Source organism: Sciurus vulgaris (genome assembly GCF_902686455.1).
Source record: "Sciurus vulgaris genome assembly, chromosome: 3".
NCBI lineage: Eukaryota > Metazoa > Chordata > Mammalia > Rodentia > Sciuridae > Sciurus > Sciurus vulgaris.
Window position 1 is genome coordinate 71775819 of NC_136463.1, and position 72089 is coordinate 71847907.

A 72089-nucleotide genomic window follows, 5' to 3' on the forward strand; every position below is an offset into this window, starting at 1 on the left:
AAAATGGATACTCCTGGTAACTCATCAATGGCCAATGTTAGGAGATAAATGTGGCTAGAAGACCAATCTGAAAAAAATGAAGTCCAAGTGTTCATGAATATTGGTATAAGAAGGGAGTAGAGTAAAATAATAATTGTTGAAAGAAAGGGCTAAGGAACTGAGCAGACACTTCACCAAAGAAGATATACAATCGATGAACAAATATATGAAAAAATGTTCAATATCTCTAGTAATTAGAGAAATGCAAATCAAAGCTACCCTAAGATTTCATCTCACTCCAATTAGAATGAATATTATCAAGAATACAGCCAACAACAGGTGTTGGCAAGGATGTGGGAAAAAAAAAAAGGTTCACTCATACATTGCTAGTAGGATGGTAAATTGGTGCAGCCACTCTGGAAAGCAATTTGGAGATTCCTCAGAAAACTTGGAATGGACCCACCATTTGACCCAGCTATCCCACACCTCAGTTTATACCCAAAGGACTTAAAATCAGCATACTACAGTGACACAGCCACATCAAAGTTTACAGCAGCTCAATTCACTATAACTAGATTGGGAACCAACCTAGATGCCCTTGAATAGATGAATGGATAAAGAAATTGTGGTATCTATATACAATGGAATATTACTCAATCATAAAAAAGAATAAAATTATGGCATTTGCAGGTATATGGACAGAGTTGGAGAATATCATATTAAGTGAAATAAGTCAATCCCCAAAAACCAAAGGCCAAATGTTTTCTCTGGTAAGTGGATGCTGATACATAATAGGAGGCAGGGGTAAGGGAAGAATGGAGGAACGTTGGATTGTGTAGAGGGAAATGAGGAGAGGGGAATGAGGGGGTTGAAGGGAAGATGGTGGAATGAGACAAACATTATTACCCTATATAGATGTGTTATTACACAAATGGTGTGACTCTACATTGTGTACAATCATAGAAATGAAAAACTGTCCTCCATTTGTGTTCAATGAATAAAAAACATAATAAAAAACTGAGATAATGTAAATTAAAAACAAAAAGAAAGAAAGTTAAATCATAACATATTTTGGGCTCTATCTCTTCCAGGAGCTAAGTAGATAAGAATTCTTTAGGACATCAGATTTCAAATGATGCACACAGAAAGTTGAACCTACCTCCCTATGATCTATTTCCATGGCCATTTTTACAGTCCATGCTGTTGGAAATCTCATACTCACTGCATTTGTATCCTTCTTCATAAATGGTGGAAAAGTGGCATGCATGAGTATCAGTATAACCTGGGAGGTAAATAAGCAAATGCAGGCAGATCTACCATAAAAAAAAATCCTACATGCACAAAAAAAGGAACTCTGTTTTGAGACATTCTGTTTCTTCCTCTGTTTGCTCTGGCTTGATGACATCAATAGAAGAGCAATGAGATTCTCTTATGTCACCCTCAGACATTGCACTTACGTTAAACTACTCCAGAAGGAACCCAGAGAGGAGTAAGAAAAGACAAAGGATAAAAGAAATATTTAGTGACCTCACCGAAAGTGTGTATTTCAAATGATTGAGAGAAATCTTACGGGAAGACTGATGCTTCCTATATTTTTCATGTTTTTGACTTTTTGCAATCATCTTAAACATGCTTTACAAAGCTTGATGCACCGCAGAGCACAAACACTGCAGAGAAAGAGAAGCTTATATTTGAGACAGGCAAAAGTCAACCCTGTAGAAAATGACGACTCTGCGATGTGGAGAGAGGCATTTTTCTCCTTGCATGTAGTGAAGCTCATGTTCAAGCAAAGAACATGGTCCCATACAATCAAACTCAGGATAGTTGCTACAAACAAATTGGCCCATAAATTAGTTAATAGCTTAGCTTATCACACTGCAAATTTATATATTTTTATCAGCATGGAGTAAGGCATGTTATTGGTACAGGATCTGTACATTATATTAAAGATGATTAATATGCTTCAAAAATACTTTAATTAAAGTACCCTCAGTAACTGGACAATACTCTCAATATTGCCCTACATAGAATGGACGGAAAAGGACAGGTAAAAGTATGTGTTTGGGATCGGGATGGGTGAACACAGGAATAATGTTGACTTTCCATCTGCTGATGAAGTATATGGGTAAGTTTTATTAATCCCCTAGCCGTTTCTTGTTGTTGGTGTGTATGATCACCAGAACCAATAATAAAGATGTCAACTGGTACTTTAAAGGAACGTCATCATCCAAATGCTGATAAACTTTAATTTAGAAGCATGCATGTTGATGTCATAGAATCCTGTCATTTCTACTGAGGAATGTTAGATTTGTAAAATTTAGGTAGATCACCACTCTGACCAAAATTGCAGTGGTTCATCAATAATCTTGTAGCTAGTTTTGGATTTTTGAAACAGCCTGTGAATGAGCATAAGCAGCAACAGGAGCAATCCATACAGTGTGAGGCAGATTATAAGTGGAGGAAAGATCTATTACTAAATCTACCAGTGCCTTAAGATCAGGGTTTGCAGAGCAGAGGAAGTGAAGTCAGGTGTGCGCTAGGATAAATCCCAGGTGGATCAAAGGCTTGCATTTTAATACCTCATAATAATAAATCTAGAAAAAGAAAATAGAGGTAAATATTTCCATAATCCTGAGGGGGACCTCTAAGATAGAAACCACAGGATAGAAAGGGCTGACTTAATTACATAAACATTTTAAACATCCATACATAAAAATGACTATAAACAAAATGGAAAACCAAAGATTAACTCCGGAAAATATTCCTATCAAATGGAAGTGGGTGACTATTCTTCAAATTTAAAGAGCTTTGAATGGTCATTAAGAAGACAAACACCTCAATACAAAAATACGTGTAAAGAATATGCATGGGTAATTCTCCAGAATAAGAAATACAGATAACTAATGAGCACATCAAATGCTTTGTAATAAAAATACAAACATAAATGAGATGCCATTATTTTGCACGTTAAATCGACACCAGTTCCTTAAATAACAAAAAATAAAGCAAAATGTATGTCGATGAACCTGTGAGGAAGTGAACGAGAGTGCAAAATAACAATAAGGATGTAAATCCCCTGGGCTTTGCTGTTGACTTGGCACTTCTTCATCTAGGAATTTATCCCAAGAGAAGTTAGATGCAAACAATAGAACAGATGAAGAGTGGTTTATATATAAACTTAAATTTTTTCTTACCTAGAACTAATCCCAAAGGGAGGCATTTCCACGGCAAATTCCACTGGCACACTGCAGGAGGGCCCCAACGTCAGTCTTTGCTCAGTTCTCTTGACCTTTATCATGATCACACAATGGCCTTCATGTTTTAAAGCATCACTTTTATATACAATCAAAGTCAAAGGTAAGAGGAAAGGGGTGGTTTCTCCTTGTGTATTTAAGCTTCAATTTTTCCACAGGAACAATTTTCTCAGAATGTCTTAGCATACTTGCCTTTTCATCTGATCGTCCAGAATTATGTCACTTGCCCATTCTCTAGCCCCAAGGGAGGCCATCACAGGGAATGCGACCTGTTTAGAGTCTATCATGGGAGGCAGACTGCCTGCAAAGAGGGCAGGCAAGGGGAATGAGTGCTGGGTACATGACCAACGGTATCTCCCACACGAAGTAAAGGTGTGCACCTAGGTTTAGTGTGGTCAGTGCTAGAGTAAGGGGTTGGAAAAAATGTAACCGGTCAATGAATAATAATCATGGTCAGGCAAGATGGTGGATTACTATTGCTATATTTGAAGAATATTGCCAAAGAGCATTGATGTGGAAATGCGTTCGTGACACTAAACAGGTACACAATCTGTGCCCTACTATCCTAACCCATGTGGATGTATATCCACAAATATACTCTGATAAAAGAAAAATTCTGAGTGTCCTTAATTTTGTTACAATGGTCAGAGAATGGAGGAGGGGAAGAGAGAGAAATATAAGTGAAGTAATTAGTTAATAACCATGGGCTAAAAGCAACAAAAGACTTCCTCCTTTTTGAATGTAAGTTGAGACACTGACTTAAGCAGCAGACAGACCACCATTATACCCCTGGCATCCTGTTTATATATGAATTTTCCAGACTGTTGATGCCAATTGATCCAGAAGCAATAAGTACTTTTCCTTAGGGGCTGTCCTCTTATCTCAAAGTTTTACCAGCTTGGTTTAACACTGCCTCTCTTATCTACAGCCAGTGTAGGCACAATGTGAACCACTAATGCTTGCCTATCCCAAATATTCATTATTAGATGCTCTTAATTTTTAGGTGTGGCAGATATAATTTCAACAGCTGCCTAGCCTTTCTGCTGCTGACTATAGAACCTGTCCCTGGCCCTGGTCCTTTTCTGGCTGGTATCTGTACCAGCTCAATACATGCCTTTATTGTAGACATGCCTCAGTCTTAATTTTAGTTGAACACACGCCCATATCCATACATGCACACACCTAACATGGGCCACAGATTATTTGAAACCCCTTTTACTGTGATTTGAAGGTTTATTGCCTCTTCCTTCTATGGCTGAGCTAGACTGAGACTGCTTTAAACAATAAAGAATAGCGGATGTAATGTAATTCCAGTCCCAAGCTTAGCCTTTAGGAGGACTTGGGGCTTCTACCCAAGGTCTTAGAAGCACTGATGTGCTAGAGCCAGCTCATACCAGCACGTAGGAACCAACCAACCCCTAAAATTTCAGGAAGGTGAGGCTATTGACGTCTTGTTGATGGCTTGAACTTGCCAAAATGTATCAGGACACTCCTGTCTGAATCCCTATACCATGAAAAAGTATGACTCAAGTGTTGGAGAGGCCTTGAGTCTACCTGAAAAAGGAGAGAGGCCTAGCTGAGCCCAGCCTCCCAGCCTTCCAGCCATCTGGTCAGTGAGGGTGAAGAAGTCTCAGACACTCTGTGTCAACCCTGCTGCCTCTGAATGCCATCTAAGTCAAGGAGGTGGCTCCACGTGGGATGGGAGAAATTTCCAGAGGAACTATCCAGGTTCCTGATCCACAAAGAGATATAGTAAAACAATATCTGTTTTATCCCTTATATTTTTTGAAATAGAGTTACAATTTTTTTCCTTAAATTTTTTAAATTTCTTCTTTTTAGATATACATGATAGCAGAGCATATTTTGGCATATTATACATACATGGAGTGTAACTTCCCGCTTTTGTGGTTGTACATGATGAGGAGTTACACTGGTCCTGTATTCACATAGCAACATAGGAAAGTTATGTCCCATTCATTCCACTGTCTTTCCCATTCCCATTCCCATTCCCCCTCCCTTCCCTTCATGCCCCTTTGCCTAATCCGGTGAACTTCTATTCTTCATAAATTGAGGTACACCTTTGAAGCCCAAAAGATAACTGGTATACCTGAGAATAGTGACCTTTTCTGAAATACATGGTAAATATTATTTTGCACTATTTGTTTATCTTTATACTTGCATCATTTTATACTACATATATATGCATTATATTATATGTATTACATGCATTATATATTTAGTATAAAATGATTCAAGGATGAAGATATATACAATTAATGTAATAAGTATATATTATGTATGATAAGTAATAAGTAGTTATATATGCAAGCATGAAGATTTTATATATATATATATATAAATAAATATATATAAAATGTAGTAAGTAGAAGGATAATAAGATCACCTCTGGAAAAACAACACATTGCAAAAAGTACACCTTCAGTCCTAAAACATCATCCTCTTCCTGAATTATTGACCCGTTTCCAGTTCTAACTAATGACTCTTTAACTGTGGACCTTCTTTACACTGGGCTTGGTGTTAACCCTTAAGCCCCAAAGCAGGGGAAGCTTTCCATACCTGTGGAAATAGTGTTTGGTCCTAGAACTTGCCAAACCCGGGGCTGACAGCTGTGTGATAAGGAGAAAGTTCCCCAACCTCTTTGGACCACAATTTCCTTATATGTGAAATGGGAAGGAAAAGCAAATGCATTTTTGGCATAAGGATCAAACAGAATAATGTTAACATAATTTGTATTATGTCTGGTGTGCTCCAGGCACAGTGAAGGGCATTTTACACACATTATGCACATTGTATTCAGGAGTGAATTAACCATATCATTGTTTTGATTTTATGGATAAAATACAATAAATGTACTTAAGGAACTACAGAAATTGACAGGAGATCCAGATGACAGCATCCATAATAGGTTGCTAGGTTTAAAGCACATTTAAGATGACAGGAACACACCAAGGAGACAGAATTGAAGAAGCATGCCACTCCTAAACAAAACTCTTAGAGGATTAGAGCAGAGTTTACTTGTGGTCTGTCTTCTAGGGTACCTGTCACAGAGCCTTAACTCCTGGAAGATGCTCAGTAACTTTTTTTTTTTTTTTGTGGTGGTGGGAATTGAGCCCAGTGCCTCACACAAGCAAGGCTGGTGTTTTGCCATGGTGCCCAGCCTAAGGCTCATTAATTTTCTCTAACCTCATTTGACAAGAAAGCTGTGCTCATTTGTCTCCCATTGGCCACTGAGATGTATTCACACAAAGTTGCACGGAATGTGAGGAACAGTTGGAACAGACCTGGGGTAAACACTGAGAACACTGGCTGCTTAGGACTTCACACCTTCCAGTTTTGTTTTTTTTTTTGTCTCTCTGTCACACACATACAACATGCCTTCCCATTGCTGGTGATGCACAGGTTAAAGGTAGCTGTTCTTCTTGACTCAATCTAGCAGTTTACAGTTCCCTGGGCTGATGCTAGTGAGCCCTGAGAGAGGGTTTTTGCTCCCCAAGGTCATGCAGGTGAAGACAGGATGAGAACAGATGTTGACAGAGCTGCTGGAGAAGGAAAGCAGACTTGCCACAGCTGTGGGAGCCATTTAGTCCCAGCCATGGGCGGCACTTGCTAAGCAAGACTGACTTTTAATTAAAATATTCGATTATAATTCTGTAATTGAAGATAGAAAAGAACATCTTGGGATGTCTTTAATTCAAAACAGGGAAAGCCACAGAAATCTTGGCTTTACTCTCATTTTCCTTTGGGAGATCATGCATTGGACTATACCTAGTAGAAAATAGTAAGTATCTTGATACACAAAAGATTTTGGAGTTGGGGTAGAAAGAACAATTGTATACTTGTGCTTTGATTAATTAGAGGAGAAATTCATGTTCATTGTAAAAATGAAACAGAAGCAAAACAAAAACAAAACAATTTCAGCATAAAACTACAAAGGTGCATGAATTTTCCTATTCTTTCCATTAAATACAACAAAAATTCCTTGGCATCATACACAAAACTAGCACGAGGAGACCGAACAGTGGAGAGAAAGTGACAGATTAGCCCTCAGGATCCAAGGAAGGAAGTTTGGTTAGACCCTGAATTTCCTTCATGTTCTGCATATCCCAGACAGGATTGTGGAGAAGCTGACAACTAGAAGTGCCAATAAGCACAAAGTGAAAACACAGCAAGAAAAATCTTTTCCTTCCTTCCTTCCTTCCTTCCTTCCTTCCTTCCTTCCTTCCTTCCTTCCTTCCTTCCTTCCTTCCTTCCTTCCTTCCTTCCTTCCTTCCTTCCTTCTTCTCCCGCCCCACAAAAAAAAAAAAAAAAAAAAAAAAAAGGGACCAGGAAATGTTCAACTTTAGCAAGACACAAAATAACCCCTCGCTACAGACAGACACCACAAGAAAACGTCTGGTCACACCTCACCCCAACTCTGACAAAAGCAAGTGGAGAGCTGGATATTCATCTGTCAATGATGTCATGAGGTACTGTCCTGGGTCTGATGGCAAAGGGAAGGCCAGGTGGGAGGCCATACCCCCCACTAGCAGCAGCGACAAGGTCCACACCTGCAGCATCAGTGGACAGTGAAGATCACACAGAAGCCTGGACTCCCACTCCCACCTGAACAAAAGCCGTGTCCGTGGCTTTATGAGAAAAGGTACCATAGTGAATTTGTCTTCATTTGTCCCTCTTTCCCCTTTGGGTCCTTTTTCCCTTTCATTTCTGGCTCCCTTTCTCCTAACTTCTGGAGAAATCATGTGTTCACTGATACTCCCACCTTGTGCCCCTACTGACCTCCTCATATATCAATGTGTCAGAGTTGCTGAGTGAAATGCCCGCTAAGGAAACATGGAACATGGAGCAATGACTCCTAGAATCTTCTTGGATTCCGTCGAGGGATGACATTTGACAGTGTGAGCACAGTTGGAGCAATCCTAAAACTCTAAAAATAAATGTTACATCACACAAATAAATAATTACTTCAGATGTGAAAGTCAAGGCAGAAGTTAAAAGATTGTTTTTGGAGAGAATAAAAATATGCAACCTCAATGCATGCTGCTTAAAGGAAAACCACTCAAAGTACAAGGGCTCAGATGGGAGAAAAGCAAAGGGATGGGGAAAGGTCCATATATCTACAATAATCAAAATAAAACTGAATTTTCTCTGAGAATCTTGAATGAAGCAGACTTCAGAACAAGGAGGATTATCAGGATGAAAGAGGGGCATCATAGAAGTCTCTAAGAAGCCATAACAATTTTTATGTGTTTGTTTTAGATATTCATGACACTAAGTGAATTTTTGATATCTTACACACACATGGAGCCTGACTTATTCTGATTAGGATCCCGTTCTTGTGGTTGTGCATGATGTGAAGTTACACTGGTTGTGTATTCATAAATGAATGTAGGAAAGTTATGTCTGAAAAGGAAAGTTATTTTCCTGTCTTTTCTATTCTCATCTCCCATCCCTTCCCTTCATTCCCCTTTGTCTAATTCAGTGAATTTCTGTTCTTCCCTCCCCATTGACATAACAGTTCTTAATGACTTGTATCTAACAAAGAGCATCAAAGTGCATGAAGTAAAAACTGATTGAACTGCAAAGAGAAACAGACAAATCCACTATTCCAGTTGGAGATTCCAACACCCTTCTCTTAGTAGTTGATAGAGAAAGCAGGCAGGAAATCAGTAAGGATATAGATGGTCTAGGACACACCATCAATCAACAGGATCTAATTGGCATTTCTGGAATACTTCACCCAACAATAACAGAAGATACATTCTTCTCACGCTCACATTGAACTGAGATAGAACGCATTCTGAACCACAAACACATCTGAACAAATTTAGAAGAACAGAAACCACACAAAGCATGTTCTCAGACAACAATAGAATTAAACTAGCAATAGACAACCGAAAGAGGCTGGAAAATCTACAAATATTTAGAAATAAAATGGGACACTTCTGAACAATTTACTGGCTAAAGACATTTCAAGTCAAATTTAAAAATATTTTGAATTAAGTAAAACTGAAAATATAACATCAAAATATATAGGATATATGTGAATCAATACTTTCTTTGAGGGAAATTTGTAGAACTAAGAATATATTTTAGTAAAGAAAAAAGATATGGACTAAAACATTATGCTTCTCTGAACAACTAGAAAAAAGAAAAGATTCTTTAAACTTAAAGCAAAGATAAAAGAGTAAGACAGTAAACAATGGGAACAGAAATCAAGGACACTGATATTAGGAAAACCAGAGAAAAATAAACAAAAAATAAGTTTTTTTCTTTGGAATGATTAGAAAGTTACAATACTAGTATGAAAGCAGTTCTAAGAAGAAAATTTATTTTTTTGAATACCTACATTAAAAAATAGAGAGATCCTCCCAAAATAAACTTATGCTCTACCTCAAGGCCTTAGGAAAAGAACAAATTAATTTCAAAATTAGTAGAAGACATGACATAATAAAGATCATAATCAAAATCAAAGAATTCATTCTTCAAAGATAATAAGATTGATAAACCCTTAGTCAAACTAATCAAAAGAGAGAGAAGATGCAAATCAACAAAATTAGAGATGATAAATTGGAGACATCACCACAGCCACTTCTGTAATCCAGAGGATCAATAGAAACTATTTTGAAAATTTATACTCCAATAATATGCAAATTCTAGCTAAATATGACCTGCCCAAATTGAACCAGAAAGATATAGAAAACCTAAACAGACCAACACCAAATAATGAAAATGAAACACAAATTTAAAGCCTATAAACAAAGAAAAGCCCAGGACCAGATGGATTCTCAGCTGAGTTCTACCAGACCTTTAAAGAAGAACTAATACCAGTCTTCCTCAAACATTTCCATAAAATTGAAAGGAAGGAAAAACTCCCAAACATATTCTATGAAGCTAGTATAATCCAGATGGCAAAACCACACAAAGACATATTGAGAAAAAAAAATTATAGACAAATATGCCTGATAAATGTAGTTGTAAAAATCCTCAAAAAAATATAAGCAAACTGTATTAAAAAAACATATTAAGAAGATAATACACCACGATCAAGTGGGCTTCATTCCATGGATGCAATATTGGTTCAAGATACTCAAATCAATAAATGTAATTTATCACTTACAGAATTAAGAACAAAAATTGTATTATCATCTCAATAATGCAGAAAAGGTCTTTGATAAATATAGCAACCATTCCTCTTGAAAACACTGATGATACAAAGGATGGAAAGGACTTATCTCAACATAATAAACATTATATTGATGAGACAAATCCAAAGCACACGTCATACTAAATGGGGAAAAAATTAAAAATTTTTTTCCTCTAAAATCAGGGACAGGACAGGATGTCCACTCTCACTTCTGTTCAATACAATTCTTGGAACTCTAATCCAGAGCAATCAGGCAAGTGAAGGAAATTAAAAAATTATAAATTGGAAAAGAAAAAGTCAAACTTACTGTTTGATGATGACATGATTCTTTATCTAGAAGACCCAAAACATTTGCAGAAGACTTCTAGAGCTGACAAATGAATTTAGCAAAGCAGCAGACTATAAGAACCAAAACTCATAAATCACTAACTTTTCTATACTCCAACAGTGATTCAGTTGAGAAAGAAATCAGGAAAACCATTTCCTTTCACAATAACTTCAAGAATAGAAAAAACACCCTGGGGATTAATCTAACCTAGAAAGTAAAAGAACTCAACATTGAAAACTATAGAACGCTGAAGAAATAAATCAAAGAAAATTTGAGAAGAGAGAAAGACACTCCATGTTCTTGGATAGGCAGAATTAATATTATCAAAATGACCATGTTACCAAAAGCAATATACAGATTCAATGCAATCCCTATCAAAATATCAATGACATTCTTCATAACACTCAAAAAATCAGTCCTTAAATTCATTTGTAATAAAAAGAGACCTGGAATAGCCAAAGTAATTCTGACCATAAAAAGCAATGCAGGAGGCATTATAATAACCTGATCAAAACTCAAATCAAAATGGATCAAAGACTTAAAAATTATACCAGAAAACTTGTAATTCCTGGAAGAAAACATAGGTTCAAAACTTTATCATATTGGTACTGGCAAGGACTTCCTTAACAAGACCCATAAGCTCAAAAAATAAAATCAAGAATCAATAAATGGGTTACCTTCAAATTTAAAAATCTTCTGTACTGTAAAGGAATGGTAAAGAAAGTGAAGAGAGAGTCTGTGGAATGAGAAAAATTCTTTTCCAGCTCTTCCTCTAACAGGGGATTAATATCCAGAATATACAAAGAACTAAAAACACTTGATGTAAAATAAACAATAAGTGGGCCAAAGAACTAAATAGAAATTTCTCAAGAGTTAATACAAATGACCAACAAATATATTTAAAGAATGTGCAATATCTCTAGTAACCAAGGAAATGCAAATCAAAACTGCACTAAGATTTCATCTCACTCCAGTCAGAATGATAATTGTCAAGAATACAAAGAATGATAAATGCTGATAAGAATGTGAGGAAAAAGGCAAGCTAATACATTGCTGGTGGGATTGAAAATTAGCACAACCACTCTGGAAAGCATTGTGAAGACTCCTCAGAAAAGTAGGAATGGAAACACTACATGAGCCACCTATCCCATTCCTTAGTATTTATCCAAAAGTACTAAAATCAGCATACTGTAACAATACAGCCACTTCAATGTTTATAGTAGCACAATTAACAATAGCCAAATTATGGAATCATCCTAGATTTTTATCAAAAGATGAATGGATCAAGAAAATGTAATATACATACACAATGGAGTTTTCCTCAGTCATAAATAACAATGAAGGTGTGGCATTTTCTGTAAGTGGATGAAAATAGAGAAATCTATGCTAAGTGAAATAAGCCAGACTTAGAAAATAAGAGCTGAATGTTTTCTGTTACATGTGGATCTAGGACAAAGTAAGGGAAAGAAGGTGGAAGGGCAGGAGACTGAATATCATAAAGTTATAAGGTAGATCAGTAGAGTAGAAGGAGGAGGATGAGAGGGAGGTAGGAAAGAAGGGAAAGGGATAAAAACATTGAAGAAATTTAACAATAGCATGTTATATACATATATAAATGTACCAAAAAGAATTTCACCTGTATGTATATGTAGAAAATACCAATAAAAATAAATAAATTAAGAAGTCAAAGGAAAATTAATAGAGGCAACGGGAGAATAAGGGAAAGTGAGGGGAATGGGGATTGATATTTTCCTTACACGTATTATTTTGTCAGAATGAACCCAAATGCTATGTATAATTTTAACACTCTAATAAAAAATTACAGTTCTCTGCCTGCCTTATGAAGAAAAATGACAGCAGACACAAATTATTAATGTCAAAATGAGAGAGGAGTTTTCACTACTGATCCAACTGACATTACAAAAATAATAAGGGAATAGAATACTATAAACAGGGGTCCCATCAAGATATTTTGTAGATCTCAATAAACAGATTTTAAAATTTATCTCATACATTGCTGGTGGGAATGCAAAATGGTGAAACCATTATGGAAGCGGTATGGAGATTCCTCAGAAAACTTGGAATGGAACCACCATTTGACCTAGTTATCCCACTCCTGGATTTATATCCAAGGGACTTAAGATCAACATACTACAGTGACACAGCCACCTCAATGTTTATAGCAGCTCAATTCACAATAGCTAAACCCTGAAACCAACTTAGATGATCTTCAACAGATGAACGGATAAAGAAAATGTGATATATGATGGAATATTACTCAGCTTTAAAGAAGAATGAAATTCTGGTATTTGCTGATAAATGGATGGAGTTAGAGAATGCTAAGTGAAATAAGCCAAACTCAAAAAAACAGAAGGCCAAAAGTTTTCTCTGATATGTGGATGCTAATTCACAATAAGGTGAGGGATAGGGAAGAATAGAGTTACTTCATATTAGGTAGAGGGGAGTGAAGGGAGGGAAAGAGTATGGGGGTGGGAATGATAGTGAAATAGACATTATTACCTCATGTACATATATGACTGTATGACTGATGTGATCCTATATGTATAATCAGAAAAATGAAAGATTATTTATGTATGATGTATCAAAATGTATAAATGCATTCTACAGTCATGGACAACAAATTAGAACAAATAAAAAATTTTAAAAATTTGTTTGAAAGGCAAAATGTACAGAATACTCAAAATAAAACTAAAAAAGAAGAACAAATTGAAAAATGCAATGTAATTTCAAGATTTACTCTAAAGCTACAGTAATCAAGATGGCATAGTATTAAGAGAGAATAGCCACATGTATCAATTAAATAGAACAGAGAGTCTAGAAACTCTCTATAGTCAACTGAACTTTGACAATCCCACAAAGGCCAGTCCATGGAGAAAAGGCAGAATTTTTACCAAATGGTTCTGGAGTAACTGGTATGCAAAAGAATGAAACTTGACATAGAGCATACGTTTTGTACAAACTAACTCAAAATAGAAAATAAATCTAAATATAAAATATAAAAGCATAAAAATTTTGGCAGAAAACAAGAAAAAAATCTATATGACTTTTTGTGGTGATGAGTTTTTAGATATTACTTCCAAATTATCACTCGTGAAAGAAAAAAATAATTAAGTTGGACTTAAATAAATCTAAAATTTTTGTCTATGAAGAGTGTTATGAAAATAAAAACACAAATCACCAAGTGGAAGAAAATATTTTAAAAAACTTTAATAAAGGACTGTGCCCACAACATAACATGAATTCTTGCATCTCAACAAGATGAAAGTAAAAAACTCAATTTTAAAAATGAATGATATATCTAAATACACACACCATAGATGTATAAAAATGTATTCAGTATCATTTGTGATTTTAGGAAGATACAAATTAAAACAATGAGTAACACTCTATACCTATTAGAAGCACAACTACTCACCTGTTAAAATGGCTAAAATAACTTGCCCATTTTTCTGGTTGTACATGATGTGGAATTACATTGGTTGTGTATGCATATATGCATATAGGAAAGTAAAGTCCAATTTATTCTACTCTCTTTCCACATCTGTATAATATGTGGAAATATCTTCTACTGTCATGTATAACTAATGAGAACAAATAAAAAATAATGAAAATGACTAACATACAAAATCTGACAATATCAATTTCTATTGAGGATACAGAGCAACAGAAGCTGTCATTTGTTGCAGGTTGGAATTCAAAATATTATAGCACCTTGGACCAGATTAGCATTTTCTTGCAGTTAAAAATGTAGTCTTACCAAACTATCCAATAATTGCTCTGTTAGGTAGCTACACAATTGTTACAAGAATGCTGGTCCACATGAACACCTGCATGCCAGTATTCATCACAACTTAATTTATGATTATCAACACTCAAAGCAACAAAAATGTCCTTTAATAGGTGAATGGGCAGACGAACTGATATATACATAGGATGAAAATGATTCAGGAATGAACAATAACACATGCAAAAACATAGATGAAATTTCAACTCATCTCGCTAAGTGAAAGAAGCCAAAATAAGGAATTATGTGATGCTTTAGTATGGCATTCTGGAAAAGGTTGAAAAAAGAATAAACGGACCATAGTCTATTAGGGACTTGGAGGAGAGGTTTACATAAGTGAAATACAAGTGATGTTTAGGGCAATGTACTATCTGCATGATATTGGTATGCTCTATACATAATATTAGACATTTATTAAAACCTATCAAATTTTGCATAAGAGAGAACCTTAATAAATAAAGGTTACAAAAGAGGGTAAACTCAGGATGGAATGCATGTTGTGATAAAATAATTCAACCATCTTACAAATATGTGAAATGACATATTGATTGTGGTTGGGAAAAAGTTACTGACCTAGATAACTTTGAATGAAGACTAAAGTCAAAGGAACTGTCCCTAGGCACTATAGTCTAGTTGGTAAGGGTGTTTCTTTGACTGGGGCACACATGAACAAGTCTAAAAACATTGAACATAAGCATTGGAACCGAACAATTAATTTGAAGGATAGAACGTGGTAGAAAGCATCTTCTCTCTGTTGATGTGAGAAAATACACAAAAGCAAGTGGAAAGGACCAAAGTGATCACATGGTAGTGAATTCCAGTGAGAATGAACTCATAGTTAGCTTAATATAGATTCGCATGGACACACAGAAATATTTATTGATATGTGCATATTTGTGTGTTAATATACACCCATATATTTTCTTTCTATATCAGTTGAGGAGACCTGGAAGTAACAACACTATAGTGTCAGTGAGCACACCCAAGGTCCAGATCTTGGTTTCTGATACCAATCTCCAAGAAAAGGGATTAGAGCTCCTGGAAGAAATGAATGATCATAGTGCCGCTGTGGAGAAAAATATACAATTTGAGACAAGCACATGTTGTAGTGCTAAAAAGGAAGGAAGTGCCTAGAAAAGTCAACAACCCACCATTATGTGAGTATATCAAAGAGACATAGGACCATCTTAAAGCTCTTGCTGTGGACAAAAAAATAGAAAAATAGGAAAATGTCTGCACTGATACAAATAAATGACTGAATAAACAAGTAAGAGTAGTCAAATATCCTATGCAAAAGAACTTTGAAGTAATTCATGTAGATACTCTGTGTTCAAGTGGTTCCCCGTTCCTTAATGGTAGACTGAGCATGCTGACTTTCTTACCCTAAGAAACCCATCCAACATTACCTCAGCTAGGTGATAAAGGTTAACATCTACAGTGATCAGTTGTATTGACAGCATTGCCTTTGATATCATGTGATAATGTCATTTTATGTCTGTGATTTTTTTCCCCCCAAAACCCATAACCCCAGTCTAACCATGAGAAAAACATTGGATGAATCTCATCTCGAAGCCAGCACTTTTTATAATTGTTAAGTCCATTGTAAACGAGGAAGGATTGAGGTACCGTCCCTGCCAAGAGGAACCTAAGGAGACTTGAGATCTAAATAAAATGTGGAATCCTAGATGGGTTTCTGGGATAGACAGCACATTAAGGGAAAACTGAGATCTGAGAAAGTAAGGAAGGCGGCTAACAATAATCTCTCAACATTGGTTCACTAGTTGTGAGAAAGGGGCCATACTAATATAAGGAGTTCACAATAGCAGAACCTGGGTGTGGGTAGATGGGAACTCTATTATCTTTGTAATTTTTGCTTTAAATCTAAAATTATTGTAAATTAAAAATCTGTTGAAATGACATATGCCATGTCTTGACAAGCTAAATATTGGCTAAGAATGTTCAAAAACATTAAGGGGAGGGCCAGAAGGCACCTCAACAAGAAACAAAGGGTTTCAAAAACAAAACAAAGACAGAGTGCCAGCTTCCTAAAGTGACTTGTTTTGGGGAAGAGATAAGATTCATTTGTGTACCTTTCATGAAAAATTCTTTTCGCATTATAGGTACATCTCATAAAAAGCAGCAGAATTGATAATTCAGAGCAGGTGGATTCCAAGTTCAGCCTTGTTCAGTGACAGCTCTGTGAAAAGAAAAAAAATGGTTTGGGGCTGACATCCCCTGCTCACCTGCAGGTGCATAAAGTCTAAATGAAGAAGAACAAACAAGCAGAAGTAAGAAAGCCTGGGAACTAGGAACGCAAACTTGCTGAAGGCACAGAGAGAGTTTAGCAAAAAGAAGCAAAGGTTTATGCCATAGTATGTTCCCTAAAACCAAGCCCCACTCCTTGAAAGTGCACAATGTTAGGCTTTGTAACTAGCTCCTCAGGGCGACACCCTCCTTCCTTGAGGAGGTGACTTCTTGCTTACTCTCCACCAGTGTGGGTGATAGTCTTCCTATCAATATTAGCAACAGCTTAGATATTTCTAGAAACTTCTGGGCCTCTCATTTTTATGGCCTTCCTGCTTCCATGGTCTTGTTGTAGAGAGCAGACTGTGCCCTGCTGTGTTACTCCATGATGTATAAGGAGCACTTTTCAGGTGGTGCCTAAATCTGAGTTATTCTATTTTGTAAAGCAGGGGTTTGCCAAAAGTGACTCCCTTTGGAGTACAAAAGTCAATGAAGAATGATTCTAAGAGTGAACGATGGCCATCTGTCCAGCACAACCATACGGTGCAAATTGATACATAATTCATAGGTATCCAACTAAATTTGGAGTACCTGGACATGTTGCCATCCCAGATCATATCAGGAACCTATATGCAGGAGTTTATAAACCTCACGAGACACAAGCCCCTCACTGAAGACCTGTAGAAGGAGAAGTTTGTGGGACAACATCCTGATCCAGTCACCTGGTCACTTGTTAAGAGCCTTGCCCAGGAAAATTGTTGCAGTGATGAGCCTCCGATTTCCTGTCCCATTGGGCTTCAGCATGGCATGGTTTCTTCTGTCCAAGATGACCGTACATGGTCCACTCTCACCTGACATCTCAAGTTGACACTGAAACTGGAACTGCTGTCCATCCAGACTCTCTAACTTGACAACTCTGCAGAATTTGTATCTTAACCCCCTACAGTGACTCGTTTGACCACATACAGTGACTCTTTGACTCTGAATTCATCTCTCTCACTGTCTGTGCTCTGGACACAGCATTCTGTAACCTGGAGGCCACCTTAACCACTTCTTAGTCTTTCTGTGGTATGTATCTATATATTTCCTCCATGAGGAAGTACTCTGTGTCACTTGAGCATTACAAATATTAAAAATCAAGATTAGAATGGAAGAAAATAAATTGTGAACTTATGACTATCAGGAAACTTATGAATATTTGGAGAGCTGCCACTGATACCACCGTTTACTGGTGACGAGCTCTGCTTCCTCAGATGTTGAAGTATAGCGCCAGAGAAGCACACCAAGGCAAACATATTAAGCAGGTTTTATTTAAAGGTAGTAACATAGACTTCTCCTGGGAGGGAGAAGGGGGTCATGGCTGATGTTCTAGAATCCCAAGAAGTGAGTGTGCCCTGTATCTTTTATAGATTATGGTGTCCTTTGTTCTCCCGTTCTTTAACCCCTTATCTTTTTTCTTCTTGCCTACGTGCTGGTGAGATGGCATTTGGCAGGGGAAGGGCCAAATGGAGTGATTCAGAAAGGTTGGGGCCCAGGGGGCATTAATTAGCATTTCCCTACCTGTAACTTTTTGGGAGGGGTAGTACAGGTAAGTCACCCTGGTGATCAAAAGGGCTCTGGAGACACTGACATTCCAATCTCCCAGGGGTGATCTCCAACTTCCCAGACTCAGAGGGCCTCCATTCCTCAAATTGACCAGATTCCCAATTCTACACTAACTGCCTGTCCACAATTCTGGCACAATTTATGACACTGAAAATGACTTAACTTGTGTATTTATAGTTATTCAATGAATTCTGACATTGTGGAAAGACACAAATGTCTTGTCTGTGTTAATGGCAATAGCTCCATCATGACACTTGTCCTCCATCCTACCTCAGCCACCTGTGCCACGAGCTAGACATTTGACATTTTAATTACAGGTTGAGTATTTCTTATCCAAAATGCTTGGGCCCAGACACTGTTTTGAATTTTTTTCATATTTTGGAACATTTGCATGGTCTTTACAGATTGAGCATTCCTAATCTGAAAATCCTGAGTCTAAAATGTATCATGTCAGTGCTAAAAATATCTTGGAACATTTTTTAATTTTGGATTTTTGTATTAGGATGTTCAACATGTACCAACAACTCTGTGATCCTGATTTTGAACAACCCACTCTGTAGTAGTTTCCAAGCTCACACTCTGGTTCCTTTCCCACAGCCACTCTGCCATCTAGAGAATTAGATTCCAGTGATTTTACCGCCTCTCACTCTCCTGCAGCATCATAGTTCTCACCTTGCCTCTTACTCTGCAGATATTTCATGATTCAACATCATAATTCTCTTGCATTCACCCTTACAGCCCTTGCTGTCCCTTCCTCTATCTTACACACACCTGATGTCTTCTGTTGGGTCCCATGGGAACTGAGTTCGGAGATGGAGGATTGAAGGTAGGACTTACATTGGGAGAAGATCTCCAGAAAATCACAGACTTGTGGTGGTGGCACAAGTGGACACAAACTATCAGAGTTGCATTTGCTCATCACCCATAATAACTGAGAAAAGAGATACCGAAAGATCTCTTATGGTTTAGACATGTAGTATCTACTAAAATCTCATTTGTGAGGAAGTGTAAGAATGTTCAGAGGTGAAATGATTAGATGATGAGAATTGTACCCTAATTAATGGCTTAATCTATGGATATAGATTAACTGGGTGGTAACTGTAGGCGGGTAGAGTGTGGATGGAGGAGGTAGTCACTGGGGATTTGCTTTTGGGGTTTACATTTTGTCCCTGGTGAGGTGAGGAGAGCTCTCTCTATGATTCCTGGTACCATGTCCTGTGCTGCTTTCCTCTGTCTTGCACTGCAACCGTGGTATTTTGCCTCAGGCACAGAGCAATGGAGTTGGCCAACTGTGAACTGAGACCTTTGTAACCATGAACCCCAAATAAACTTTTCTAACTCTACATTGTTCTTGTCAAGTCTTTTGATAATAATGACAGAGAAGCTGACTAAAACAATACCCGAGAAGGTGATTTGGGTTCCAAACATATCATTCCCTTATTATTTTCATCTGATGATCTGAAGAGTTTTGTCCATTTACATTCCTTCCATCTTGAACCTTCCACATGACCAGTCTGAGTAGCATTCAGTTTTCCTTCTCACCTCTCAGTGGTGTTTGGGTAGTTGATCTCTTTCTTCCCCTGAGTGCAATCCTTTCCCTTAGCCTGCTGGACTTCTACTGCATAAGAACACAGTAATGATATTGCTGTGCCCTGTGGTACTTCTATTTCTAATATTTTGAGAAATCTCCATGCTGTTTTCCATAATGGCTATACTGTTTTACATTCTTGACAACGGTATATAAAGGTTCCTTTTCTCTCACATTAATTGCTAACATTGATTATCTTTATTTTTTCACTCATATTCCTATAATGGGAATTTCCCCATCAGATACAAAGTTTGATTAAATAGTTTCCAAGACGTTTCTATACTGGAAACATGGAGATGGATTTAGTACATCTAAATCCAACTTTTATGAGGGTAGATTTGGAGTTAGCCATTTAACCTCTGGGTCTCAAACTTGTTCATCTCATAGCAAGGATCAGAGTAGACATCAGTGTAAATTTCAAATGATGATGTTAATGCTATGGAGAATAATGATTATATGATTCCTCTCTCAAATGCTCCTAACGTGGCCTAAGGTGTTTCAGTAGTGAAGCAAAGACAGAAGCAGAAATTACTTCACCAGTGTCTCTGACTTTAATTCAAACTGTATATCAATCATATACTTTCTCTACATTATCCACTAATTTAGATGCCAAAGTGACCAATGTATTAGCCTTATGATTAAACACGAGATGGACTTTCTAATGAATTTTAAGTTTTTAATTAGTGCATTATAGTTATACATAATATTGAGGTTCCTTTTGACATAATTTTGTAAACATGAAATATAATTTGCTTCATTTCAGTTCCTAGTTCTTTCCAATTTCTTCTCTTTCTTGTTCTCCTTCTCTCTCTCCCTACTTGCTTTTCTCTACTATATTACTCTTTCTTCAACATATTTATGTTTTCTTTAAATCAGTGAATCATGGATATATATATATATATATATATATATATATATATATATACTGTGGATATATATACATAGGAAAGTTTGGTCAGATTCATTCCACCGTTCCTTCCTTTTTCTGTCCCTCCTCCCTCCACCTCAAACCTCTTTCTGTACTCCATTAATCTCTCTTCTATTTTCATGAGATTCCCACATTTTCTTTTCTTTTCTTTTTTTTCTTATTTCGGTATAGCTTCCCAATATGAGAGAAAATATTTGATCCTTGACTTTCTGAGTCTGGCTTATTTCACTTTGTGTGATGGTCTCCAGTGTCATCCATTTACCTGCAAATGCCGTAATTTCATCCTTCTTTATGGCTGAATAAAATTTCATTTGTGTACATACACTACCTTTTCTTTATCCATTTGTCTGTTGATAGACAACTCAGCTGGTTCCATCACTTGGCTCTTACAGTTGTGCTTCTAATGATACAGATATGACAGTATCACTGTAATATGTTGATCTTAGATTTTTTTTTTTTTTGAAATATAACAAAGAGTGGGGGAGTTGAGTCATATGGTGGTTTCATTATTTTAAAAACATTATTTATTTATTTTTAGGACTTTCCATACTGTTTTCCAAAGTGGTGGTACTAATTTGAAGTCCCACCGACAGTGTATGAGTGTACATTTTCCTCCCACAGAGTCACCAACAATGACTATTATTTGTATTCTTGATAATCACCATTCTGACCGGAGTGAAAAAGATCTCAGTGCAGATTTTTTTTTTAAATTTAAGAAATATTGAATAACAATGATTCTAATATCAAGCATTTTCGTGACATGCACCTGCCCCCTTTCCCACCATAGTAGATCTATTGAATGAACCCCACATGCCACCCACCCACTGACAGTACACAGCTCGATGGTCTTTCTGTGTTAGGGTCGTGCAACTGCTGCCACGACTGATTTTAGACTTTTTTGCCATTCCCCAAGGAAACCCGGGGCTTATTAGCAATCACTTCTCATTTCCTCTCAATATCTCCAGCCCTAGGTGAACATCAAGTACTTTCTGTCCCTATGGATTTGTTGGTTATTTTTATTTTTTTATTTTCTTTTATTTTGATTCATGGTGCACAAATGGGGTACAACTTTTGTTTCTCGGGTTGTACACATAGTAGAGTCACACCATTTGCATGATCATACATGTACATAGGGTGATGATATTTGTCTCATTCTATTATTTTTCCTTCTCCCTGCTACCTCCCAACCCCTCAATTTCCTCTATATAATCGATCCTTCCTCCATTCTTGCCTCCATCCCACCACAGATTCTGTATGTATCATCATCCATTTACCAGAGAAATCATTTGACTTTTGGTTTTCTGGGATTGGTTTGTTTCACTTAGTATGATATTTTTCAACTCCATTCATTTACCTGCAAATGCCATAATTTTATTCTCCTTTATGACTGAATAATATTCCATTGTGTATATATTCCACAGTTTCTTTATTCATTCATCTATTGAAGGGCATCTAGTTTGGTTCCACAATCTAGCTATTGTGAATTGAGTGAACATCGATGTGGCTGTGTCATTGTAGTATGCTGACTTTAAGTCCTTTGGGTATAGGCCAAGGAGTGGGATAACTGGGTCAAATAGTGGTTCCATTCCAAGTTTTCTAAGGAATATCCACACTGCTTTCCAGAGTGGCTGCACTAATTTGCAACCCCACCTTTCCCCCCACATTCTTTCCAACAGCTATTGTTGCTTATATTTTTGATAATAGATGTTATAATTGGGGTAAGATGAAATCTTAGGGTAGTTTTGATTTGAATTTCTCTTATTACTAGAGATGTTGAGCATTTTTTCATGTATCTGTTGATTGCTTGTAGATCTTCTTCTGTGAAATATCTGCTCATTTCCTTAGCTCACTTATTCACTGGGTTATTTGTGTTCTTGGTGTAATGATATGTTCTTGTGTTCTTGGTGTGTTCTTTCTTTATAGATTCTGGAGACCTGTGTTTCATCTGAAGTGTGTGTAGCAAAGATTTTCTCTCACTCTGTAGGCTCTCTCTTCACATTGTTGATTGTTTCCTTTGCTGAGAAAAAGCTTTTTAGTTTGAATCTATCCCAATTATTGATTCCTGCTTTTATTTCTTGTGCTTTGGGAGTCATGTTAAGGAAGTCTGATCCTAAGCTGAAATGGTGAAGATTTGGGCCTACTTTTTCTTCTGTTAGGTGCAGGATCTCTGTTCTAGTGTTTAAGTCTTTGATCCACTTTTAGTTGAGTTTTGTGAAGGGTGAGAGATAAGGGTTTAATTTCATTTTGCTGAATACGGATTTCCAGTTTTCCCAGCACCATTTGTTGAAGAAACTATCTTTTCTCCATTGGATGTTTTTGGAACCTTTGTCTAGTATGAGATAACTGTATGTATGTGGGTTTGTCTCTGTGTCCTCTATTCTGTAACTGTCTATTTTGGTGCTAATACCATGCCATTTTTGTTACTATTGCTCTGTAGTATAGTCGAAGTTCTGGTATTGTGATACAACCTGCTTCGCTCTTCCTGCTAAGAATTGCTTTAGTTATTCTGGGTCTCTTATTCTTCCAAATGAATTTGATGATACTTTATTTCTATGAGGTATGTCATTGGGATTTTAATTGAATTTCATTGAATCTGTATAGCACTTTTGATATTATGGCCATTTTGACAATATTAAGAACATGGGAGATCTTTCCATCTTCTAAGGTTTTCTTTAATTTCTTTCTTTAATGTTTTGTAGTTCTCAACGTAGAGGTCTTTCACCTCTTTTGTTAGATTGATTCTCAAGTATTTTATTTTATTTTTTGAGGATATTGTGAATGCAGTAGTTTTCCTAAATTCTCTTTCAAAGGATTCATCACTTATGAATAAAAATGCATTAGATTTATGAGCATTGATTTTATATCCTGCTACTCTACTGAATTCATTTATGAGTTCTAGAAGTTTTCTAGTAGAATTTTTTGGCTCCTTTAAATATAGAATCATGTCATCAGCACATAGGGATAGTTTGAGTTCTTCTTTTCCTATTGGTATCCCTTTAATTTCTTTGGTCTCTCTAATTGCTGTGGCTAAAGTTTCAAGGATAATGTTGAATATAAGTGGTGAAAGAGGGCATCCCTGCCTTGTTGCAATTTTTAGGGGGAATACTTTCAGTTTTTCTCCATTTAGAATGATATTGGCCATAGGCTTAACATAGATAGCCTTTACAATGTTGAGGAATGTTCCTACTATCCCAATTTTTCTCTAGTTTTGAGCATGAAAGGGTGCTGTATTTTATCAAATGCTTTTTCTGCATCTATTGAAATACTCATGTGACTCTTAACTTTAAGTCTGTTGATATGGTGAATTACATTTATTGATTTCTAGATGTTGAACCAACCTTGCATCCCTGGGATAAAGCCCATTTGATCATGGTGCACTATCTGTTTAATATGTTTTTTGTATGTGATTTGCTAAAATTTTGTTAAGAATTTTTGCATCTATGTTCATTAGGGATATTGGTCTGAAATTTTCTTTTTTCCATGTGTCTCTGTCTGGTTTTGGTATCAGGGTGATATTAGCTTCATAGAATGAGTTTGGAAGGGTTCCCTCCTTTTCTATTTCATGGAATTCTTTGAGGAGGATTGGAATGAGTTCTTTGAAGGTCTGGTAGACGTCGGCTGAGAATCCGTCTGATCCCAGACTTTTCTTTGTTGGTAGGCTTTTGATGACTTCTTCTATTTCATTGCTTGAAATTGATCTGTTTAAATTGTGTATGTCCTCCTGATTCAGTATGGGTGGATCATATATCTCTAGAAATCTGTAGATGTCTTCAAGGTTTTCTATTTATTTGGAGTATAGATTTTCAAAATAACTTCTAATTATGTTTTGTATTTCAGTAGTGTCTGTCATGATATTTCCTTTTTCATCCTGAATTTTATTAATTTGAGTTTTCTCTCTCCTCTTCATTAATGTGGCTAAGGGTTTACCAATTTTTCAAAAAATTTTTTCAAAGAACTAACTTTTTGTTTTGTCTATTTTTTGAATTGCTTCTTTTGTTTCAATTTCATTGATTTTAGCTCAGATTTTAATTATTTTCTGTCTTCTACTACTTTTGGTGTTGATCTGTTCTCTTTTTAGGTCATTTATTTGTTGACTTTTTCTTCTTTTATTGAATGTGCTACATGAAATAAAATTTCCTCTTAGTACTGCTTTTATAATGTCCCAGAAATTTTGATATGTTGTATCAGTGTTGTCTTTTACCTCTAAGAATTTTTTTTAATCTCCCCCCAATGTCTTCTGTTATCCACGCATTATTAAATAGTATATTATTTAGTCTCCTGGTTTTGGAGTAGTTTCTAGTTTTTTATTTTATTATTGATTTCTAATTTCATCCCATTATGTTCTGACAGGATACAAGGAATTATCTCTCTTTTTTGTATTTGCTAATATTTGCTTTGTGCCCTAAAATATAATCTATTTTATAGATTCCACATACTGTTGTGAAGAAAGTGAATTCAGTTGTCAATGGATGAAATAATCTATAGAGGTCTGTTAGGTTCATTTGATTAGTAGTATTTTTTATTCCTGAAAATCCTTTATTTAGTTCATGTCTCAGTGACCTATCTGATGGTGAGGGAGGCGTACTGAAATCACCCATGGTTATTTTATTGTGGTCTGTTTGTTTCTTTATATTGAGAAGTGTTTGTAGTGCTTTGTGTATGTAGATGAACCATTGTTTGGTGCTTAAATATTTTTAATCATTTTATCATTTTTTGGATGATTCCCTTATCCAGTATGAAGTGACCTTTGTCTCTTCTGATTAATTTTGGCTTGAAGTTTACTTTGTCTGATATTAGCGTAGTTTGGTTTTGGTTTCTATATGCAATTTTCATCCTTTCAACTTCAATCTGAGGATGTCTTTGCCTATAAGGTGAGTTTCTTACAAACAACATATGTTTGGGTGTTGTTTTCTAGTTCAATCTTCCAATCTAAGTCTTTTGACTGGAGAGCTTAGCCCATTTACACTAAATAATATTTTAAGAAGAAGATTTTTATTTCCTGACATTCTGATTTACTTCTAATGCTTAATTCAGATTTGATTTCCCTTAATTGATTATTTGCCTGGTGCATTTTATCTCCATGTTGCTTTTCACTCTTATTTTTAAAATTTCTTCTGTGTGAAATATTTCATTATGTTTTATAGTGTAGGCTTAGTGGTTATAAATTCTTTTAGTTTCCATTTAGCATGGAAGGTTTCATTTAATCTGTGATCCTAAAGGGTATTTTTGATGGATGTAGTAATCTTGGTTGTCACCCATTTTCTTTCAGGAATTGGTATATATTATTCCAAGCCCTCCTTGCTTTTAGGGTTAGACTTGAGAAATTAGTTGAAACATGAATTGTTTTACCTCTATATGTGGCCTGTGGTTTTTGTCATGTGACCTTTGAAATTCTATCCTTATTCTATATATTAATATGTGGACTGTAGTTTTTGAAATCCTATCCTTATTCTAAATATTAGGTATATTCATTATAATGTGTCTTGGAAAGGTCTTGTCTATGTGGGGTTCTACATACCTATTATTTTTGGATTCCCATCTTGGTCCTAAGATTTGAAAAATTTTCTAATATTATTTCTTTGAAAAGAGTGTGCAGTTCTAAAGTTTACATTTCAGAGTTCCTTTCTATTCCAATTATTCTTAAATTTTGTCCCTTAATGTTATTCTGTATTTCTTGAATATTCTGGTTATGGTCTCTTAACATCTTTTCTTTATTGTTGACTTTATTTTCAAGATTATATACTTTGTCTTCAAGACCTGAAAGTCTGTCTTTGAAGTGTTCAAATCTATTGGTGATGGTTTCCACTGAATTTTTAATTTGACTTATTAGTCTTTCATTTCCAGGATTTCCATTTTGTTCTTTTTCAGATATTTTCAGAATATCTGCCTCTTATCATAGTGATATTTCACTTCCTGTATTTCTCTCTACTTTCATGTTTTACATCTACTTTTAGCTTATTAAACATCTTAACTATGAACTTTCTAAATTCTTTCTCTGACATTTCCTCCACTGTGTTGTCAATGGGATCAGTTGTTGAAGTGTTGTGAACTGTTTGGGATGGTTTATTCACATGCCTATTCATATTGCTTGTATGTCTACCTACTTATTGGGATGATTATCATTTCTTTTATTCAAGAAAATATTTGGTGCACTTCTTCTCCCAATTGTCCTAGGTTGGGTGACTATTCAGGTATTAATACCTTCACTTAATGTGTGTTTTCTCCTGTTTCGAGTATCAGTGCCACTTTGAGAGAACATGAAACCCTATTTACTACAATCACTTCAGAACAAAGCTCTGGCGAAGCTCCTAAGCTCTGGCTTAGGAAAAGCCAAAAACTTTTGAGAGTGTTCTCCACAGTTCTTCTGATCTAGGTATAAATTTGCTGTAATGTTCTGGAATAGGTTAAAAATTACTAAGTATAGTAAAACTGTTATAATATTATAAAGGGCTATAAAAGGAAGAGAGAAAAATTGGGCAAGAGAAAAGTAAAAAAAAAAAAAAAAGAAGATGGAAAACAATAATAGACACCAAGGTAAAAAGAAGAAAAAGATGGGTAAGGTGGGGGAATTGAAGTATTAACAGGTAACGTAAGAGGGATCAGAGGAGCAGATATAAACCTGAGTTAGGAAAATAAGGATAGAGGAAATGATTTCGATTAATGCTGTAAAACATTGGAAGACATACAATCAATGGTTTGGGAGAACATTATCAAATACCAGGGTCACAAATGTCAAATTAAAATGAAGAGCGATTAAAATCAACATTAGAACTATTTCCAGTAAACCATGCCAAGGTGAAGAAAATCCTATCTGAGTTTGGTTTGATTTCATCAGGGTTTGGGCCCTTTAGAAGATGTCTGTCACTCTTCAGCTGTGAATTCCCTCAGAGGCGCAGGGGCACAGTCGTCATTCCCCCAGGTGCCCCCAAACTCCCATGAGCTGTGTTTTTCATTTGTCAGCCTGTGGGCTGACATCTGTCAGGCTGAAAGCTCAGAGGATGCAGTGCTGTGTCTGGTGGCAGTTTCTAGTGTGTGCAGGACGCAGGCTCAAGCCTGTTGCTCCGCCTTCAGTGGATTGCCACGCACCCGCTCCCCTCCACAGTGCTCTCTTCAAAGTGATATGGTCTGGTGGTTGTCTGCAAGGGCAGGACCTGTGGTTGTGGGTTCTCTGTGGGTGGACTCGGGGGCAGAAGAGCATCCCCTGCCCAACACAGGTTGTCCTGGCACTGTCCCTGCTTCTGGGAAAGTGAGTCAGCTGGTTCATGTAGTTCGAGCTCCCACTGCCAAGGTTATGAACTAGAGGGTTGCTCCCCTGCATGATGGGGACAGACAGCCATCTTGCCCATGTCCAGGCTCCTGCCAGCTGAGGCCATGAATTGTGGGTACCAACACTCTCCACTGCTCAGGACAGGGACAGCCATCCTGTCTGCTTCTGAGTTCTCACTTTTCTCCATTGTGAATTCAGCATTGGCTCCATCTCTACCTGAGCTCTTGCAGAGACTGTGAAGAGCACTTAGCTAGGCTAGCCCTTCCTGGCAGTGACCAGCCCTTGGGTCTACTCCATCCTACTCTCCCCTTTTTGTGGTGAATGGGAGGCGGTTTCAGCAACTTTCAGCTAGTGATACCTCTACAAGTTTCTTCTAGATGGATTATGAGACACCCCATTGCAGGGGTATTCCCCTTGGTTTTACTTGTTGCCATCTGAAGGTGGGGAGATGCCATGTTGATTTAATTTCTTCTAGGGCGGCCGGCCAACTGTGTTCTCACAAAATGACTGCCGTGCTTGGACATGGCTTTCTGTCCACAATTTTGGTTATACCACTTGGTTTAAACCACTTCAGTGACCTCACAGCTCTTGTCACCTTTTAATTTGGTCTGCTTTGATTCTCAGCTGATCTTAAGGGAATGAGCTGATGTTCTTTTCTTCTCCCTATTGCTTCTCCCCTGTTGTCCTACCTGAGTCCCAGTTCAGGGGTAAGGAACTCTGTCTTATATTATGCTCTGGAACCCAAACTTCAAGTCTCTCCAGGTCTGAGTGTGTCTTAGAGCATTTATTTTGTTACCCACCTTTTGATTCAGCTGTTCCTCTTACTGCCTCCTTTTTGTGCTGTTTAGGAGTTAAGAATTGCTACCTGGCACTGCTCTGTCATCTACCTAAAAGTCTGAATTTTAGGTTTAATTAAGGAGAGTTCCATTAACTAATATTCACTATGTTTAGTTAGCAAGTAACAACAACATGTGAAAATACAGAGAAAAAATATCAATAGGAACAGTTCTAGCTGGGCTCAGTGGTGCATGCCTGTAATCTCAGCAGCTGAGGAGGCTGAGGTGGGAGGATCATGAGTTCAAAGCCAGCCTCAGCAAGAGCAAGGCACTAAGCGACTCAGTGAGATCCCATCTCTAAATAAAATTCAAAATATGACTGTGGATGTGGCTCAGTGGTGAGTGCCCCTGAGTTAAAATCTCCACTTTCCCCTCCCCCTGCCAAAAAAACAGAGGAACAGTTGTGCCAAAATTGAAACCATATAATCTTTAAGGAACATTTATATACCTTCGACCTGCTTATAGGCAAAATTTTCCTTTCCTTGTTCTAATGCCTTTAGTTATTGCACATGCATTGCATAGTTTCTGGAATTGCTAAAATAGTCACTTATTATGAATTCCTTGGGACTCATTTTAAGGGCCAGTTCTATTGAACTCACCTACTATCACTTTACGTTCAAAGAATATTCTATTGGGCCTGCTAATGCATTTTGAGACACTTTCACCAATAATTGCTCTAATGTTGATAATGCTAGCATATCTACACAAAACAAAGAGTAAGGATCATGATACAAAATATATTCGAAATATTTATTGAACCATTGGGAATGACTTCTGGTTTCAAATGTCTTTGTTATGGATGAGTTATGCTGAGACGGAAGCGGGTGTTGCAGAACAACACAGACTTTGGAATGGGGCAGATCAGGTTAGAATGCATGCTTATCTGCATGCCAGTCAGCTACCTTCAGCTTTAGAGTCATCATTTGAACAATAGGGAATGTGAAAACAAAGGCTTCCGTGTTTGTTTGTGTTTCAGTCACCATCCCTCTTGTTTTATATATCTGAGCTCATGTAATCTGCAGAACAATCCTCTGAGGCAGGTGCTTATTCTGCTTACAAAAGAGAGGAAACTTGTTCATAGAGACTCAGTCTTCTACTGCGGGTTCCTCAGCCTCCCGGGGACCTCTTCCAGACTCCTGGGCTTCTTCCCATAAGAGCGTCTACCTTCGGGCAGCCCTGATGCTCCCATGACCTGGGTCACCCTATTCTTGTGCAAGCCTCTGTTCTGAGCCCCCTTCTGTTTTCACCAGCCCGGAGCACTAAAGCAGGGAGAAGATCTGTGAGAATCAGAAAGTCTGGTGGCCCATTTTAAAAATGCAGTATTTAACTTTAAATGTAAAATTACTTGAGACATAAGAAAGGCAGCTGGAGGGGAGAGCAGAATGAAAAACTACAAGCAGTTAACACTAGACTGAAAAATTCACAGCCCCTTAACAAACAGGAGGTGAGAAGGAAGGGGCCAGACCTGACCATAAGGAAGAAACTCTGTGTGCCAAAAAGAACAAAGGGAGGAGGGGACAGCTAAGGGTGTATCTCTTTGAGTAAGTCAACAGAAGACAGTAAAGCTCAGGTGATGTGTGGAAAGGCTGTACATGCCAGCCAGTAAGAACCCTGGGGAAGTGTCACACTCTAGGGGAGAGAACACTGGCTGCCACTGCTCTTCCCAGATGCCAGGTCTTGGAAGACACCTGATCTTGTAGGATCATCATTAAAGCAAAGCCTTGTTTTTTGCTATGCTGTGTGTCTGGGCTTCTTCCCATAAGAGCGTCTACCATGCTTTGGTCCATGCTTTGGTTTTGAACTGGTGAGCTTCTTTCTCACACAGCTTTCCTCTCACCATACCCAGCACTGAGGCTCTTCTTTTGAACCTGATGGTGCTGTCAGGTATTTCACAGTTGTGAATTCCAGAATTTTGCAGAATGCTCAACACTGTCTCAACCTCAAAAGCCTCCATGAGGCCCAATGCATAAAACTGTAAATTTATATAAAGGGACATTGAGATACTACAGTCAGGAGCTTCTCTGCCTAAGGCCCTTGAACTTTCTGCCTTACTGTGCCCCCGTCTCCCCCTAGGATTTCTTGGGTATAATTCAAGACTAGGGATTCAAGACTTAAGCAGCTTCTGAATTTGCAAAGGCATGTTCTTCCCTTGCTTCATTTCTCTAGTATGTTGCCAGACATTTCAAACAGCACTCAATCAGCAACCAGCAGAAACTTGTTGGGTGCCTGTTCAATGCTTTGTGCTCAATCAGGCACTAAGAAGTGTAAGCACCTTATCCTCTGTCCAGGATTCTGTTTCAGTAACCATGAACTTTTAATCCTGGAGAAAGTTGAAGCAAAACAAAAACCACTCTGACCCATGGAATATTGGGTGGTGCATATGTTATTTTCAATCAATGTGCTGATGTCAACTAAGATGGACATGAAAGTGGGAACTGGTGTAAGACACCTCTAGCCAAGTGCTGAAGGGGACATTCTGTCTAGATAGTGAATAAGAAAAGTATTGCTCTCCCACATTCACCTCTCTTGAGTCCTTCTAGACTTGGGCCCCTTCTCAGCACCATGAAATCCCACCTCAGTGACAGTCCAGTGCATAAGTGGAAGACCCAGGTCAACTTGATGATTTGACAATGGACATTTCCCACGGTTTCTCTTTCTGCCTCCCTTTTTGGGTTACTGCATTGTGGAACCCTGTGCCCAGGATGACACCCAGATACCTGTGGGTTTCTGGAACCCTCTTCTCCTATCCAGCATCATTGCATTTATTAGGTTGATATTGAAACTCCCAAGACCCTGCATGTCCACCAAGGGGGAGGAGAAGGCAGAAAAACAGAAGACTCAACATTGTACTTTCTGTTTAATGCTTCAAGAAACACATAATAACTGCTTAGAAGGACTATTAGTCTTAGAGATTCAAGGTTCCAGATTCTTGCATCTAAGGAGGGAGCACAGAACACTTCCCAGGCACGAGACTGAAGCCCTGTGTGATTGGTGGCCATAGTCTCCATTCAGAGCAATGGGACCCTTCAAGAAGCTTGTGATAGAGAAGATAAAACCTGATGATTTTATATCCACTTATAGACAGGGTCCTCTCAGTCAAGAAGGACCTGCTAAAACGAAATTGTTCAGGAATGGTTGTCAAAGAATAATGACAGCATAATTTTGGCAAAGCAAGTGTGTAAAAGCCTCCATTTTTAGTAAAAGGGCCAACTGACCTACTGTTGGTGATTAGGGGGTAGCATTATTTTTAATGGAAAGTCCTTTCTCTCTGCTGGGGTTGTCTGCTTAGTGCAGGCTCATCCTTCTAGACAAGACCGTATGGTGTCCCTAGTGGTGAAGTACAGAATTCCACACCCTTGCCCTAATGAAACACATGTTTACTCTCACTGCTGTATTGAGGTATAGTTTAGATAATGAAACTCAAAACTGTGTGGGGAATAGCTTTCACCCAGTCCTTGTGAGCACAGGGGCATCCATACACAGGAGTTCTTGGTTCCAGGACTCATTGCTTTTGAGCCAATTTTATCAAATCACCCTTTTTGAAAGGATTTGCAATGGAGTCCCCACACCTGTGCTCTGGTGTACTGACCACACTGCCTCTTGCTCAAAATCCTGTATGTTTTCCTACCACTAAATGCAATTACTTAAGGAACAAGACAAGCAACTTATCAGAGAAAGCACACAGAACAAATTCTCCATTCCCCTAAGAAATGTCCTCCCTTCCATTTCCCTTGGAATAGACTTTCTTATTGATACCACTTTTTGGTTTTCATGCTTTTCTTTTTATTATGGTAAAAATGCATAACATAAAATTCACCATTTTAATCATTTTAAATATAAATTCCAATGGAATCACACACATTCACATTGTTATACAACCATCACCTCCATCCATCTCCAGAACTTTCTCAACCGAAACTCTGTACCCAGTTAGGTATGAACTCCCCATTTTGACTTTCCTAAACCCATGACAAGCACCATTCCAACTTCTGTCTCTATGGATTTGACTACTTTCGAGTCACTGTGCTGCTTTTGAAACGAAGACAGAATTAGTTCCGTGCCTTAGAAGAAGGAGGGAGAGGAGGAATGACGGTGGAAGGAAAATATACTGGGGAGAACACTGCAGCTCCACAATGAGGGGGTCCACAGTAAACTGATCTTCAGGCCCATGTTGCAGAGTTCCAGCACTGGTGGGGAGCGTAGGGTGTTCAGACGCCCTCGTTTCCCTGCCACGGAATGACTTCCCAGACACAGAGCTTTTAGTTTAAAAAGTGGAAAAGTTTCCGGAAAACTGAGCTGGTTGGTCATTCTGAATTGCGGACACTAGGAAGAGTCTGAAATCTAAAAAGCCTCTTCACTTTTCTCCAGTCTCCTGCCTCACACAGAAACGTAGACTCAGTCACCATCAAACTCCTCTGTAGTTCAGTCAAGAGTCCATAAATGGGACAGACTCAAACCAAAAAAGCTTCTTCCCAGCAAAAGAAACAAGCAACAACTTGAAGAAAGGGTTGAGACCAGGAGAGAATCTTTACCTCAAATCTTTACCTCATGCACCTCAAATAAAGCATTGATCTCTAGTATATATAGAGAGCTCAGAAAACGTAATACCAAAAAAACCAAATAACCCAATCAATAAATGGGCTAAGGAACTAAACAGACACTTCACAGAATAAGATATACAATTGATCAACAAATATATGAAAAAATGTTCAACATCTCTAGCAATTAGAGAAATGCAAATCAAAACTATTCTGAGATTTTTATCTCACTTTAATCAGAATGGCAATTATCAAGAATGTGAGCAACGATAAATGTTGGCAAGGATGTGGGGAAAATGTACACTCATACTTTGCTGGTGGGAATGCAAAATGGTGCAACCATTATGGAAAGCAGTGTGGAGATTCCTCATAAAACTTGGAATGGAACTACCATTTGACCCAGTTATCCCACTCCTCTGTTTATACCCAAAGGGCTTAAAATCAGTATACTACAGTGATGCAGCCACATCAATGTTCATAGCAACTCAATTCACAATAGCTAAACTATGGAACCAACCTAGATGCCCTTCAACAAATGAATAGATAAAGAAAATGTGATATATGTGTTATATGTGTGTGTGTATATATATATATATACATATACACATATACATATATATACATATACACATATATATGTATATGTGTATATGTATATATACACACATATATATGTATATGTATATATATATAAAATATATGTGATGGAATATTACTCAGGTTTAAAGAGGAATGAAATTCTGGCATTTTCTGGTAAATAGATGGAGTTAGAAAGTATCATACTAAGTGAAATAAACCAATTCCAAAAAACCAAAGGCCGAATATTTTCTCTGATATGCGGATGCTAATTCACAATAAGGAGGGGATAGGAAAGAATAGAGTTATTTTAGATTAGGTAGAGGGAAGTGAAGGGAGGGGAATTGGTATGGGAATAGAAAGGATAGTAGAGTGAAACAGACATTATTACCTCATGGACATGTATGACGGCATGATCAACGTGATCCTACAATATGTATAAGAAAAATGAGAGATTACACTCCATTTATGTTTGATCTATCAAAATGTATAAATGCAGTCTACTGTCATGTACAACTAATAAGGAAAAAAAAATCACTCCTTTGTAACTCCAGCACAGCTGCAGGATGATGTTTTGCCCTCACCACTCCCTGCTGGCTGTCATACACTGCACTTGCATGGTTCTGACCCATGGCAGGCACTACTCTGAGGACTCATGCAAGTTCCCTTTCAAAGCTGGGAAAGTTGGAATGGACCCACCTTTTGACCCAGTTATCCCACTCCTCAGTTTATACCCAAAGGACCTAAAATCAGCAAATTACAGTAACACAGCCACATCAATGTTTATAGCAGCTCAGTTCACAATAGCTAGATTGTGGAACCAAACTAGATGCCCTTCAACAGATGAATGGATAAAGAAACTGTGGTATATATATATACAATGGGATACTATTCAGCCATAAAGAATAATAATATTATGGCATTTGCAAATAAATGGATGGAATTGGAGAATATCATGCTAAGTGAAATAAGCCAAGCGCAATAAACCAAAGGCCGAATGTTTTCCCTGATAAGTGGAGGATGATATATAATGGGGGTGGTGGTGGGGAATGAGAGAATAATGGGGGGAACTTTAGAATATGTAGAAGGAAATTAGAGGGAGTGGGGTATGAAAAATGGTGGAATGAAACAGCCATCATTACCCTATGTACATGTATGATTACAGGAATGGTATGACTCTACATTGTGTACAACCATAGAAAGGAAATAATGTAACCCATTTGTGTACAATGAATCAAAATGCAGTCTGTAAAAAATTAAAAGCTAAATAAAAATTAAAAAAAAAAAGCTGGACAAACCAAGGGTGTTTCTATACAATTGAAAGTACCTGGAAACCTTCCCATCTCTTTTTTTCTGCCCATACATGACTGAAGCACAAACAGTTTCACTAGAGGCTCTGGGACTGGGCAGGCAGGTGTAGAGAAAATATAATTTATGGCCTTGCATGATAAAATGAATTAAAAAATAATATTAATCTAAAAAGCAATTAAGTAAAAGATCTTATTTTTAATTCAATTTTATCATTTTAAAAGTATTAAATTTCTGAGTCAAAAATGTCCCCATTTTGCAGAGACACCTGTGTCTCTCTGGAAGGCTCTGATCAAGCTCAAAATGAAGTTAAAAAAGGAATGGCTATCAAATTTGAAAATAAACCCAATCTCACTAAAATTCATGGAGGATGAACCTAGAATGTAAGACTGTTCATTTATGATTTATGTTGTAGGAGAGGGTTCTACTTTCTGTTTTAGTTACTTTCATGATAATCTCAAAACAACAACAACAAAAAGATGAAATGCTCATATTAGTCAGAACTTTGGAAGTTGCTGTTCCTAGCTGAAGTAACTATTAATAAAACACGTCCTGCCCTCCCTTACTCAGTGTGAGATTCTTTTTATTTTTTTCAGTACATGTACACAATGTTATGATGATCAGATGAGGATAATTAGTAAATCCATTACCTTGAACATTTCTCATTTTCTTGTACTGGGAACGCTTAAAATTAGTAGCTGTTTTGAAATAAACAATGAATTGTTGTTAACCATAGTTAATCTGTGCTATAGAGCTTCTATCCAACTTCATCCCTGCGCTGATTTTCAGCATCCTCTCTCCATCTGTCCCAACTCCCCCATCACTAGCTTCTGGTAACCATTGTTCTATTTTCTATTTCTACGAGAGCAACTTTTTAGATTCTACATATGAGTGAGAACATATAGTATTTTTCTTTCTGTGCCTGACTTAAAATAATTCACTTTAAATTTACTTAATTTCACTTTAAATAATGTCCCACAGGCTCATCCATGTTCCTGGAAAAATGACAGAATTTCATTTTTTATGGCTGAATTATGTATATTCAATTGCATATAGAAAACATAGTCATCAATTGGTGAATACCTATGTTGGTTTCATGTCTGGTTATTGTAAATAGCAGCATGAAATTTTTTACATCTCTTCTAGAGTGTTAGCTGATGTGACCACGCAGGTAAAGTAAGTCATGTGATCCCTGCAAGATCTTGCAGGACAGATAAAACTTGGGATATGGTCTTGTATTGGTCAGCTTTCCATCATTGTGATAAAATACCTGATAGAAATCAACTCAAAGGAGGAAAGGTTTATTTTGTTTCATGGTTTCAGTCCATGATCATTCGCCTCTATTGTTTCTGGGCTTGAGGTGAGGCAAGGCAGAATATCATGATGGAAGGACATGCGGAGGAAAATGGATCAACTCATGGTGGCCAGGAAGTCAAGGGAGGGAAGAAGGAAGAGAGGGGAAAAAAAAAGGAAAAAAGGAAGTAAGGGAAGGAAAGAGGATGACAGAGATAGGGAGGGAGAGAGGGAGAGAGAGAGAGAGAGGAGAGAAGACGATGAAGAGGAGGAGGAGGAGGAGGAGGGAGAGGTTGAGGGAGGAGGAGGGGAGGGGACTGGAAGAGAAATGGGATATCTCCTTCAAGGACACACAGCCCAGTGACTGCTTCCTCCAAGCAGGCCCCATCTTCTGCAGTTCCCAGTATCTGACAATACTGACACCATCTGGGAATAAAGCCTTCAACACCTGAGCCTTTGGGGGTCATTCAAGACCCATACTCTAACAGGTATGCTTCCTGAAGCCCTCCTAGTCCAGTGATGGATTTCCTCCATGGACAGTGTTTGCATCAGAGATTGTCATTCAAACTAGGGAAACAGAAAAGGCAGTGGATATAAAGACCCCAGTATAAGAAAACAAGAGGAGTTATAGGAGTCTGAATTACCTGAGTACCTGAGCACAGCCAAAGGAAAGGAAGGGACACTTGCTTCTGAACACTTATTTGACATCTCTGAAACAAGTCTCTGCAGAAAGTCTGTCTCTGCTTTTCTTGGGTCCTTCTACCTTCCTGGCTTCTCCTTCTTGTCTGCACAGACTTCTCAGTGTCAGTCCATAGTTTAAACAATACTCATCAGCTTTTCAGAGCAAAGGATGTATTTCACCCTTTATTTGCAAGACTTTTTTTGACACGTGTCACTTTTGATACAGTATTAAAAAACAACAACAACAACAACAAAAAACTCCTTTTTCTTCGGCTCTCCTGATCTTATACTTTGCAGTAAATTTCCTGAAATTCCTTCTGGCTATTTTCATAGGTCTCTTCTATTTTTTTTCTGGGCTTAAAATAAATGGAAATATATTTTAGTCTAGTCCTTGATGCTTCTTTCTGTCATTTTGTGATCACATTCACATCCACGGTTTGTTACCACATGGTTGCAAAACTCCCAATCGCCACTCGTAAAACCCCAAGTACTACATTTCAGTACCAATCCATTTCTGTTATGCATGTTCTGACTGTTTACCTATCTTAATTAGGGGCTGCCCAGCAATCCTAGTTATTAATGCTGGAAATCCCAAGGTGCCTCATTTATAGCCTCTGTTCTCTAGGGAGATAGAACCAATAGGATGGATGAACAGACGAATAGATTAGAGGGGATTTATCAGGGGAATTGTCTCAAGAAGTAATGGAGACTGATGAGTTCCATTTTAGACTTTCTGCGAGCTGATGACCCTGGAATATTAGAAGCATGGCTTCCACCTTTACTTGACTGGTGGAGTTGCAAATCGGTGCAGCCACTCTGGAAAGTAGTGTGGAGATTCCTCAGAAAACTTGGAATGGGCCCACCTTTTGACCCAGCTATCCCGCTCCTTGGTATATACCCAAAGGACTTAAAATTAGCATACTTTAGTAACGCAGCCATGTCAATGTTTATAGCAATTCGATTCACAATAGCTAGATTGTGGAACCAACCTAGATGCCCTTCAACATGTGGTATATATACACGATAGAAGTATGGCTTCCTAACAAGGGAAGATGATGCTCAGTCCAAGATCAAAGACCTGAGAACCCAGGGATCTGCTGGTGTTAAGTCCCGAAATCCAGAGCTGGAGAGACTGGACACCTGAAATCCTATCCTCAAGAGACTGACACATTTGCCTTTTCTCCAGTTTTTTATTTGTTCTAATTAGTTGTACATGACAGTAGAATGCATTTTGACACATTATACATTAATGGAGTCTAACTTCTCATTCATCGGGTTGTCCATGATGCAGAGTCACACGGATCATGTGATCATGTATGTATATAGGGTAGTAATGTCCAATTCATTCTACTCTCATTCCTACCCCATGCCCTCCCCCTCCCTTCACTCCTCTCATGTCTGTTCTCCCCTGTCCCACCCCACTTATTGTAGATTAGCATCCACATATCAGAGAGAACATTCAGCCTTTGGTTCTTTGGGATTGGCTTATTTCACTTAGCATGATATTCTCCAATTCCATCCATTCACCAGCAAATGCTATGATTTCATTCTTCTTCTTTTAGGTTGAGCAATATTCCATTGTGTATATGTACCATATTTTCTTTATCTATTCATCTGTTGAAGGGTTCCTAGGTTGGTTCCAGGGTTTAGCTATTGTGGATTGAGTTGCTACAAACATTAATGTAACTATGTGTTATGGTTTAGATATGAGGTGTCCCCCAAAAGCTCATGTGTGAGACAATGCAAGAAGGTTCAGAGGAGAAATGATTGAGTTATGAGTCTTAACTCAATCAGTGATTTAATCCCCTGATAGGGATTAACTGAGTGGTAACTGAAGTGGTAGGGTATGGCTAAAGGTGGGGATTGGGCACGGCTTTGGGATATATATTTGTATCTGACCAGTGGACTCTCTCTCTGCTTCCTGATGATGCTAGCTGCTTCCCTCTGTCATGCTCTTCTGCCATAATGTTCTGCTTCACCCTGAGGAATGGAGCTGGCCTTCTATGGACTAAGACCTCTAAAACTGTGAGCCCTCAAACTTTTCCTCCACTACAGTTGTGCTGGTCAGATCCTTTAGTCATATCAGTGAGATAAATGACTAAAAAACCATGTCTTTAAGTCCTTTGGGAATTTGACAAGGAGTGGGATAACTGTGTCAAATGGTTCCATTTCAAGTTTTCTGAGGAATCTTCTGAGTGCATTTCATATGGTTTGCAGTCCCACCAGCAATTAACCATTTTTCCCACATCCTAACCAACTTGTACTGTCACTTGTGTTCTTGATAATTGCCATTGTGACTGGAGTGAGATGAAATCTTGGTGTAGTTTTACTTTTCATTTCTGTAATTGCTTGAGATGTTGAATATTTTAAAATATATCTTCAACCATTTGTATTTCTTCTGTGAAGTGCCTGTTCAATTCCCTAGCCCATTTATGGATTGGGCTTTTTTTTTGGTGTTTTCAGTTTTTTGATTTCTTTATATATCCTGGAGATTAATGCTCTATCTAAGGTGCACATGGTAGAGATTTTCTCCCATTCTGTAAGCTCTCCCTTCATGTTATTGATTATTTCCTTTGCTGTGAAGAAACTCTTTAGTTTGATACCATCCCATTTATTGATTCTTGATTTCATTTCTTGTGCTTCAGGACTCTTGTTGAGGAATTTGTTTCCTAGCCAACATGATGAAGATTTGGGCTTGCTTTTTCTTTCAGTAAATCCATGTTTTCTGGTCTAATGCCTATGTCCCTGATCCACTTTGAATTGAGTTTCATATATGGTGAGAGATAGGGATTTAATTTTATTTTGCTACATATGGATTTCCAGTTTTCCCAGCCCCATTTGTTGAAGAGCCTATCTTTTCTGCAATGTATGTTTATGGCACCTTTGTCTAGTATGAGACAAATGCATATATGTGAGTTTGTCTTTGTGTCTTCTATTCTCTTCCATTGGTATTCATGTTCGTTTTGGTGCCAATACTGTGCATTTTTGTTACTCTAGCTCTGTAGTATAATTTAAGGTCTGGTATTGTGATGCCTCCTGCTTCACTTTTCCTGCTGAGAATTGCTTTGGCTATTCTGGGTCTCTTATTTTTCCAAATGAATTTCATGACTGCCTTTTCTATTTATATGAAGAACATCATTGGGATTTTAATAGGAATTGCATTAAATCTGTATAGTGCTTTTGGTGGTATGGCCATTTTGACAATATTAATTCTGCTTATCCAAAATCATGAAAAATCTATCTTCTAAGATTTTCAATTTCCTTTTTTTTTTTTTTTTTTTTAGTGTTCTGTAGTTTTCATTGTAGAGGTCTTTCAACTTTTTGTTAGATTGATTGCCAAATATTTTATTTTCTTTGAGGTTATTGTGAATGAGATAGTTTCCCTAGTTTCTGTTTCTGCTGATTCATCACTGATGTGTAGAAATGCAATTGATTTATGGGTGTTAATTTTATATACTGTTATTTTGCTGAATTCATTGATGAGTTCTAGAAATTTTCTGGTAAATAAACAATAATTTTTTAAAGCATAACTCTATCCCAATGAATATTGGTATATCATCCTAACAAAAGTTATTTTAAAACCTAATTTCAATTTAACTGATCAAGAAAATAAGCAGCACAAGAAGAATGTGCATCTAACACTATACCTTTACACCTAATATTTTAATGTCAGAATTATTAAAAATATAAGTTGAAATTAACTTCATCTACATTTGCTAATTTGACATTAAAACTAGTTTAAGTTTTATCCTCCAAAAAATGTTAAATGTAATTATTTGATTATGGGGTGTACCCCCAAATTCCTGAATTAATGCAGGAATGTGAAATGATTGGATTGTGAGAGCTGTAAACTAATCAGTTCATCCTAATTTGAATGAATGTGTGGTAATTATAAGCAAGTGAGGTGTAACTGGAGGAAGCAGGTCACTGGGAACATGCCCTGGAAGCATTGTTCTTTCTGCGTCCTCTTTCTCTCTCTACTTCCAGACTCCACTGTGAGCTCAGCTGCTTCCCTGTGGCATGCCCTTTCCCCATGATGTGCTGCCTCATCTTGGGCCCAGAGCAATAGAGTTGCTGGCATGAACTGAGACCTCTGAAACTGAGGACCTCAAATAAATTTTCCTTCTCTAAGTTGTTTTACCAGGCATTTTGGTCAGAGCAATAAAATGTTGACTAAATCACAATACATACACAAAAAAGAATTCACCCATTTTGATGTAAAATTCAAAGGTTTTTTGGCATATTCACAGAGTTTTGTAATCATCAACATGATCTCAGTTTAAGACTCATTCCCCAAATCTTGTGCCTATTAGTAGTCACTTGATGCCCCTACCACCAGCATTAGGTGACTTCTATGTCTGTATACTTATTTATTATTAGCTGATATTTTATTTTATGTCTCTATAGATCTGCTCTTCTTGGATATTTCATATGAATGAGGCTATACCACATATGATTTTTTTTATAATTGACTTTAACTTAGCATGATGTTTTCAAGCTTCACTCACATTGTAGCTCCTATCACTACTTTGCTTTCGGTGGCTAGATGATGGTGAAATGTAAGGAATAATAGTGCATTGTAAGGGTAGTCTACATTTTGTTTCTTCATTCATATATTGATGAGCACTTGGGTTGTTTTTATTTTTGGTGTTATGAATAATGCTGCTATGGAAATTTTTATACATGACTTTGTATCAACATTTTTTAAAAATTTCTCTTGGGTATGTAACTGGACATAGAATTCCAAGATCTCCTTAAAAATATGAGGAAGCACCAAACTCTTTTTTCAAATTAGCAGTGCCATTTTACATTCTCACTAGCAACTTGTGAAGAGTCCCAGCTTCTCCTCATTCTCAACAACACTTGTTATTATATATCTTTTATTTTTTAGCCATTCTAGTGTCTGTGAAATGATATTTCAGGGGTTTTATTTGCATTTCCATGATGACTAATAATGTCAAGCAGCTTTTTATATGCTTATGGCTATTCATTCATCTTCTTTGGAAAATATTTATTCAAATACTTTGCCTATTTTTAAATTTTTTAAAAATAAAATTGTATTTAAAATGCAAGTCCTTTACTTATGATAAGCAAAGATATTTTCCCATGTTTTATGTCACCTCCTGTTTTATGTTCTTTGAAGTATAAAACATTTTAAAGTTGGTGAAATTCAATTTATCTACTTTTTTATTTTGCCATTCATGCTTTAGATATCATATCTAACAAATTATTGTCCTATTTGGTAATTGGGAGTGGCTGGGGTGATGTCTGTCTGTCCCTCTAGAATGTTAGATCCACAGGCAGGCATTTCTGTCTGTATTCCTAAAATTTAGAAAACACATAGTAGAAGGTGAGAGTTCCCTACCCAGGAGGTAGGCAGAACAGTGCCAGGTGAGACTTCCCTGCTGAGGAAGTAGGCCCAGAGAGCAGGGGACCAGACCAGCTGGGCCCCAGCCCACAGTCTAGTGCCCTTGCAGTTGACCAGCTGTCAAGAGGTGGAGTGTCTCTGCCCATTAGCAGGGAATATACCATACCTGGAGTCCACATCCCTAGAGGAGCAGGCATACACTTTGGGTCACTGCACTATCAAGTTCTCCAAGACTTCAGGCTACTGAAGACTAGGAGAGGGGAAGATACATGAGCAAATATGAGAAAACAAGGGAAGAAAGTGTCCCAAACAAACCTAGATGCTATGGCAATAAAATCCAATGATAGAATGGCAGAAGAAATGTCTGAAAGAGAGTTCAGAATGTACATAATTAAAATGATCCAAAAAGCAAACGATGAGATGAGAGAGCAAATGCAGGCATTGAATGATCACACCAATCAACAGTTAAAACAGCAATGCAGGAAGCAAAACATCACTTCAATAAGAGTTAGAGATTCTGAAAAAAATACAAACAGAAATTCTTGAAATGAAGAAAACAATAAACCAAATTAAAAACTCCATGGAAAGCATAACCAGTAGGATAGAACACTTGGAAGACAAAACCTCCGACATTGAAGATAAAACATTTAATCTTGAAAACAAAGTTGACCACACAGAGAAGATGGTAAGAAATCATGCACAGAATCTACAAGAATTATGGGATATCACAAAAAGGCCACACTTAAGAATTATTGGGATTGAGGAAGGCACAGAGAAACAAACCAAAGGAATGAACAATCTATTCAGTGAAATAATGTCAGAAAATTTCCCAAATCTGAAGAATGAAATGGAAAATCAAATACTAGAGGCTTATAGGACACCAAATGTACAAAATTACAACAGACCCACACCGAGGCACATTATAATGAAAATACCTAACATACAAAATAAAGACAGAATTTTAAAGACTGAGAGAAAAAAATCAAATTACATTCAGGGGGAAACCAATACGGATATCAGCAGATTTTTCAACCCAGATCCTAAAAGCTAGAAGGGCCTGGAACAACATTTACCAAGCCCTGAAAGAAAATGGATGCCAACCAAGAATCTTATACCCAGCAAAACTTACCTTCATATTTGATGATGAAATAAAATCCTTCCATGATAAAAAAAAAAAAAAAAGCTAAAAGAATTTACAAAAAGAAAGCTGGTATTGCAGAACATTCTCAGCAAAATATTCTATGAGGAAGAAATGAAAAACAACAATGTAAGTCAGCAAAAGGAGGAACTATCCTAAAAGAATAGCCAAATAAAGGAGAAACCAAGTCAAGTTGAAAACCAAAAATAAGCCAAAATGACTGGGAATTCAAATCACATCTCAGTAATAACCCTGAATATTAATGGCCTGAACTCATCAATCAAAAGACACAGACAAGCAGATTGGATTAAAAAGAAAGACCCAACAATATGCTGCCTTCAAGAGGCTCATAGAAAAAGATACCCAGAGACTAAAGGTGAAAGGATGGGAAAAAACATACCACACACATGGACTCAGAAAAAAGAGGGGGATATCCATCCTCATATCAGATAAAATGGACTTCAAATCAATGTTAATCAGAAGGATAAAGAAGGATATTTCATACTGCTTAAGGGAAGCATAAATCAGCAAGACATAACATTCATAAATATTTATGCTCCAAACCATGGTTCATCCATGTACATCAAACAAATTCTTCTCAATTGCAGGAACCAAATAGACCATAACACAATAATATTAGGTGACTTTAACATCCCTCTCTCACCAGTGGACAGATCTTCCAAACAAAGGTTGAACAAAGAAATCATAGATCTCAATAACACAATTGATAACTTATTCTTAAGAGACATATATAGAATATTCCACCCATCAATAAGCGAATACACTTTCTTCTCAGCAGCACATGGATCCTTCTCAAAAATAGACCATATGTTATGCCATAAAGCTACTCTTAAGCAAATACAAAATAATAGAGGTACTACTTTGTATTCTATCAGATCATAATGGAATGAAATTAGAAATCAATAATAAAGCAAAAAAACTAGAAAGAACTCCAAAACCAGGAGACTAAATAATATGCTATTGAATGATACATAGATAACAGAAGTCATAAGGGGGGGAAATAAAAAAATTCTTAGAGGTAAACGAGAACAAAGATACAGCATATCAAAATCTCTGGGACACTATGAAAGCAGTACTAAGAGGAAAATTCATTTCATGGAGTGCATTCAATAAAAGAAGAAAAAGTCAACAAATAAACAACTTAACTACAGCTCAAAGCCCTAGAAAAGAACAGAACAATACCAAAAGGAGTAGAAGACAGGAAATAGTTAAAATTAGAGCAGAAATCATGAAATTGAAAGAAAAGAAATAATAGAAAAAATTGACAAAGTAAAAAGTTGGTTCTGTGAAAAAATAAACAAAATTGATAAACCCTTAGCCACACTAACAAAGAGTAGGAGAGAGAAAACTCAAATTAGTAAATTTGTGATGAAAAAAGAAATATCACGACAGATGCTATTGAAATAAAAAAAAACATAATTAGAAGCTATTTTGAAAATCTATACTCCAAATAAATAGAAAAACTCAAAGACAGCAACAGGTTTCTGGAGAAATATGATCCACCCAAACTGAATCAGGAGGACATACAAAATTTAAATCAATCAATTTCAAGCAATGAAGTAGAAGAAGTCATCAAAAGCCCACCAACAAAGAAAAGTCTGGGACCAGATGGATTCTCAGTGGAGTTCTACAAGACCATCAAAGAAGAGCTCATTCCAAAACTCCTCAAAGTATTCCATGAAATAGAAAAGGAGGGAACCCTTCCAAACTCATTCTATGAAGCTAATATCACCCTGATACCAAAACCAGACAGAGACACATGGAAAAAAGAAAATTTCAGACCAATATCCCTAATGAACATAGATGCAAAAATTCTTAACAAAATTTTAGCAAATCACATACAAAAAACATATTAAACAGATAGTGCACCATGATCAAATGGGCTTTATCCCAGGGATGCAAGGTTGGTTCAACATCTAGAAATCAATAAACGTAATTCACCATATCAACAGACTTAAAGAATCACATGAGTATTTCAATAGATGCAGAAAAAGCATTTGATAAAATACAGCACCCTTTCATGCTCAAAACTAGAAAAAAATTGGGATAGTAGGAACATTCCTCAACATTGTAAAGGCTATCTATGTTAAGTCTATGGCCAATATCATTCTAAATGGAGAAAAACTGAAAGTATTCCCCCTAAAAATTGCAACAAGGCAGGGATGCCCTCTTTCACCACTTCTATTCAACATCATCCTTGAAACTTTAGCCACAGCAATTAGAGAGACCAAAGAAATTAAAGGGATATGAAAGGAAAGAAGAACTCAAACTATCCCTATTTGCTGATGACATGATTCTATATTTAGAGGAGCCAAAAAATTCCACTAGAAAACTCCTAGAACTCATAAATGAATTCAGTAAAATAGCAGGATATAAAATCAATGCTAATAAATCGAATGCATTTTTATTCATTAGTGATGAATCCTTTGAAAGAGAATCTAGGAAAACTACCCCATTTACAGTAGCCTCAAAAAAAAAAAATAGAATACTTAGGAATTAATCTAACACATGAGGTGCAACACCTCTACAATGAGAATTACAGAACACTAAAGAAAGAAATTAAAGAAAACATTAGAAGATGAAAATATCTCCCATGTTCTTGGATAGGCAGAATTAATATTTTCAAAATGGCCATTCTATCAAAAGTGCTATACAAATTCAATGCAATTCAATTAAAACCCAATGACATACCTCATAGAAATAGAGCAAGCAATCATGAAATTCATTTGGAAAAATAAGAGACCCAGAAGAGCTAAAAAAATCCTTAGCAGGAAGAATGAAGCAGAGGGTATCACAGTACCAGAACTCCAACTGTATTACAGAGCAATAGTAACAAAATCAGCATGGTATTGGCACCAAAATAGATAGGTAGATAAATGGTACAGAATAGAGGACACAGAGACAAACCCAAATAAATACAGTTTTCTCATAGTAGACAAAGGTGCCAAACCATACAATGGAGAAAAGATAGCCTGTTCAACAAATGGTGCTAGGAAAACTGGAAATCTATATGTAGCAAAATGAAACTGAACCCCTATCTGTCACCCTGCACAAAACTCAGCTCAAAATGGATCAAGGATCTTGGAATCAGACCAGAGACTCTGCACCTTGTAGAAGAAAAAGTACGCCCAAATCTTCATCATGTTGGCATAGGATCAGACTTTCTTAACATGACTCTGAAAGCACAAGAAATAAAAGCAGGAATCAATAATTGGTATAGATTTAAACTAAAAAGCTTTTTCTCAACAAAGGAAACAATCAGCAATGTGAAGAGAGGGCCTACAGAGTGGGAGAATATCTTTGCCACTCATACTTCAGATAGAGCACTAATCTCCAGACTATATAAAGAACTCAAAAAACTCTACACCAAGAATACAAATAATCCAATCAACAAATGAGCTAAGGAAACGAACAGACTCTTTACAGAAGATTTACAAGCAATCAACAGATATATGAAAAAATGTTCAACATCTCTAGTAATAAGAGAAATGCAAATCAAAACTACCCTAATATTCCATCTCACCCCAATTAGAATGACAATTATCAAGAACAGAAGCAACAATAGGTGTTGGCAAGGATGTGGGGGAAAAAGGTACACTCATACATTGTGGTGGGGACACTCATAATTGTTGCAAATTAGTGCAACCACTCTGGAAAGCAGAATAGAGATTCCTTAGAAAATTGGGAATGGAACCACCATTTGACCCAGCTATCCCACTCCTAGGTTTATACCCAAAGGACTTAAAATCAGCATACTCCAAAGTTGCAGCCACATCAATGTTCATAGCTGCTCAATTCACAGTAGCCAGATTGTGGAACCAACCTAGATGCCCTTCAATTGATGGATGGATAAAGAAACTGGGTACATATACACAATGGAATATTACTCAGCCATAAAGAATAATAAAATTATGGCATTTGCAGGCAAATGGATAAAATTGGAGAATATCATGCTATATGAGATAAGCCGATTTCAAAAACCAAAGGACGAATGATCTCGCTGATCTGCAGATGATGACACATAATGGGGGATGGGAGGGGGCAAGATGGAGGAAGGAGGGACTGTACAGAGGGAAAAGAGGTGTGTGGGGTGGGGGGGGGAATGAAAAAATAACAGAATGAATCAAACACTATTACCCTATGTAAATGTATGATTACACAAATGGTATGACTCTAATTCATGTATGAACAGAGAAACAAGATGTATCCCATTTGTTTACAATAAAAAGAAATTTAAAAAAATTACGGCATTCTCGGCAAATGGATGAAGTTGGAGAATATAATGCTAAGTGAGATAAGCCAATCCCCAAAACCAAAGGACGAATGATCTCTTTGATAAACAGATGATGATACATAATGTGGGGGTGGAAGGGAGGCAAGAATGGAGGAAGGATGGATTGTATAGAGGAATGAGGGGTGAGAGGGGTGGGGGGAAGAGAAAAAATAACAGATTGAGGCAAACATCACCCTATGTACATGTATGATTACACAAATGGTATGACTCTATTTCATGTACAACCAGAGAAATAAGTTTTACCCCATTTGTTTACAATGAATCAAAATAAATAAATTAAGAAAAAGAAAAAACAAAAGGAATACCTTTTTCCCCACATCCTTGCCAACATTTATTTTAACTTGTATACTTTGCACCTGCCATTTTGACTGTAGTAAGATGGAATCTAAGTGTAGTTTTAATTTACATTTCTCCGATTGCTGGAGATGTTGAACGTTTTTTCATACTTTTTTGAACATTCATCTTTTTTTTTTTTTTTTGTGGTGCTGGGGATTGAACCCAGGGCCTTGTACTTTTGAGGACAGCACTCTACCAACTGAGCTGTATCCCCAGCCCACTCATCTTTCTTCTTCTGTGAAGTGTTTGTTCTGTTCCTTTGCCCATTTATTGAATGGTGCTGGGGAAACTGGAAATCCATATGTAGTAAAATGAAATTGAACCCCTAAAAAAAAGAAAAAAGAAAACACATAGTAGGTGTTCAATGATAATGTATTGAATAAATAAATGAATGAATAATGTGGAATTAATGAGGAAAGAAATGGGAGTATAATAAGGAAGAACCCAAAGTAGAGGGGGAGTTTGTTGTGTAAGATGGGGAGTTCAGTATGATTATAGATGCAACTAGAGGCAGTTGAAGGCAGTAAGTGAAGATCAGAAGAAATCAGGGCAACTGATGGAACAAATGGATCTAGACCATAGGCTGAGAATTACCTTCCATAGGAACTTTTACCTTCCATAGGAACTTTTACCTTCCATAGGAACTTTCTGCACAGAGACACAGATGAATGTAAAACAGGAAAGTTGGAAGTTCACACCAGGTTCTGTTTTTGTCTGTGCTGAGGCAGGTGATGCAATGAGCCTGCCTGAGGTGTGGAGTTTGCAGAAGAGGCTCTGTGGAATCACACTATGGACTATTAATCAATGCCTAGACTTTTTAGAAGACTAGGGGGTATAGGTAAACTTTTTTTTTTTTTTTTTTTTTTTGCTACTAATCTCCAAGTTTGGGGGCTTCATATCACAAGGTATAAGAGAAGCAGAGAATCTGCACTCCATGCCTGAATGGATACCCTTGCACTCTGCCTTTTTATCATAGTGCGGGCTTGGCATTGGGGTTCTAAGATGTGAGGGTACCATTTGTCCAAAGACTTGAGGGAGCATTCCCATTTCCAACCCTTCTTCAGCACCTTTTTTTGTGACTTCACCCAGAATCTTACAGGATAAAATAAAATTTCCCTCCTGTGTCCTGGGTTAAAATGCTGTCATTCTTGATGCTGTGTTCAACAACAACAACCATAAAAACAAGAGCTTATTCAGAAAGGGGGATCTCCATTTCATACAGAGTACTAATACCAAAAACAAGCCATTCCCTACACTGACAGAAAATGGAGTATTTAACAAATGAGTCTGAGTGTGGTGAAGATATTAGGTGAAATTAAGGAGCAACAACTGTCCTGACAGAACATCATTGGCTAGAGTAGAAAGAAGCTAATTCTAGCTCTTTGCCCCAGTTTCAGACTACACCTTGAGGATGGCTTCACAGATGGTGGCAGGACTGTTTTTGTCCAATGTTGGGCAAGGGGACATAAATTTTGTTGCTCATCCTCTCACATGAATCCATAAGAAAAGATGGAAGATGTTCTTGAAATAGGATGTTTCTGATAGAACCAGAGTCTTTTCTGCAAAGAAGACAAGGGTGAAAGGAATTCTGTTAGAAATGCCTTAACTTCTGTTATTTTAACTGTGTGGACTGACTTTAATTTTGATGGTCCCCATATCATGCCAGACATCTGGAATCCAATGGGCTTCCAAAACTGAAGATGTCCCTTAAGAACTGTGGGGTTCATGCATCACTCTGACACTGGATTTACTCAAAGCTGTGTAGAATTTTGACCTCTCTGGTGCCCTTGAAAACTTCCTTTATATGTAAGATTCTTTCAACTCTAATGTGGAAAATCCATGATTTCTCACACAAGTAGTCAGGAAAAGAGAGGAAAATTGGTCATATTCAAACTCTTGACTAAATCAACTTTAAACTGGATAAAATTACAGAAAATATATTTTAATTTATTTTTTGATATTTTTATTATTGCATATTGATTATACAGAATCATGGTTTTCATTGTCACATTCATACATGCATGTAACATAATTGGATAAATTTTACTTCCTCCTACCTCCTTTCCTCCCTTCCCAAGATCCCTTTCTTCTACCCAATGGTTTCCCTTCTACTTCTATGACATCTCATCAGAAAAGAAAATTTTAATATAGAAGTTACATGTAGGTTTGAGTGAGAGTTGACTATTACAAATATTGCTTCAATTAAACAACTGGGATGCAATCACACCTGATCTGGGTTAAGCAATTTGCACTTGTAAATGTTAGAGTTTGACTGCATTAGTAAAATTATATTCATTAATGTAAATTGCATGCAGTGAGAACCTGGTCTTTTTCTTGTTTATGTAAACAGTGTGTGCCTATATATTCACATGCAGTCATTATGGATGCATTCAGATTTCTAAGCTGAATGTACTTTATTCTGGAAGTTATTTAGCAGTGACTCTGCCAATATCCTCATTGTCAAATTGCAAAATAAAACAAACAGCCATTTTGCACTCTCCAGCTGAGATCATTTAGTCTTCACAGAAACTTGCAAGTCTGTGCTATCAGAGGTTTCTTGCTGAAGTAACCCCTGTCCAGATTTCTAGAAATATATATGAATTGAAGATGCCAAGTCAGGTTCCACAGAGGCAACTTATACTCAATGGGGGTTTGTAATCTTCCCACAAAGTTGCTTTGATTCCAGTTCTAAAGTATAATTTGCCTTCTTCTTATCATTCCTGTCACCAAAGAGACCCTCATCACTTGTCACTCAGACCCTTGAGAAGGAACAGAATTCTTTCCTTGAATCTTCACCTGCACCCCTAGTGATTACGGTAGACACCACTGGTTGTTCTCAACAGCCATCCCATCACCCCCTTCTTTAGAACATAACTTTTTAGGGTATCCATATTATTCTGTCTTTCAAGTTTCAAATAAAAAAAATTCCTGGATTAATATAAATCAACTATAAGGACTTCATGCTCCTTATCAATGATTCATTTAGACATGAGAGTAGGATGCCAATCTGGTCAGGTGATACAAGTGAAGTCTACTGGGAGAGAGGTGTACCTGTGAAAGGTTTCCTAACCCTTACCAAGAAAAATGAAAAATAAACAGCACTGGATATTGGATGAGAATGTAGAAAGGTTGAAGCAAATGCATCTACCTTGCAACCATTTTCTCTTGAGAAGAATCCATCATGTAGAGTCTAAAGATAAAATAATCTAAAAAATAAAATAATCTGGGTTGTTGATATTTTGGAGCTGCTGGGTTAACCAAACACTAACTCTAAGCATTTTAGGTAAGATTATATATTTTATTTATATTTAAATTAAACAAATCAGAGTTTTCTCTTGCTTTCAGCTGGGGAATTAAAAATTATCCTACTTTCTAAAAGGAAACTGAGTAGTATCATTTGTTGTGTGTCACATCTCTGTTAACTCCCTTCACCCAGTGTACCTGGAGAAACCCAAATTTATAGGTTACCGAGTCCTCCAAGATCAAGTCCATTTCTCCATCACTAGATTTTTTCCTTACTTTCAATCTTCATGACCAAAAAGTACAAAAAACAACATCTGTATACCAAAGGCAACTTTCAGATTCTGAATCCACCATGAGCTATTTTATTGCAATGACTTCACATAGGCTCTCTTACCTTCATAGAGGGCACTGTCCACGTTTGGTTCATCTGACAAATCACCCTTTATTCTGGACTCAACTCAGATGTCATTGTCTCAGATGTGATTCTCTGACTTCTGCTTGACTGTGTGGTCCCTATCTATCCTCTCTGCTTTGCTCATCCTCTTCCCTGGAGTCACCTTACATATTACTTACTTACTAACATCAGAAGGCATCTTAGAAGTCATGACCATGAACTTTTAGCTTTTACCCAGTCCGGCTTATAGACCTTCCCTGGCAGTATGGAGTTCTTGATATTTAATAAGTGTAACCAACGTGACGACTGAGGTCCAGAAGATATCACTCACTGCGTGTGTCACCTATGCCTTCTCCTATTCTGTCACTTTTTATAGTTCCCTTTTAATTCAATATCCGTTTGTCCAGTTAGTCATCTTGATAACCTGTGTCCCATAGTAAGGAGAAGAAATAACTTTGCATATGATAACAGGGTTATCACTGGGTGGCCTGTGGGTCAGTACTGTATTAGGATGGATGGCACAAATTTGTTAGTTTGTGTCAGTTCTAAGGCTGCATCCTCAAGTCCACTCTCACACTGGGGATGGGCATGCTGCTCACAGACCTACCATCCTCACCAATATGGAGCATCAGGCACCAGGGACAAAAAGATATTTCATAGCGTGAAAAAGGAAGGCAGAGAAACTCACATCATTATCCCATTACCCTAATCATCCTAGTTGATGGCAAAAGGCAGTGGTAACAGGGGATTCAGAGTGTCCTCTGAATGTGTCATAGTGAATTAACCATCACAAAAGGAAATTAGAAGGGTAGAGGAAGTGAGGACAAATTCATGCTGCAACTTAGAGATCTTTGTGTGCCAGGAGCTGGGCACCTCGTGTATCCTCTCCTTTTGATGACCACTCATTTTTATCTCGTCAGCATTTTATTTTGGCCTCCTATATTAGGCTATAAACTTTTGAGTGAAGGATTTATTTCATTATTTTGCATGTATCCAGAACAAAGAACATCTTAAAAATTTCCTGTTTCTAGAACAGTGCCTGAATTGTAGTTTACATTCAATAATATTTGCCGGGCAATTGTGAATTCGATTCAGTATTCCATTTCTGTGTTTCCTGTTTACCTCACTTTCCGTGTTCTCAACACCTCATGCTATTTCCTTCCTATTTATACTCTGAGGTTCCTCACCACAATCTTTTCGGGAGTTCATATCTTCTCCCATAAAATTCCAGTTATCTTCTCAAAGACATCCATGTGCAGAAAAAATGGGCTTTTAATTTATTAGCCAGGTGGCCTGGAGCAAAGGAGAGATATGAAGCATCTAGTATATGTTAGATACATAAAATTGATCTTAACTTATGCTGGGGTTATGTCCTGGTCAATTTGTTGCTATTTGAAAATATCATAAGTGGAAAATGCATTTAATGAACTTAACTTACTGAACATCCTAACTTAGCAACATAGTACACTACAGAATGTCAGTTGTTTCACCTTGGATCATGTGACTGACAGAGTAGCAACTGCTCCCACTGCCTAACATCTCAAGAGAGTATTCAGCTGACTACTAGGCTAGGAAAAGATCCAAACTCAAAATTTGAAGTCCTGTTTCAATTGAATGCATATCACTTTTGCACTATCATAAAAATAAAAAATAAAAAAATGGAATGTACACAGTACCCACCATTACAAGATGCAGCACTCCCTGGGGGATACAAGTAAGTAGGCCTTTTCAGTGGAATTCCTGAATAACCAAGTTGATTGTGTATCCATTCAGTAATATGGGGAGGATGTTTCAGTCAACTTTTATGTCACGGTGACCAAAAGACCCAACAAGAACAATGTAGAAGAAAAAAAGTGTATTTTGGCACAGGGTTTCATAGATTCAGTTCATAATTGGCTGACTCTATAACTCTGAGCCCAAGTTGAGGCAGAACATTATTGTGGAAGAGCATAATTAAGGAAAGCAGCTTAGGACATGGCGACCAAGAAGCAAAGAAGGAGTTCTGCTCACCAGGTGCAAATATAAACCCCAAAGTCATGTACCCAGTGATTTACTTTCTCCAGTCACATCCTTCCTGCCTTCAGTTACCAACAGTTAATCCATACTAGTACATTAATCCACTGATTAGGTTGAAATTCTTATAATTTAATCATTTCACCTCTGAAAATTCTTGCATTGTCTCACACATGAGCTTTTGGGAAACACCTCATATCTAAACCATAACATTATGCCTCTGGTTCCCTAAAGCTCATGCTTATCTCACACTACAAAATGCATTTAGTTCATTTCCAAGATTCCCCATAGTCCTAAGAGTTTCAGTGTTACCCAAATCCAAAATCTTTTCTGAGTCTCAAGGTAAATTCTTAGCTATTTTCCTCTATAAAGATAAAAGCAAGTTAAACATGTTTAGTATATAATGGCATATAATAAAAATTTCTATTCCAAAAAAGAAAATACAGGACATAGAAAGAAGAGATGTAGCCAAAGCAAGATGAAAATCCAGCGAACAAAAAAATCCTGCAGTTCCATGTTCAGCCTCTGGGGCACATAACATCCTGATGTCCTCTGTAAAGGGCTCGTGTAGTTATACCCTTCTGGTCTTGCCGAATGAAGACCACATGGCCTCTCTCAGTTTGTTTATGCTCAATTCCTGCATCTTTCCTCAGCAGATGTCCCATGTTACTGACATCTCTTAATCTCAAGGGTCTCCACTGCAGATTCTGTTTCCTTTTCACACCTCTACATATCACCATCTCAGGGGTTGCCAGCAGGGACTCAGCCTCCTACATTTTGCGTGGCCTTCCAGGCCTCCTTTTGAAATCTAAGTGGAAGCCTCCATTATCCCCTAAATCCAGCATTCTGCATTCCTGCAGAACCAGCACCATGTGATTGATGTGAAGGTCTGCCACCATCTCCAGTAGAGGTCAAGCCCCAGGAATCAAAATTTGCAGAAGTCTCAGAAGTGTCTGGGTTGCTGAGCATGGTGGAAAACCTTCCTAGGCCCTCCTGTGAGAGTAGAGTGCTCACATGCTCTCTTCTCAAAGGAATTTTTATTTTTATACCTTTAAGTCTGTATGGTCTTGTCAATTCCTGAAGTGCCCTCTTTCCTATTATCTCTGGGTAAAGTGTTTAGTATCTCTTTATTGGTTATAATCTGTTTAAAAACCAACTCTTCCTTAGCCTTGGTTTTACTCCCACTTTTATGACAAAAACCACAAGTTTTCCAAATCTTTCTGCTTTGCTTTTTGCTTTCTGATTATCACAGTAAACTTGACTAAAAGCTGCCAGCAATATTCATAACACCCCCTGGATGCTGTGATGCCTTGAAATTTCATCTACCAGATTAGTCAATCCATCATCTTTAAATTCAGTCTCACAAAAAATTCAGGACATGGGCAAAATGTAAACCATTTCCTTGCCCAGAACATAAAGCAAATGACCTCTAGTCCAATTTTCAAGAGTCTTCATCTTCTGAAACTTCAAGACCCAGTCTTTAATGTCCATAGTTCAGATTCTGGTGTTTTGAGCTCCTACCATAATCAGCCATAAAGATCTGCTTACAACAATCTAAAAATTTCCAGCTTGCATCTCTAATAGTTTCAAAATTCCGCCCCCTGACCAGTTCCAAAGATTTCAAATTCAGAACCACATGATCAGGTTAGTCATAGCAGCAACCCTACTTCTTGGTACCAATTTTGTTTTAATCAACTTTTGCTTCATGTGACCAAAAGAACTGACAAGAATCACATAGAGGAGGAAAAGTACATTTTAGCTCATGGTTTCAGAGGTTCATTTCATGGGCAGCTGACTCCATGGCTCTGGACCCAAGGTGAGACAGAACATCATGGCAGAGGGGCATGGTAGAAGAAAGCAACTCAAGACGTGGCAACCAGGAAGCAGAGAGGGAGCTCTGCCCACCAGGGGCAAAATATAAACTCCACAGTCATCACCTCAGTGACCTGCTTCCTTCAGCCACATTCTACCTGCCTATGATTACCACCCAATTAATTCATATAACTGGAATAATCATCTGATTAGTTTACAACTCTCATAATCTAAGTATTTCACCTCTAAAAATACTTGCATTTTCTCACACATGAGATTTGAAGAACACCTTATATCTAAACCATAATGGAGGGGAGTTCAGAGAATATTCCAGAGAAGAAGGGACATAGGAACTGGGTTTTTGAGGAAAAAAAACAGGAGTTTCCAAGGCAAAAAGTCAGAGAATGGCATACATGACAAAGGACACAGTAAAAGTGAGGGCATGGATGTCAAAGAGCAAAAGTGTGAATGGGACAAGTTTCTCTACTTTACTGGTCACATCCTTTCAGCTCCTAGATAATCAAATTCCCTGCAAATATCAACCCTGCCCCAGCCAAGTCCAGCTGGTACCAAGGTAATTACATGATCTTGAGACACCCATTCAAAAAGTTAGAAGTAACTTTTGGTAGAGAAGCTAAAAAGGAAGCTAGCTCAAGAACACAGATTAAAAAATACTGGTGGTGGGGAGCTGAGAACAAGGGCAGTATGAAATTACCAGTAAAAAGGGATGAATTCTGGAGATGGGTTGGCAGAAAGAAGAATGGAGCAGAGGGTCAGAGGGAAGCAGAAGGGTCACGGCAATCTTAGCTCTGGATAAGACACCACCTGCCCTTACTCTTCTTACCCGGGAGTAAAAGCGTCATCAGAGTTAAGTGACTACCCCATAGAGTTTGCCAGCAGGTGAGCCGGGATAAAAATAACCAAGTACCTGACTTCAAAACCCATGTTGGTGGCATTGCGTCAACCTAAGCAAAATGAGAAAGAAAAGAAAAAAGAAGTAAAGAAAAAACCAAACATAAACAACAGAAAAGATATGACTTACTGTTCTTCAATTGAATGCAATGTCACATAAGGTGAAATAGGACTCCTCCTGTGTTTAAAAATGACTCTAATATTTATAACAATAGCTAACACTTACTGGGCACTTACTGTTTGCCAAGCAGTGTTCTAAGTATTTTTGTGAGTTATCTGCTTTATGAGAATTTGCTGCATGCTCCATTTTAACACTTTTCTTAAGTTACTCCATAGGAATTGGGGCTGATTGCCACTGAACCATAGCTATTTTCCAAAGCATCCTCTGCTTTGGTGTGGTGCCATTTGTGTACTTAGTTTCAGAATTTGTGCACACTTTACTTCATTTCTTCATCTCATCCTCCACAAACCAAGGGGAAAAATCAGTAGAGAAGAATTCGACCAATGATAACTAGATTATTAGGAAAATGTTTATTACACAGATTGTTTGCATGCACACAAGCATTTGGTCTTTTTCAAAGAATCTTCACGATTATTATTTTTATTGCATGGATCTCTGTAAGTTTTTGTGTTATAGTGACTGATCTGTTTGTTTGGAAGCCAGAGGGTTTGTGGGAGAGGCAACTGGCCTGGGGGGGCTCTGCAACTGGTGGCTAACTGAGGGCATGGTCTGCCTGAACACACTGGTCACATCTGTGGCAGTGTAGAGCACATGCTATGATTTATAATGTGAACAATCTGTAGTTTACTGCTAATTTGTCCCTGGTTTAGAGGAGGTGTTTTAACAGAATAAAAACAGATCAACTTATGCTTTTCATGGTTTGAAAGCCAGTCTAGGCTGGGTTGTGTGCCCTCCTGGGGATTCCCAGAGATTCCTGTTCTTTCTCTGCCATGAGCTGTATCAACTATGATCTCTCTCTCACTTCATGTTATTCATTCTTGTGTTTATTCAGTCAGATTTGCCTTTATCCATTCATTCATCCATCCATCCATCCATCCATCCATATTGTCATTCTTTTTTTATGGTAGTAAAATACTTACAGCATTTACCGTCTTAATCATTTATAAGTTCAGTGGAATTATGTAAATTCACATTTTTGTGCAACTATCATCACAATCTATCCCCATAGCTCTTTTCATCTTTCACAACTGAAACTCTGTACTAATTAAACTTTAACTCCCCATGTTCCCTATCCACAATCCCTGGCAAATATCATGCTATTTTCTGTCTTTGTAAAATTGACTACTTTAGGTATCTTATATGAGCAGAATTCAAAAAATAAAGTGTTGTTTGTGACTACTCACTTCACTTAGTTTAACATCTTCAAGATTCATCTATATTGTAGCGTATGTTAGAATTTCCTTCCCTTAAAAACAGAATAATACTCTATATCTATATACCACATTATGCTTACATGTTCTCCTGTCGGTGGACACTTGGCTTGTTCCCGTATTTTGACTCTTGTGAATAATGTTATAAACGTGGTATGCAAATAGCTGTTAGAGGTCCTGGTTTCAATTCTTTTGGGAGTATAGCCAGATGCGGAATTGTTGGATAAAATGGTAGTTCTAACTTTAGTTTTCTGAAGAACTCTCATACTGTTTTCACAGTGGCCTATTTATTAATTTTAAAATACAACCTGGCTTCCGTGGAGAAGATCTGTGGCAGCCTACCACAGCAAGGCTGGGTTCCCTGCATTCTCAGATGCCCCAGTCACCACCCCATTCTGGCATGAAGTGGGTGGTCAGTGAATATTATGTTGAATGATCAACTAAGTTTGAGACATTTTCAAAACTGTTGGAAGATATAGGGAACTTTCCTGTTTCCTTCAGAGCAATCTCAAAAAAAAAAAAAAAAAAAAAAAAAAAAAAAAAAAAAAAAAAAAGGAGAGAGAGAAAAGTGTTTTGGTTTAAGACTCCAAAATCCTCTTCTCCTGCTCATCTTCTTCCCATCCCTGTAGGTCAGGACTTTAAAAACTCACAGATTGGAAAGAAACATGTGCTCTTGTTACCTAGTGTTAGGATACGATGCCTTCATTGTAGACAGAAGCTTAATGAAACGATTGCTAAATTACCTTGACAATAATGGGAATATGTCAAGAGACCAAGAAGTTGACAGAGCTCCCCATGGTCAAAGCTGGAAAAAATTGAGAAAGAAAATAAATATAGGAGTATTGGATTTTGATTCAAAGTATAAAATAAATATCCATGTGGTCATTATAATAAAACAAACTTTTGAATAAATAAATGAGAGACAACATATAGATCTTTCATACAGAAGAATTCCAAATAACTTTGGGAGCTGCTCTACCTTCAAGGAGTGGAAGCATGACTCTCAATCCTATGAATGAAGGGTTGAGATCATGATTTCCTTCCCAAGGGTACAGGATGGAAAAGGAGAACAAAATCTAACTTTCATTGGAGAAACCTGACAAAAAAATGTGTTGTAGAGGTGATCAAGGTCAACATCAATAGCAAGGTCATGCTGATAATGTATTTTGTCAGACCACGTGAAGAGAGTGGCACCTTTTTTAAAATAAATTTTTATTTGTTCTAATTAGTTACACATGACAGCAGAATGCATTTATGAATTGTGATAAATCATACAAAAATAGAGTATAATTTCTCATTTTTCTGAGAAAAATGTTGTAGGATCACATCAGTCATGCAGTCGTATATGTACATGAGGTAATAATGTCTGTTTCACTCTACCATCCTCCCTATCCCCATACCAATTCCCCTCTCTTCACTCTCCTCTACCTAATATAAAATAGCTCTATTCTTCCCTATTTCCCCTTATGTGAATTAGCATCCACATATCAGAAAAATATTTAAAATTGTGATGATGTTAAATTTTATTGATTTTTCTTCTTATGGATCCTACTTTTGGGGGTTAATTCTAAAGAATTTTAGATTCTCAATATCTTTTTCCATGCATTTTTTTCTTAAAAGTTTTATCTTTATTCATTATTCATTTTGGATTAATTTTTTATGAAGTGAGAGACAGATGAAGATTCATTTATTTGTGTTTATGGATGTCCAATTCCTTCAGCACCCCTTTTGAAGATACACTATCTCTAGTGAATTGCAAGTACACCTTTGTAAGAAACCCATATATTTGTGTGATTCTATTTTTGGATTCTTAATTTTGATCAATTTACCAATACAACAGTGTGTTGATGACTATATCACAAACCTAGTATCAGGAAGACTAACGCTCCCTACTTTACTCTCATTTGTCTCTTGAAGTTTGTTTGCTGTTGGGGAGGAGTGGAGGCTCAGCTCTCTGCCGGGACCTCTGATACCAGGTGTGGGGGGAATGTGGCCTGCTAATTAGTCCTAGGTCACATTGCCCTGTTCAGTTTCAAGTTCTCAGGAGGCTCAGCAGTAGGCCATCTTCTCTGCACCTGGGAGAATTCTGTGCTCTGTTGTGTTATGTAAGGTGAAGAGACACCACGTCTCCTTTGCCATCCATCATCTTTTGACAAATAACAGGTTCCAGGTTATGCTGCAAAGGGGGCTCCCCACTGCAATAGAGGGAGTGACTCTTGCTGGCTCAGTGGGGCAGTTGGTTTTCTCCACTCCCTACCTTAGAAGGATTCCAGTGAGGAAAGAAGAGTTGCGCCAGTGTATTTTATAGAGAAAAATATGTGAAAAAGTACTATCTAGGTATAAAATCTTACTATGTGACAGAGGACAAAAGGAGGACTCTAGGATGTGATGGAGATACTACCGTAGCATGTGGCCTCCACGTGTAGGAGCTGGGAACAGAGAAGGACCTCTGAGCCAATAGACCTTGGAAAGGTGGCGAGTGGCTGATCATCTCAGCCTCTGCTGGAGTGGACCTGGGGTCCAGGCTGCTGTGAAGAAGGGACCAGGGGGTGCTGATACCTTGGGGATGGAGGCACAAAAAAGTCAGTCCTGCTGCTTTCTGAAAACTGGACTCAGTTGTTGCCAGAGTAATTTTCTCTCTACTAAGAGAGTAGAAGCAAGGCCCCTCAGCCTCCTCTAGCCTTTTGGCCTCCTTTTGGCCTCCCCTACTGGCAGAGCCTAATGGAGCTCCTGGCACTGCAGATCTGTAACTTGCAATGTCTGCCCAACACAGAGCAGAACTTGGCATCGATCATCATGTTTGGAACTGAGAGATTAGAACTGCTGCAGGGTGAGATACCTTTCCAAGAGCATTACATGTGCCACCCTTCCCAGAACATTACAAGTGACCAGGGCTGCCAGAAAGCAGCCTCTGTAGAGGTTGGAGGCTCAAGTCATTTCGAGATAACTGGGCAGAGAATCAAGCCCCAGAATGGACACTCAGCAGCTGGTGGTTCTGCTACTTATGGTGGGGGGTGTTGGTTTTATCACAGCCAACTTCAAAGTCATCCACAATGAAAGGTGGGCCCTTCTGGGACTTAGTGGACAGAGGCTCCTTCATATCTTCTCCAACCTGGCCTCCCCCTCCTCCTCTTCCTCTGTTTCCTCTGCCTGGGAGTTTCATCCATCCCTGGGAAAGAAGATCCTCTTGAATTTACTCTTCTGGATCTGTCTCGAACATGGCCAGTGGCACATTTCCTTAGTTTGTTTGAACAGGTGAAGGGGATACCACTCTCTAGGATGAGAACTGTGCAGGGATAAATAGATCTGGGTATCAGCAAAAGTGAAAAGATCATGGGGTTCACAGGAAATGCCCTGGTCAGTACTTGGAGATGCAGCCCAGTCACATAAGAATCAACTTTTAAAAAGGAAAGAAAGTCCTATAGTCAGAGATGGATATTAAATGTAAGCCTAGAGTCCAAAAGGTTAAAAATCAAGATAAAGAAAATGAGTTAAAATGACTTGACAGCTAGGCATGGTGGTGCATACCTGTAATCCCAGTGACGTAGGAGGCTGAGAAGGAGAATTGGAGTTCAAAGCCAGCCTCAGCAAAATGTGAGACTCTATGCAACTCAGTGAGACCCTGTCTCTAAATAAAATACAAAATTGGACTGGGGATGTGGCTCAATGGTCGAGTGCCCCCTGAGTTAAATCCCCAGTACCAAACAAACAAAGAAACAAAAAATCTGGAGAACCAGGCATGGTGTGGTTTGCCCTTAGTCCTGGCTACCCAAGAGTCTGAGGTAGGAGGATCACTTGAGCTCAGAGTTTGAGACTATCTTGGACAACAGAGAGATTCTGCCTCAAAAAAAAAATAAATAAATAAATAAATAAATTAAATAAATAAATAAATAAATAAATAAGATAAGAGACTCCAGGAAAGAAATGAGTAATGTGAAGCCAGCCTACTTTGAAATACTAGTGTGAAGATTGACTCTGACAATTTAAATTAAAAATGAATATAGACATGAATAAACACAAACTTTACATCCTAGTCTCAGAGTCAGGTAGGGAGTCCATTTCTAGATTACAAGTCTGACACTGAAAGGAGAACTAAAATATTTACATATTCTCCATGTTCGTTAGCTTGAGACAAAATCAGTAGAGATAATTATAGAAGGATGGTGAAAGTATTAGTATAATATTTTAATTCCTTCAAATCCTCCACACAAACATTAGAATGTTAAAAGTAGGTGGCAAGTTTTATCCGTTAAGTCTCAAAATGGAAGCCAAAGAGGAAAAATAAATTTTTTCCCCCAAATACTGGGGATTGAGCCCAGGGCCTCAAGCATCTTAGGCAAGTGCTCTTCCACTGAACTACATCCTAAGCCCTAAAGGGGACAAAATTGCAGCTAGGTCTACATGACTCAAGATCTGGGAAGAGTAAACTGGGGGAAGGAACACAGCTTGCCACACACCTGAGAATACAACACTCGAAGCACCACTAAGTCACTGCTGACTTCGAGCACACTGTTCACTTTAGTTCATGGGTGATTCTGAGAAATATAAAGCAGGGTTCACCCTAGATGTGAAATTGCACAGTGCATAGTTTTTCAGATTGTGTTCTTCCACTTAGAAATATGCATCTAAGATTCATCCATGTTTCTTTTTTTGCTTTTTTTGGCCTGATAGATCATTTCTTCTTATTGCTAAGGATTTCATTGTCTGAATGTACCACAATTTACCCATTTACCTACTGAAGGACATCTTGATTGCTTTCAACTTAGCAATTAGAATAAGCTTCTCCAAGCATCATGTGCATATTTTTGTGTGAACATAACTTTTCAATTCAGTGAAGAAATACCAAGAAGTGTGATTGATGGATCGGATCGTATAGTAGGCTTAGTTTTGTTAGAAATTGCCAAATGGTTTTCTAAAGTGGCTGCAATATTTTACATTTATACCAGTTTCTGTTGCTTTACCTTCTTAACATCATTACTATTGCTGATGTTTTGGATATTGGCCATTATAATATTCCATTAAGTTGAAACCTCATAAAATCAGTCCTCATGATCCAGTCACCTCCCAAAGGCCCCACCACTAAACACTGCTGTAATGGGACTAAACCTTCAGCAGATGAGTTTTGAGACATTTAAGGTCCAAACCATATCAGCAAGGGTTATTCAATATTAATTAATCCATTTCAGTTTATAAATCAAGAAGAAATATAACATGAGGATGTCGCCATCTTGTCATTCCTAAGGAATCAGTGGGTCTAAGTGTCAATCATCAATGGCTGCTTATTAGCACAGAAAGATTGCCAAGCAGAGTCCTGTGGAAGAGCATAGCCTCACTGCTAAGGCAGTCTTGCAAAGAAAAAGAAGGAAGAGCAGGACAGGTGGAGTAGGAAGGGGAAAGGAGGAGGAGGAGAACGAGAATGAAAGAATTCAAATATGGTAAAAACTCTGGGACCAAACACCAGTTTACAAGAAATACAGAGGATAACAAGGCATGTAAAACAACACCTGAGGGATGAAATCAGGAAACTACAAGTTGTGAAACATGTACAGGACAAACCATCTAGTGTATTTGGCACATAAATTACAAGGAATAAAAATAGATGGAGCAAAAAGAGATGACAATAAAGAGATTTAAGAAACAATTTAATCATAATACATGCAGTTCATTTGGATATTGATATAAACAAATCATTGGGGACAATAGTAGTTATGAGATAATCAGGAATATGAATTCTGGCTAAGAATATGATAATATGAAAGAATTAGTAATCGATATAATCGATATTTGGAGCGTACATTTTAAAAAGAATCTTTTTGTATAAAGACAATGTTTGCACATAAAATTGCATGATGCCTGGTATTTTCTTCACAATAATATGGAATATGAGAAAGGGGTTGGAAGAATAAGTAAAAAAAGACTGGGAAAAACTGAGTAATTGTTAAACCCCAGAGAGGGATGCAAGGTGGTTCATTATATTCTTTTTTCATTTGAATTATACTTTCTTATTGCCTTTGTATATTTAAAGAAAATAACAAAAATATAGAAAAATATTTCATAAGGGGTTGAGAACTGTTCACTCAGATTTCTTAAAGGCATCTGTCTTTCATATTACCTTGGTTTTTTCTGAAACACCTACTGGTTTCATTATCATGTGTTTATAAAAAAGTCCGAAGGATTTTGAAATCTTTATTTGCAATGGCTTTCTTTGCAAGTGCACTTTCCACCTGAGTTGGCTTTTCATGACTCCAAAATTGCTCTCCAGTTTTGGGTAGAGACATCTGGTTGGTTTGAATAAGTATACTTATTGGCAGGTGGACAGCTTTCTCCATATGGACTATCCCATTACCATAAATCCATATGCATAAATATACATGTAATAGGTGCCATATGTTCATTTATTGCTCAAAATTCATAAAACAGATTCTTCCTGAAAATCCTTCTTTCTCTTCTTTAATCTTTTCCTTTTGTCTAATCACTGGTTCATTTGATTTCATCCTGTGCTATTATTGCTCCTTAGGTTTTCTCTTTTCCTCTTTGGGGAGACAAAGAATCCTGCAAATGGGAGGAAGGGGTGCTCTATCTTTCAAGGCATGAAGTAGCAATGTTTGCTATATATGTGGAGGTCATGAATTAATCTGGGCAATAAAGAAAGGGAAATTTGGAAATCTACAAGGTGTATCAAAATATAGTGAGCTCGGGGGTTTCCGCTATACAATAATCTCTAGCTATTTTGTTTTTCTATTGATGCATAGCAAACTCCATTTCATTGGAGGGTTTGAATAGGTTATTCTTCTGTCCCATCTGATGTTATTTGAGAATATAATCATAAGAGGGTCAACTGAGTTAGAAAGTCTAAGATGGCTCACCCCACATCTGACACCACAGAGGAGATGACTGGAAGGTTAGTTCAGCTGGATTACTTCAATGCCTGCCCCATTGTGTTCCTACAGGTAACCTCAACATTTCTTCCTTTTCTTAGCTTCTCCATGGGATTTGTATAAGGTCTCTCACACAGAGTAGTCAGACTTTTTAGGAGACAGCTCAGGTATCTCAAAAATGCAAAGTAGAAACCACTAGGCTTTTGAAAAGGACAGGCCTAGAATCAGCGCAGTCATTCTGTTGTATTCCATTGGTTAACATGAGTCACAGGTCATCACAGACCCAATCAGTCATGGGAGGCATTTTGTCAAGTTGCTTTCATGCTTCTCCTCTCTCTGGCATCACTTGACCCATATCATTCCTTACTTATACAAAACAATCACCTCCCACAACCACCTCCTTGTTCCGTCATGGCATCGGTTTCAGGCTTGAAACTCAAGATCTTGTCACTCACGTTAGGTTGAGATGCAAAGACCAAAGACTAGTGTCTTTTGGTGCTGTCCCTCAGGTACATCTCAGTTATTATTCTCCTGAATGGAAGAACTGTCAATAAAAAGACATCATCATCCAATCATAATGATGGGCAGAGATAAATTAATCATAACAAATAACTTAGTAAAAATCCCAATAGATAATCTAGTAGAAAAATTAATCACAATTAATAGTTCAATAGAAACAGAAATGTCAGTCAGGGACTGAAGTCATATAGAAGTTACTGGACCATATAAATCTTGGAACTGGACACATCTCTTCAGTCCTGTTCCCTGGGATTAGTTCTCCATGCTTCCTGCCTCTTTCTACTGAGTTCTCCTCCCTTTTCTAGAAGAATTGATCCTATTTGCAGGTGAGTAGTATTCATCTCAGACTGCTGGTTTCTCATAAGGCTGAGGGACTCAGAGGATGATTTTCATTTTTAAATGTATCAGTACCTTTCCAAGCCAAGCTGACAAAATTTCTTTTTAAAAATTGTATGTTTATTTTATATCAAATTAAATTTTTTTTTCCATTTTTTTCTTGAAACAAGTTATGTTAGATTGCTGTTAGAGAGTCCCCCAAAGATTCTTAGAAGCTTAGTTGTAGGTACGTGACTGTTTACCCAATGGGATATGGATGCAAATGACATGAACCACTTCTCAGACTGACCTATAAAAACTTTCTTTGGGTATCTTCTATCTCCTTTCCGCATCCTACTGGCTGCATAGAGACTAATTTCAAAGCGATCTTGGAGGAAAAAGTTTGAAGACGGCAGAGCTTCGGTTAACTAGAGTACCCAAATGACTGCAGTAAGGATTATCCGATTGACTTATATACCTGTCCAATCCAATACTATTACAAGAGACAGAAATGAGCTTCTGTTACGCTGAAACCATTATACATGCTTAAATCTCTTTGAAATAAAGTCAGTCTACATAATAAATGCATGACTATTATGATAATTTAATGATTTAATACATATGAAGTACTTACGACAGTGCCTAGAACAAAGTAAAGGGTCGATGGTTATTATGGATGATGCATCACTAGTAGGTTTATACAGCATTGGTAGTGCAGCTCCTTGCCTACTATAGATTTGACACAGATGCCTCTGTTCTTATTTGGTTGGTGAAATGCTGGTTCTGGTCATTTGTTTCTGTCTTTACTTCTGATTCCCTTTATGCTTTGGAAGCATGAGTTTCTCTGCTTAGCATATTGGCTGTGTAGTCTTCAATTTTTGCAATCTGAGGATTTTTCTTTCTTCCAATTTCTATTAACTTTTAAAAAGTTATATTTTACATAACAGTTATACTAGAAAGAATGTCTACATTAGCTAATTCTGCTGTGTTCCAAGAGGTGACTCATTTTTAAAGCCTACAAGTCTCACGAGCTGCTGAAATGTGCACATTATCAAGAGATTGCTAAGAAAAAGGAAGTTTAATCGGTGAACTATGCCCCCAAATTACTTGATTAATCTCAAACATTCTCTTGAATTCATAATTGATTCTTATGTAAGTTATCCAATATTAAATTCTGTACTTCCCACCTTTAGCAAATCAAAGTTACCAAAATTTCAAACATCCTCAGAGCTTCATGGTGTGTTCAGCTGTTCTAAATAATTTTCCTCATCTCATATGCACTTTTTATGAAAGATAACTCCAAATAATCTTATGTTCTTTGGGAAATACAGCACCCTGCAGTTTTTTGTCCATGCAATTAGTTAGCCTGAGCCATCTGACATATTTTCCTAAAAACTGGTGTCTTATTCTTGGAAATAAATAAAATATTTCTAGTTTTTTACTTATAGAGCTCATAAGGGTGACAAGTAAATTCTCAGCTTATGTTCCAAGGATCTTTAAAAAGAGATTAGGCTCAAGTGATCATCCCATACACAAAATTTTGAGAACATAACTGCAGACTGGTGTATGGCTACCCCATCAAAGAGTCATATCCACATCTGCAGTTTTGATCTAAGTTTAGATCCCAGACTTGCCATTTGACATTTATTAACTTTGCCACCTTACCCTTTTAAAAATAATTTTTATGTGACCTTTTTATATATACATAACAGTAGAATATATTTTGACATATTATACATGAATGGAATGTATAAAATGCAAATGCAGTTGATTTCAAGTGTAAGTTTAAATCATAATGCATCTAAGAATATATCTAGTTTGTGATCTGCAAAAATAATCATACTATCATGGTGATAGAGAACATGGGTTGTTATGGTATAAATATGAAATGTCCCCAAATCTCATATGTGAGACAATGCAAGAATTTTCAGGGATGAGATGATTAGATTAAGAGAGAGGGGTTATCTAATCAGTGGGTTAATCTCTGATAGATTAACTGGGAGGTAATTGTAGGCAGGTGAAGTGTGTCTGGAGGAGATGTTTCACTGGGGGCATGCCTTTGGGGTTTACATTTTGCCTCTGGTGAGCAGAGCTCTTTTTGCTTCCTGGATATCATGTCCTGAGCTAATTTCCTCCATCATGATTTTGCACCATGATATTCTGGATCCAGAGCAATGGAGTCAACTAACCATGGCTGAACCTTTGAAACCATGACCAAAAATAAATGTTTCCTCCTCTATGTTGTTCTTGTTAGGTTTTTGGTTGGGCTTATACCTCCATGAGGCAGAGGTATAGATTGGATTAACCCTTTCACTAAAAACAACTATAAAGACTTTATTAAAAAAAACAAAGTAAAGAATTTTAAAAGCTACAAGAAAGAAATGCCAAGTCATTTTTTAATAACATATTTCTCAGCAGAAACTTTAAAGGTCAGAAAGGCATGGAATGGTATATATCATGAGAGAAAACAATTGCCAACTATTTAGATTGCTATAACCAATAAAGCTACCCATTAGAATTAAAGAAGAAATGAAGAACTTCCAAGATAAACAAAAGCTAAAGAAATACATGAGTACTAAGGAAGGATTGTGGAACATACTTAAAGGAATGCTACACACAAAAGTGAAGGGCAAAGATTTTCTCCCACTCTGTAGGCTCTCTCTTCACATTGCTGATAGTTTCCTTTGCTGAGAGAAAGCTTTTAGTTTGAATCTATCCCAGTTGTAGATTTTTGCTTTTATTTCTTGTGCTATGGGAGTCCTGTTAAGGAAGTCTGATCCTAAGCCAACAAGTTGAAGGTTTGGACCTACTTTTTCTTCTATAAGATGCAGGGTCTCTGGTCTGATTCCGAGATCCTTGATCCGTTGTGAGTTGAGTTTTGTGCAGGGTGAGAGATAGGGGTTTAATTTCATTCTGCTGCATATGGATTTCCAGTTTTCCCAGCACCATTTGTTGAACAGGCTATCTTTTCTCCATTGCATATTTTTGGCACCTTTGTCTAGTATGAGAAAATTGTATTTATTTCGGTTTGTGTCCGTGTCCTTTATTCTGTACCATTGATCTACCTGTCTATTTTGGTGCCAATACCATGCTGTTTTTGTTACTATTGCTTTGTAGTACAGTTGAAGGTCTTGCATTACAATACCCCCTGCTTCATTCTTTTTGCTATGGATAGCACTAATCTCCAAAATCTATAAAGAACTCAAAAAACTCTACACCAAGAATACAAATAATCCAATGAACAAATGGGCTAAGAAAATGAATAGACTCTTCACAGAAGATCTACAAGCAATCAACAAACATATGAAAAAATGTTCAACTTCTCTAGTAATAAGAGAAATGCAAATCAAAACTACCCTAAGATTCCATCTCACCCCAATTAGAATGGCGATTATCAAGAATACAAGCAACAATAGGTGTTGGAGAGGATGTGGGGAAAAAAGGTACACTCATACATTGCTGGTGGGGTTGCAAATTAGTGCAGCCACTCTGGAAAGCAGTGTGGAGATTTCTCAGAAAACTTGGAATGGAACCACCATTTGACCCAGCTATTCCACTCCTTGGCCTATACCCAAAGAACTTAAAATCAGCATACTCCAAAGATGCAGCCACATCAATGTTCATAGCTCAATTCACAATAGCCAGATTGTGGAACCAACCTAGATGTCCTTCAATTGATGAATGCATAAAGAAACTGTGGTATATTTATATAATGGAATATTACTCAGCCATAAAGAATAATAAAATTATGGCATCTGCAGGCAAATGGATGAAATTGGAGAATATCATGCTAAGTGAAATAAAACCAATCTCAAAAAACCAAAGGAAGAATGATCTTGCCTGATAAGTGGATGATGAACACATAATGGGGGGAAGGGGGCAAGAATGGATGAAGGAGGGACTGTATAGAGGGAAAAGAGGGGTGGGAGGGCGTGGGGGGAAGGGAATAAATAACAGAATATATCAATACAACATTACCTATGTAAATGTATGATTACACAAATGGTATGCCTTTACTCCATGTACAAACAGAGAAACAACATGTATCCCATTTGTTAATAATAAAATATATTAAAAAAAGTGAAGGGCAGGAAGGGGTGTGGGGGAAGAAATGACAGTAGAGTGAAACAGACATTATTATCTGTGTACATGTATACTGCTTGACTGATGTGATCCTGCAATATGTATAATCAGAAAACTGAGCGATTACATTCTATTATGCATGATCTATCAAATGTATAAAGGCATTCTACTGTCATGTACAATTAGAACAAATAAAATAAAAAAATTAAAAAGTGAAGATAAACACAACCAAGAGAGCATGAGAGAGAATAATCTCATTAGAAGATATAGAACCAAATAAGAATTAGGAATGAATCAAACATTAGAAAATAACAAAATGCATAAATTAGTACAAAACTTTCAGTACTAACCCTGAATATAAATGGCATTAATTCTCCAATTAAAAGACACAAACTGGTGGACTGGTTTAACAAATAAGACCAAACTTTAGGTTGCCTGCAAGAAACACACTTTGCAAGCAAATATGTACAAACAATGAAAGTGAAAGGGTGGAAAATAGTATTACATACAAATGGAATCTGAAGGCAAGCAGGAGTAGCTACCTCATATCCAACAAGGGAGACTTTAAGCCAAAATTAAGAAGACAGTACTTATTGATAAAATTAATCAGAAGTTCTCTACATATTAGTGAAGGAAACAATTCAACAAGATGATTGTAAATATATGTGGACAATACAAAGGATCAATGATAAAAGAATCAGTTGGTTCTTTAAAAAGATAAATAAGATTGATAAGCCCTTAGCCAAACTACCCAAATAGAGAGAAGACACAAGTTAATATTATTAGAAATAAAAAAGGAAATATCATGACATCACAGAAATCCAGAGTATCATTAGTGATTATTTTGAAAACTTACACGCCAATAAATTGGAAAAGAAAATGGATACTTTTCTAACACATGACTTGCCAAATTTTATGGTATGTAAAGCACCTAAACAAATCAATAAGAAACAATGATATTGAAGCAGTAATGCAAAGCCTTCCCTCAAAAAATGAACAAGCAAAAAAAAAAAAAAAAAAAAAAAAAGAAAGAAATGCCCAGGACTACACGGATTCTTTAAAGAGAACTAATTTCAATGCTTCTCAAACTATTCTGTGAAACACAAATGTAAGAAAATTTCCCAAACTCATTCTATGAAGCCAGTATCACCCCAATGCCAAAACCAGACAGGACATAACAAAGAAACCACAGACTACTACTAAAAAGAAGACTATTTCTTGGGAGGTAAAAAGCCTTATTAAAAGATATGCAAACTGAATTCAAGAATACACTAAAAAGATCATACATCATGATTAAGTTGATTTCATTCCAGGAACACAAGGATGATTGACATATGCAAATCAATAAGCATAATGCACCACAGAATAAAATCAATAATAAAAATAGATGATCATCTCAATAGATGCAGACAAAACCCTTTGACAAAATTCAACATGCCTTTGTGATAAAGGCCTTGAAGACACTAGTTACAGAAATTTCTTACCTCAATATAATAAAGGCATTATATGACAAACTTAAAGTTGGCATCATACTGACAGGGAAAAATTGGATGCATTTTCTCTGAAACCAGCAACGCGATAAGGAGTAGTTTATACATTACTCTTATTCAATATATTACTTGAAAATTTAGCAAGAGCAATTAGGCAAGATAAAGAAATAAAAGGGAGACACAAATAGTAAAGAAAGAAGTCAAATTACTGTGATTTGCAGATAATATGATCCTATATATATAGGACCCCAAAATGCTACCAGACCACTTTTAAATCTCATCAACAAATTCAGCAAAGTAGCTGGAAATAAAATCAATATGCAAAAATCAATAGTTTCGGCAGATTGCTCACTGTCAGGCCCCTATCATGTGCCATTTGCCTGCCTCTCGCCTGTACATCACCTGCCTTACACTTATCCATCACCCAACGCATGAGGTTCACCTCCTGATCGTCCAACAACAGTCAGCAAACTGATCACCCACGGC